The sequence below is a fragment of the Peromyscus californicus genome, unplaced genomic scaffold (assembly GCF_007827085.1).
Source record: "Peromyscus californicus insignis strain IS unplaced genomic scaffold, ASM782708v3 Scaffold_4__1_contigs__length_199733344, whole genome shotgun sequence".
NCBI lineage: Eukaryota > Metazoa > Chordata > Mammalia > Rodentia > Cricetidae > Peromyscus > Peromyscus californicus.
This window is the reverse complement of record NW_026294562.1, coordinates 97,900,725-97,972,813: the sequence shown is the minus strand read 5'-3', so window position 1 is coordinate 97,972,813 and position 72,089 is coordinate 97,900,725. Positions and strand designations below refer to the sequence as shown.

Genomic DNA, 72,089 nt, shown 5'->3' with positions numbered 1-72,089 from the left:
GACTGGTAATGCCATGCCATGTGGCAAAATATGGATTAATAGAAATGGGTTAATATAAGAGGTCAGAGCTAGCTAACAATAAGCCTGAGCTGTAGACCAGTTTGTAATGAATATTAAGCCTCTGAGTGGTTATTTGGAAACAGGTAGGTAGGAGAGATTTGTCCGTTTACAAGTTCCTCTCCAATTTTTAAGTCTCTGTGGAGAAAAGCATTTGTGTACACATTTATGCAGGTGCATGTGTGCGTGTGTGTGTGTGTGTGTGTGTGTGTGTGTGTGTGTGTGTGTGTGTGTGTGCATGCACACGCGCATGTGGTGTAACTCATTAAATTTAATTAAGATTCCCATATGAGCATGTATGGGAAGTAACTCCCTAAGTATGTATTATTTTTACATTTCCCATTAACTTATTTCTGTATGATTCATTGTGCATATTCCTTTGTCATCATTTGTCCATTTGCTCTTTTCAAATTGGAATACATATGTTTAAAGGGTAATTGTATTAGTTATTTTGTACATTGCTGCAACAAAACACACGACTAGCCAACTTAAAAAAGGAAGTGTTTATTTGGGTTTGTATGTCCAGCAAAATAGGTCCATCATAGAGGAAAAGGCATGGGGACAGGAGCTGGAAGCTAGCTGGTCACATTGTCTCAGTAGTAAGGAGTCAGAGAACAAACAGTAGGGTTTGACTATAAAATTCAAGGTCTGCACCCTACAAAATACTTCCTTTAGCAAGGCTCTACCTTCTAAAGATTCTACAACCTTTCTGAACAGTGTCACCAGTTAAGGGTCAAGAGATCAGATACATATCACACCCAAACCACAAACATAATAGACAGATACTCTTGAAGAACAACACTTTAGGATCTATATCCTAAGTATATAATATGTAATCCTGTTATACTTGCTGGGGACAGCATATAAGATGCCTGACGTGCTGCCAGCAGAGATTGGAGAAAAGGGGACCTGAGATTGTGGACCATCAACCCTCCGTGCATTCCCCTCCAGATCTTCTGCTTAGCATGCCTCTAGAGGGCCAAGGCAGAAATGCCTATGTGTCCCAAGGTCATGCTTTTTTTTTTTTAAACATGATTATTGCTTTATGGTATTCCTTGTGTTGGCAATAGTACACCTCCTGCTGACAGAATTCTAAGTGACTGACAGACTGTATCCACTGTGTCAGTATATAGGCCTCTTTCTCTGAAAAATGCCCAGGAGAGATGAAGAGAACACATCCAAAGGTAAGAGCGTTCTGGAGGCATTCCCTAGGGTCCCTGTGCCCAGGACTCAGAACTTCAGGGGAATGACAGGCCAATATTTTGGCTGCTTTTTGTCACAGTACTTGTCAAAGCTCAGCTGCACAGCAGCCTCCATGGCCAGGATTTTGGGGGCACTGTCCCCATACAGGCGCTTCATCTCCGCTTGGCGCCGCTCCCCAGGCTTCTCAGATGGGGACTCCACTGACTGGTGGTGGTTGTAGTACAGGCCGTGGTCGGCATTCACATAGTTTTCCAGGAGCTCTGCGTCTAATTGTTGTCGCCGCCGCTGCTCCTCTCTGCCTCTCGGTCTCTGCAAAGTACTGGCGGAGCTCCTCAGTGATTTCCATATTGCTCAAGTCACATTCTGCTTCATTATCTGAATCGGACTCCATCTCTCTTCGTCTTCATGCGGGGCTTCATCTTCTCTTGTGGAGGCCTGGGTTCTACTGCTATGGTACAGAGGCAGCCCAGAGCTTTTTTTTTGTTGTTGTTTGTTTGTTTGTTTTTTGTTTTTTTTTTGTTTTTCGAGACATAGTTTCTCTGTGTAGCTTTGCGCCTTTCCTGGAACTCACTTGGTAGTCCAGGCTGGCCTCGAACTCACAGAGATCCGCCTGGCTCTGCCTCCCGAGTGCTGGGATTAAAGGCGTGCGCCACCACCACCCAGCAAGCCCAGAGCTGTAGCATGAATCTTAAAAATTCTTATTAATAAAATCCAACCTGAGGCCAGTTATTGGGGTCAATGCTGGTAGATCAGAGAGACAGAACAAGCCACAGCTATTCTCTCCTTGCCAGTTCTTCAGCTGGTCCTGTTTCCTCAGACTGGAAGCCTCTGAGTCCTCATCCAGAATGAATCTCAGCCGAACTGTGTTGCTCCAAAGCCTGAAAGCTTAACCAGCCAAATGCTTAACCAGCCAAATGCCTCTAGTTTCTGGTCCTCACACCTCATATATCTTTCTGCTTTCTACCACCACTCCCTGGGATTAAAGGCTGGCTTTCTGGGATTAAAGGCGTGTGTCACCATGCTTGGCTGTTTCCAATGTGGCCTTGAACTCACAGAGATCCAGAGGGATTTCTATCTCTGGAATGCTAGGATTAAAGGCGTGAGTGCCACCATTTTCTAGCCTCTGTATCTAGTGGCTGTCTGTTCTCTGACCCCAGATAAATTTATTAGGATACACAATATTTTGGGGAACACAATACCACCACACAGAGCTTTTGAGATGTGAAACACTGTAGGAAGGCTCCTGCCAGGCCATGTGCTGGCCTTGAAAATTCCAAGAATGCCTAGCCTCATAAGTAAGAGAGTTCCATGGAGGAACTCCACGAGGGGAGAACCATGGGGACATGAAATGGGAATCCCTGGACTTTCTGTAGGCATTCTGGTGGCTTCGCATCCAAAACATTGCATGATGATAATGTCGCCAGTATCTTGCATATGCTGGGTGAGAATACCAAGATGCAGCAGCTCTCTATTTTGATGTCATTGCTGCTATCTCTGACTGCAAAAGTCCAAGTGGGCACTCGTGGGCATGCAGCTTGCAGATCTCCGTCTTTTTCTTCTATCTGATCTTCATGTTCTGTGTTCCTAGATCAATGGTGATTTCTGTGATACAGGAAAGGAGTAAAGTAAATTTAATAGGAAATTATACAGAGATGATCACCCAGGCAGTTATGCAGTTCATGGGAAAGAACCTGCAGCCTGGGGAAGCTTTTCAGGTTTGGATAAACTGTACCGAATGTGTGGTCAACTATAGCACATGGTATTATGTGTATCAACACACTGGACTCAAATTGGCCACGATGAATAATTCAGTTTCTGAGGATAATTCCAAGGGCATTGTGTAAAACTTGAGATCCTAAGGGGTATTGGCTGAAGACTGTGGATGGAGTAACATATAGATGGGATGACAAACTGAAAGTGTGGGAACCTAGAATAGGAGGAAAATAGTGGCCTCCACCAAAAAAGGGAGATGGCAGCTTTAATCCAGATATTTTTGATTCCTCCTGAAGGGGTGTGGAGACAATGTGGCAATTAATGGAGTGATTGCTACAAGTTTTATTGGGTTCCAAGATTAAAAAGAGCTGCCAAAAAGGTGAGCTTCCTTTCATGGAAGCTCTGAAAATTGGATCAGGTCTTCCTTGGAATTGTTGGGATATAGAAGGACAGAAGTTGCTGACTTGCAGGGACAGATCTCTTGTCTGAAGTCATTGTGGCCCACCAGTCATGGGGCTTGGGGTTTGCAGAGGGCTGAGGAGGAAGTTAGGCGTCTGCAGGGGTCTTGAGGTCAGAGCAGGCTGTGTGAGAAGGAAATGACTGTCCTGGTATATTAACCACTGTTCTTATTTTTACCTTTTTTGCAAAATTGCATGTTGCTAGCCTTTGGGTCAAGTGCTCAAAAGACTGTATAATTATTAATAATAAAAATAGATTATGCTTGCTTTGGTGTTTAGTCTGGGATAGTTCTTGTGTTTAGTAAAAGATGATGAAAAATATATTGGTTATTTTCTAAGAATAACCTTTGGAATCATGAGAATATTTTGTATTGGGTGATTTCCCCTTTTCTTTCTGTTCCCCCTTGCTTATGATAATAAAAGACTGAGGTTACCAGGGCAAAAGCAGAGGCTAAAGGAAGCTGTAGCATGAATCTTAAAAGTTCTTATTAATAAAATCAAACCTGAGCCAGGTATTGGGGTGAATGCTGGAAGATCAGAGAGACAGGACAGGCCACAGCCACCTCACCTCGCCAGTTCCTCAGCTGATTCTGTTTCCTCAGACTGGAAACCTCTGAGTCCTCATCCAGAATGAATCTCAGCTGAACTGCTGCTCCAAAGCCTGAAGCCTTAACCAGCCAAATGCTTCTAGTTCCTGGTCCTCACGCCTTACATATCTTTTTGGTTTTGCCACCACTCCCTGGGATTAAAGGCTCACATTCTGGGATTAAAGGCATGTGTCACCATGCCTGGCTGTTTCCAATGTGGCCTTGAACTCACAGAGATCCAGAGGGATATCTACCTCTGGAATGCTAGGATTAAAGGTGTGAGTGCCACCATTTTCTAGCCTTTGTATCTAGTGGCTGTTCTGTGTCTGATCCCAGATAAGTTTATTAGGGTGCACAATATTTTGGGGAATACAAAATCACCGTACTGAAGAAGCTGTAACAAAGAAGCTACTTAGCAATTGCAGAAGCTCGAAGTGACCTGTCAGCTTGCACGAGCATTGTCTCTGAGTCCTTACTGCTCCTTCCAGGTATCCCATCCTTCGGACCCCCAAAACTGCTGAGGCTCGTCCCCAGCAATACTTACATGTAGCATGAATCTTAAAAGTTCTTATTAATAAAATCAAACCTGAGCCAGGTATTGGGTTAAACACTGGAAGATCAGAGAGACAGAACAAGCCACAGCTAACCTCAGCTGGTCTTGTTTCCTCAGACTGGAAGCTTCTGTGTCCTCATCCCAGTGGCTCTCAGCTGAACTGCTGCTCGAAATCCTGAACACTTAACCAGCCAAATGCTTAACCAGCCAAATGCTTCTAGTTTCTGGTCCTCACGCCTTATAAACCTTTCTGCTTTCTACCACCACTCCCTGGGATTAAAGGCTGCTTTCTGAGATTAAAGGCGTGAGTCACCATGCCTGACTGTTTCCAATGCAGCCTTGAACTCACAGAGATCCAGAGGGATTTCTGTCTCTGGAATGCTAGGATTAAAGGCGTGTGCTAACATTTTCTAGCCTAAGTATCTTGTAGCTTTTCTGTTCTCTGACCCCAGATAAGTTTATTAAGGTACACAATATTTTGGGGAACACAATACCACCACACTTACACAAATTCATACATGCATAAATAGTTTCATTAATTAAAATTCAGGAAACTTGTACACAAGCAGGCAGCTTGATAAAAAAAAACACATACAGAAAGAAAAAAATATTTACAAAAGATGTATGATACATGACATAGAACTGCAAATAATTAGAGAATGTGTATACAAGTGACACGGAATGAAATGAATAACAATTTACATCATTTCTGTACAGAAAACCAAATGAGATTTGCCCCTGAAACGTTGCTTTTCAATGAGACATTTAGGAATAGTGTTTTCAAGACACAACAGGGAAGTTCTACATACAAACTCAGAACGGTTGTAATAGCATGCACAAGACTTGAACATCATCAAGCAGACAATGTTCCAGCATGGGGAGGTGAAGTGGGTATGAAGTCCTATATTTAACTAAGGATGTGCTGGCAACTGTTAGCTTGTGGGACAGTGAGGATCAGTTTTATTTAAGGGTGTGACCCCTAGCAGGTTGACTATACTCCTTTGGATTCCATCATACCATAGAGTAATTGGACAGCACAAATTGGCCTTGAGTTTAAAATAATGAAGAGACCAAGCTGGATAGGTAGAGAGAATGGGGAAGGTCTAGGAGGAGTTCTGGTAGGGAAGGTGATTATAATAAAAAATCATTATACGATATTCCAAAAGAATTAATAAAAAAAAGAAATGTTTTTGGTGTGAGAATGATGACTTTTCTCTTAAATCATGTTTGCTTTCTTTCTTTTATTTATTCTTCTCTCCTACAATACAACCCCCAACAGCAATTTCCCCTCCCTCCACTCGTCCAAGTGCCCTCCCCCATTCCCCTGAGTCCAGCCTAGGATGTTGGTGGACCAGCCTGACTCCATCTTAAGATCAGAGGCTTACAAGGAAAAAATGAGTTTATCTTCGTTTGCTGTAAAACTTTATTTTCTATTTTTCTGGAATTTGACCTGACCATACCTTGACCCTTCCTGCAATTCAACTTGGTCCCCAACCTGACTGTGCCTTGAACTACACTGCCCCAAATCAGGAGATTTTCTTACAAATAATCTCAAAACCACTATTACTTTTGGTATTTTACTTGGTAAGTTCCTATGTTGACAAAGTTACTTCTGCAGACTCCCAGATTTTGCCCTCTAAAAGGAGTTGAGAGTTAACCTGCTGCTGATCTCCTGAGCCCCACATTGGGGCTAGGGTTGGGGGTGGTGGGTTAGAATGGCCCCTGAACCTGTTTTACTGTACACAGAAGTAAAGCCTGCTTCCTTCAAGCCCAAACAATTCAGGTTGGCAGGTTTTACTTCTTTTCGGTGGGATAAACAACATGAAGGAGACTTTTGTATGGCAGGTCTACGCATTCTTTCTTTATCTGATGTGGTTTTTTAATTTTGTTACAAGGAAAACCCAAGCATAAGACACCTTGGGCAAAGGATCTGATTCCAGGGAAGTGGAAACCAGAGATCAGATTTCAGTGCTGCTTTGCATAAGCCACACCCTAAATTGCACTAGGCAGTTAGAGGCTTGTAGGGGATTGCCTGTCCCAGCAGGGATTATGGGTGTGGCCACAGAACTGGAGTATAAAAAGGCTCAGCCTTTGGGCACAGTCCTCACTTGTAGTGCTTCTTAGAAGGGAAAAGCATCCTTCTACTCGCTGAGAAGACTCCCGCAAGGTGTTCAGAGTTGGCGTCTGGAGACATGGAGGCAGCTCTGCGGCTCTCAGAAGGTGAATCTCACTGTAAGATCTTTATAGCATGCAGGTCCTCATTCAACACTGTAGACCCTCAAGTCTCTTTGTGTTTTTATCCTTCAGCAGGTTCAAATGAATCAACTCCTGCCACCCCAGACCTGTATCAGGATGGAACTCAGGCAGCAGCCGAGCTGGCCGCCAGGAACAAGCAGAGTGTGAGTTGGGAGAGGCCCGAAGGTGTGGGTGCAGGTCTCCTGAACACGGGCAACACCTGCTACCTCAACGCAGCGTTGCAGTGTCTGACACACACACCACCTCTTGCCGACTACATGCTCTCCCGGGAGCACTCTCGGAGCTGTTGTCACCAGGAAGACTGCACAATGTGTGCCATGGAAACTCATGTGACCCAGAGTCTCCTCCACTCCGGGGATGTCATGCAGCCCTCGAGGAAGCTGACTGCCACCTTCCACAAGGACAAGCAGGAAGATGCCCATGAGTTTCTGATGTTCACCTTGAACGCCATGCATGAATCCTGCCTTCGAGGGAGCAAGAACTCAGAAGCCCCCTCTGAAGACAGCAGCCTGATCCATGAGATATTTGGAGGCTCATGCAGGTCTCAAATCAAGTGTCTCAGCTGCCAGGGCACCTCAGATTCTATTAACCCCTTTTTGGGCATCCCCCTGGATATCAACGCAGTTCAGAGTGTGAACCAAGCCTTGGAGAATTTAGTGAAGCCTGAAGAGCTGTGTGGGGAAAATGCCTACTACTGTGACCATTGCCAGGAGAAGAAGCCAGCTTCAAAGACCCTGACAATTAAAACTGCCTCGAAGGTTCTCCTGCTGGTATTGAATCGCTTCTCAGACTTCATGGGTGGCAAAGTGAACAGGCAAGTGAGCTACCCTGAGTCCCTTGACCTGCGGCCATACATGTCTCAGCCTGAGGGAGGACCGCTGGTGTATGCCCTTTATGCTGTGCTGGTCCATGCTGGTGTGACTTGTCACTTTGGACATTACTTCTGTTATGTCAGAGCTGGCAGTGGGAAGTGGTATAAGATGGACGATTCTAAGGTTGAGAGGTGGGATGTGACTTCTGTCATGAGTGAGCCTGCATATGTGCTCTTCTACGTCCGGGAGACTGAGCTAAAGAAGGACAGTGTCAAGGGGCCAGTAGGCACAGTCAACCAGGCTCAGGTTGGACAACCCCAGAACAGAAATCTCAACAGAGGATCTTGGGTGGGAGCTGTAGAACCACGAGGACACATGGAGAATACAGCAACCAAAGAAATGTCCTTACAGGAGTGGAAAGTGCTTCAGGAACAGAACCAGACAAAATCTGTGCTGAACCTCAGAAGAGCTGAACCCAGTCTACCAGCCAATGCAGTTGTGATTCACCAGCCCAGATACACCGGGCACTGGGACAGGAAAGATCCTGACAAGGAGAATTACCCACATCACAATTCTGCCAGATTCCTGCCTGCTCAGGGAGCCATGAACACTGGACAGCTCTGCAGTCAGGGAGAAACATCAAGAGGCAAGAAGAAGAAGAAGTGGAGGCCTCTACCTGTGTGCTAGGACTCACTGCAATTACTGACCCCGTGTCCTGTGGACATATCTGACCTGGAAGAAGCCCTTGGAGCAGGAAATTCGGACCTGTGTCCCAGGAAGGACAGACTGTCTCACCCTTCTGTGCCCTCGTCTGGCCTTGCCGAGTCCCTAAGAATGACTGTTTGAATGTGGAAAAAACTCCCCAGAATCCTAGGATGAGTTAAACCCCACAAAGCTTCTGGTTTCCTAGGGGAGTTCTGCAGAGGCCTATAGTGGAACTCATGGAATCTGATCATTGCAGAGGCAACTCTTCTCCCACAGGTTTTTGATACAGGATTTGTATTCAGCCAGCAAGCTGTGGGCCAAACAGCCTTCCATAGCTGTTTCCTGTGAAATCTTTCTTTTGGGTTTTCTTTGTAGAACATGTAGTGGGTAGCCATTCCAGCTTTGATCTGGAAGTTCCAACCTCCATTGAGACTTCAGCAACTGTCATGCCTACAAGGCAGGGCCAAGGGAGGTGCCTGGAGACCTGAGATCTGGATGGGCTGCACTCTCGCTCTGTTCTGGGACCCTGGACGGTGGAGGTGGGCCAAGCAGAGCTCCAGAGAACACCGATGGACTGTGATACACCTTCCCCAGACCCTGCGACCTACCTATCCCTTAATTTGTAAGTTACGCCATTAAATAAATCTCCTTTTAACTACGTGGAGTGGCCTTAATAATTTCACCAATAGAACACACTGGGGACTTTTTTATTTATTGTGCTTGAGCAGCAATACTTTAGACCAATAAAATTCTGGAACTTCACACTCTTTGTTGATCTTTTCTTTTTGGCATGCACTCAAATCAGTTTGGAAATATTCTTGGAAGTGTCTACTCAGTGTAGCAATGGTTCCATTGCTTCCAAAGGGGATGAAATCTAGTGTGACTGTGTCAACATGATGGGATTAGATGGGTGATTGAATCACCTACATAGCAGTTAGACAGCAGAGGGCTCAGGGCTCCATAAAATTATTAGTAGTAGTAATTAGTGATTTTGTTGAGTGTATAACTACTATATTAATAAGCATGGTAAGGTTGTGAAATGCTTGGTCCCTTTTTCCTCATATACACTAAAGAAACAGAATGTAGGTTCAAGGTCATTTTTTTTTCAGTGTGGACATTCTAAATGCAAACAACATTCTCCTTAGCGGTCACATAATGTCTTTGATCAAGTGACCTTGACTGGACCTAACAAAAGAGACTGTGAAGCAGTGTGGTCTCTGTATGGTTTCAGCCAAGCTCCTGAAAGTAGCACCCTGTCTGGTGTGGGCGATAGGATTGTAGAGCTCAGAGTACCTGCTTGATGGACCAGTGCAAGACATCTAGATCTCAAGTGTGATTCCTTTGTCAGACCTTGTTTGAAAATCTTAGTTAGAGATGTTTGGTGGCACACAGCTTTATCCCACTCTCAAGAGTCAGGCAGATATCTGAGTTTCAGGCCAGCCTGGTCTACAGAGCTAGTTTTAGGACAGCCAAGTCTACACAGAGAATAAGAATGAAAGTAAAAAATAAAAGAAAAAAAGAAAGAGAGAGAGAGAGAACCATCTGAGTTCGGATAAGACTGTGACTTCTTATGAAATTAGTAAATGTGATACAAACAGAGGCTTAAAGAGATATTGTAAATTAAGACTTATTATTATAGCACTTGAAAGCAGGGCACCATGATGAGCAAGTCCAGTTGGCTTGCTGAAGGATAAGAAGCTCAAGGAAGAGAATGGAAGTTAGCTCTCAGCTTTGAATCATAAGGTATTGTGGGTAAGACTGTCTTTAAACATCTAGCTAAACTGTGATTTATCTTAAAGGAAAGTGTAGTGTTCCCCAAAGTATTGTGTTCCCCAAAATATTGTGCATGCTAGTAAACTTATCTGGGGTCAGAGAAAAGAACAGCTACAATATTAAACATAGAGGATAGGCAGTGGTAGCACACGCCTTTAATCCTAGCATTCCAGAGGCAGAAATCCCTCTGGATCTCTGTGAGTTCAAGGCCACGTTGGAAACAGCCAGGTATGGTGACTCACACCTTTAATTCCAGAATGTGAGCCTTTAATCCCAGGGAGTGATGAGAAAGATATATAAGGTGTGAGGACCAGAAACTAGAAACTTTTGGCTGGTTAAGCTTTCAGGCTTTTGAGCAGCACAGTTCAGCTGAGATTCATTTGGATAAGGACTCAGAGGCTTCTAGTCTGAGGAAACAGGATGAGGTGAGGTAGCTGTGGCTTGTTTTGCTTCTCTGATCTTCCAGCATTCACCCCAATACCCAGCCCGGATTTGTTTTCATTAATAAGATCCTTTAAGATTCATTCTACAGGAAAGGCTCATGAAAATAAAACAAGGTAACCCAGGCTGAAATAATTCTTCATTCAGCTGAAGAACTTTGAACTAAGAAAATACAGTATTTTAAGCCACAAACTGTACATAAGTTGGTTATGTCGTAAAATCTAAGTAATGCAACACAATGTAAGATTCAGTTGTAATGTGATTCCAGGAACATATTATAAATCTTCTCCATGTATATAAGAAATTATAATATACATTATAGTGGTAAATTATTGCATGCTGCTTACATTCACTAAGAAGCTGGCTTTAGGGTTGTGGCCCCAATTAAGACCCAGGCATGTTTATCTTAGAATGTCTGTGGTAGGAACAGAAGAAGATCTGCCAAGGACCCTCTTTATCAGTCCAAAACACAGGTGTTTGGGTTAATACAGTTTCCCCAACCAGTTTCTACTGGACAATGCAATTATCTAATATGATGCTCTACTCTTTTTCTGCTGCTTTCTATCTTATTCTCTTGTTCAATCTTGTACACATAAAAAAACCCTGATTCCTTCAAAACTGAAAGTATGGTTATTGTGGATAATTCTCTACATGAAACACAAGCCATAACATGAATAAAATATTCAGCATATTTTTAAGAGAAGAAACAACAAAAGACACATTGGTAAATATTTTTAAAGTAAAATTGGTCAAGTGGTGGTGGCACATGCCTTTAATCTCAGCACTCAAGAAGCAGAGGCAGGCTGGGCGTGGTGACGCACGCCTTTAATCCCAGCACTCGGGAGGCAGAGCCAGGCGGATCTCTGTGAGTTCGAGGCCAGCCTGGACTACCAAGTGAGTTCCAGGAAAGGCGCAAAGCTACACAGAGAAACCCTGTCTCGAAAAACCAAAAAAAAAAAAAAAAAAAAAAAAAAAGAAGCAGAGGCAGGCCAATCTGTGTGAGTTTGATGCCAGCCTGAACTTCAGAGCTAGTTCTAAGACAGCCAAGGCTACACCGAGAAACCCTATCTCAAAAAAAAAAAAAAAAAAATCACAAAAAAGTAAAATTGTTGAAAACTCCAAAATCTTCAAGAAATTAGAGTCATTGACCATATTATGACATGAGCATCAAGGTATATGTTAGACTTTTAGGGATGAGGGTGGATACCATTCAAGACATATCAATGGATATGAATGAGTATACTTTGTCTTAGGCTTTTTGGTTTGAGGAGTTACAGTGTAAAAATACACCCAATCCTTAAAATCTTTGCAGGAACTGTGTCTTTAAGAACAGGTTTCTATCTCAAAAGGAAAATGAAAAAAAAAACCCATCAATAATGGTTTCAAGTGAGGATAATAACGCTGTTCATGATAACCTGCCAGAAGACACTCTAACAATTTTTATAAGTTATAAATCATATATAAGAGAGATATAAGATCATAGAGCATTGGGCTCCTCACAGAACTGCCACTTTAAAATTTTGGGGCTTATATAACCCAGCAATATCTGAACATTTCCTCCATCCAAGACTCTGTGCTGTGTGAACTGAGGAGTAGAGTTGAATGAAGTGTTACCTTAATATCCCCACACAAAGGGAGTTAGAATGGCAGGCAACCCTCAATGAGTGAAAAGGCAAGTGTGCATGCTGTAATAGTAGCATGAAACTACAGCAAGCAGAAAGGTGGTACAGATGCCTGTTGGGGAGGACTGTCACTGGGGAAGAATTGAAAGGAAGTCGAAAGGAGTGAAGATGATTTTATATGAAAGATAGTCAGTCCCCAAAGACAGGGATATGTGGTGTAAAATCACAAGTTACAACCAGAAGGATTATTGGTTATTTAATGAAGGCAATTGGTAACAGTAGTTTTTATAATTCACCATATGAATTTTATAGTTTACAATAGAGAAAAATGGGAGTTATAGGAAGAAATATTAAGGAGAGATTGGATAGAGTATGGTTTAATACATGAAAAATAGGTGTAGATACAATAGCAAACATGGACTCTGTGAGGGAAAGACAGGAGACTAAGTAACCAGCTTGTCAATCAAAAGAGAAGGATGAATGTGAGAGCAGAACAAACCAAAATCTCTTTTAGATCAGGAACATTACTTTCTCAGTGATAACAACTCAAAAGAGTCTGAACTTAGAAGATGAAAACTGGTTCCCATATCCCATTGTCCCTTGGACCTTTTGTACCTACAGCCAGGAAATCAGAGCATATAGTATGTCCTGGGAGGAATATCAGGCCTCGTCTACCACACAGGAAGGGACACTTAGGAGACACTACTGTGCCCTGCATGAGGAAGACATTAGGATAAGTTTTCTTAGGAGAAATGGGATCTTTTTCCATACTCTAACAAAAGAACTGAACATGTGCTTGCCTAGAGACTCCATCTCTTGAACATAGGCTGGAATGGGGACTCTTTCTTAGTTGAAGGACACTGATGGATTTATCTGTAGTTCTCTACACTACCACAGAGATGAATGTACTTCAAGAGTCTACTCTCTTCATCTTTTTAAACCTTGGCTATGGTCATGCCCAAACTAAGCCAGCATTTATACTTTTTAATAAAACCAAACAGAAGAGTTGCTGGGGAAAGTCATACTTTGGAGAGGTCACTGCTATAAATTTAATGCTGTCCTTTCCCCTCAGGAGACCCACTCATTCACATCTTCCCTCATCATATTTCCCTTCCTCATCTTCCACACCACATCTCCTCTGGGTTAAGAGATTATATCTGGTACAGTGTTTCTCTACTATGCCACGGGGATGAATAGAATGTAAGACCCTTGGGTACAGGTTTATACACAGAGGGTTCTGAAAACTATGTTCAGGGATTCTGGGATGTGTCTAGACTCACTAGAGCTTCTCTCCATGAGATCAGTGAGACCAAAAGCCCAGAGGTTTGAAAGGGCCATCTTTAAGAACCTAGACCACAAGGCTATTTAACTCTATGTAAGGATGGGGAAATAAAATACTAAGAGACATCAGAATTCAGGCAGGGTACAGAAGAGACAGGTGAAAGGAGGAAGAGAGGTCAAATATGTAGAAGCCTCCCTTTTCTTAACGATTGTCCTGAGAACCATTCTCTACACAACAAAACGCAACTTGGAGGGACTGGTACGGCTAAGGTAAGGACTGGGGTATACATGAAGACTTTGTAGACTTTGCTTCTGTGCCCTTCTCTTTTTCCCTTCCTCTCTCTCCCTCCCTTACTCTTCCCTTCTTTCCTCTATGAACCTCTCCCTAATACAACTGCATTCCTTTATTGCTTATAAAATGACAGGTACACACATACTTCAATAAAAATGAAAATTACAAAAGCTGGAAAACTGACACACAGTAGCAAAGCTAGTAGTGAGGTTTGCTCTGCTTTTTCTATGACAGACAAAAACTTGCAGATCACCTTCACATGAGGGTTAGGGGTAGAGGTGTGACTGATTTGAGTATCCAGATAGACTTTCACCGGTAGTTTACTCTTCACTATTGTCTGCTCCTGTCTCTCTCATATCCCTTCATGTCTTAGTCTTGAAAAAGCCTGAATAAACCTCCTTCCCAGGCCATTCAGTTTTTTGTTTTGTTTTTGTTTTTGTTTTTAATCTGACCAAGCTGAGGAAAACTGAAGTGAGAAGAGTAAGGCTAAGAACAGAGCCTGGTTCTCTTCAAACTAAGCAGTACTGGATTATGTTAGTATAAGTGGATATCCAGAGAAGTGTAAATGTCTCATCTGGTAGCAGCCCTTCATTCTTCTGTAACAATCCATTCATCTTCTAGACTACAATGACCTCATTTTAAATAATGGTCTTTTCTTAGCATCTTGGATTAAAACAAAACACTAGGAAGCATCAGTGATATTTTCTGGCTACCTTCTGAGCTGCTTAACTCACATGCATTAATCTTGTTCATTCTGAAATAAAGAACATTAGTTGGATTTACTCCCCCAATTTTACAAGAAAAACCTGATTTATAAAGTAGAGAAATTAGCCAAAGTTCTTCAGCAAATGAATGGCACAACATTTTTAGTCATTTAAAATCTCAGTTTCAGGTCTAAACAAATCCACTTATTGTTCTGCAAAGGCCAAAGAGAAAGAAACAATATAGTAAAAAGAAACCAAAAGATCAGTGGCCACAGCAATTGTTGGTGCTATAACGGAAAATGCCCTACTTATCATCAACTCAGGTTTTAAAGGGTGTTATGGGACTGAGATCTTTGTCAATGAGCCCATCTAAACAAAGATGGCCTCCAAAAATGACCAGCTTGTTAGCTGCATGTGTCACTTCAAGTATCACCCAGCTCCAGCAGAAAAACAGAAACAAGCATTCTGGGTAAATTTGTAAAGAAGTAGGTGTCTTGATGGCTCTAAATGGTACTGTGCAAGACTGGCCCTCCTTTCTCACTCTTCTGGTACTCACCTTTGCCAGTAAAGTGTCCTGTTGACAACAAACACTGAAGATGGTATTGACTATACATTAGTAAAATTCCACAAATAGCTTCCAATTTCTCAGACCGTCATCTTCTCCTCAGCACTGGCAAACGTTGTCCTCTTCCTTCTGCATGATCAATTTTCTCTCAGCTTCTGTAGGGTCTTCTATGGATTCTTTTATATTTATAAAATATTTGCCTTATATATTATAAGACAAGTATACACTATTCATCTGATAAGATGAAGACATTTTCAGAAAGATATACTTCTTGTCAGCTTTACACAAACCTAGATTATCTGGGAAGAGGAAATCGTATTAAATTATTTCTTTTATTTTTTGAGATTATAATATAATTAGATAATACCCTTTTCCTTTTCCTCCCTCAAACCTTCCTTTGATCATCCCTTGCTCTTTTTCAAATTCATAATGAGAAAATGTCTACATGGAATCGCCCTGTAGGCAAGTCTGTGGGGTACTTTGCTGATTAATGATTAATATGGTAGGACCCAGCTCACTGTAGGTGATGCCACTCCTGGGCAGGTAGCCCTGGACTATATAAGAAAGGAGGCAGAGCAAACCATGAGGCACAAGCCAGTAAGAAGCATTCCCCCATGGCCTTTACTTCAGTTCCTGCCTCCAGATTCCTGCCTTGAGTTCCTTTCCTAACTTCTTTCAGTGATAGCGTATGAACTGAGAGTTTTAAATTCAAACAAAACCTTCCTCCTTAAGTTGCTTTTAGTCATGGTGTTTTATCACAGCATTTGAAACATATCTAAGACAGATATGTGAGTGTTGTCAAGTAACTACGGAGGCTGGAAATGTTTTTGAAAATAACACAGCCCCCCCCCAAAAGTACTAAAAAGTAGTGATATTATCATACAATAAACAGGCTACTCAGAGCAACAGAGTTAGAATGAGAAAAATTCTAAGACAGAATATCTCATTGGGCTTAATTATGTTGTGTTGACTATACTGAACCAATGAACAAATCTCTAGAGTTATAAGAAATCAAAACACTAATGAAAGTATAATGCATCTCATAGAATTTATGGCTTTTTAATAGCAGACCACACTTTGAGGGACATTGGACATGGCATGGTAATGTACACAAAGTTATGAGTGAAAACAAACACCAAAAAAGTGAGTATATACCACAAGATGGAATATTCCAGTTTTTTCAGAGACCTCATAAGTTAGAAAAAAGCAAGCAACATTGGCTGCAATAGGTCTCAGAAGAAATATGTATGTTGAGCAAATTGCTCAATTACTCTTGATAAGGATGTCTTATCTTTGTAAGTACTTATACCATTTTATTCAACATACTAATGGATGTTTTCCCATCTCTCAGGACTTTGGTAATGGAAGTGCTTAATGAAAGAATAGCGTCCCTTGACAAGAATTCTCAGACACTTGCTAGGAGACTGCCTTTTGTCAACAGCACCCAGTTCCATCCTTCCTTCTTTATCCTTCTGGGGATTCCAGGTCTGGAAGTTTTTCATATATGGATTGCTTTCCCATTCTGTCTTGTGTATCTGACTTCCCTTGTGGGAAACATCACCATTCTCTTTGTGATCAAGACTGAACACAGCCTCCATCAGCCCATGTTCTACTTTCTGGCCACATTGTCTATGATTGATCTATGTCTATCCACATCCACCATCCCCAAAATGCTGGGCATCTTCTGGTTCAATCTCCAGGAGATCAGTTTTGGAGGCTGCCTTGCTCAGATGTTCTTTATCCACATGTTTACAGGCATGGAAACCGTTTTGCTGGTGGTCATGGCTTATGACCGCTTTGTTGCCATCTGCAATCCTCTTCAGTACACCATGATCCTCACCAATAAAACCATCAGCCTTCTCCTTTCAGTTGTTATTGGAAGAAATTTAATTCTTGTGACTCCATTTGTGTTTCTCATTTTGAGACTGCCCTTCTGTGGGCACCACATTATGCCTCATACATACTGTGAGCACATGGGTCTTGCCCGATTAGCCTGTTCACCCATCAAGATCAACATCATTTATGGACTTGTGGTGATATCTCATATCCTTGTGGACATGATTCTGATTGCCTGTTCCTATGTGCTTATCCTTAGAGCTGTTTTCCAGTTTCCATCTCAAGATGCCCGATTAAAGGCTCTCAACACTTGTGGTTCCCATGTCTGTGTCATGCTGTGTTTCTACACACCAGCCTTATTTTCTTTTCTGACTCACCGCTTTGGCCAAAACATTCCCCACTACATTCATATTCTTTTAGCTAATCTATATGTAATTGTCCCACCTGCTCTTAACCCTGTCATTTATGGAGTCAGGACTAAGCAGATTCGAGAGAAAATAATAAAAATATTTTTACAAAAAGAATAATTCTATGTAAAGTTTGGATAAACATATCCACATATGGCTCAAGGTATAATAATCTGAGTTCTCTTGAAAGTCTTTAAAATTTTAGATGTGATTGCCATGTCTTGCATTTTGATTAGAAATGCTTTAGTATTGATAGCTAAGAAAATCTACAATTCTGTCCAGTCTCCCTACCTCCCTCCACATATCTGGACAAAGTTTAGAAAGTCATAGAGATGACACTGAAGGTGACAATCACCTTTGAATAGAATCACTTTCAAGAATGATAAGCCTTTCCATTTCTCCACACATCTCTTTAGGTAAGTTTGAAAAATGAAGAACAGTGTAACCTAACAATGTTTTATAGATGCAAAGTTTAGTTCTTGACTTAGTACTTACTGGTGTTTGAACTGCCTCATATCATTCTATTCTTTACAATAAGCCCAGACTTTTCCTTCATCTCTAAAATTATTGACTCACTTTGGGTAAGTTTTCTATGTCTTATCCTTACAGTCATTACTACTCCTGTCTCTGTTCTCATTCCTTCTCCTTGCTCCCTATTTTTTCTCTAATAAATTGGGTTTTAGTTTCTTAAAGGATCTGACAGACTACCTTATGAACATTAATGTGATACTCTTTTTCAATTTTGATGTGAGTAATTGTGTTTTGTGTCCAAATTCAAACTGATTCTATACATCATTTGCCTTCATGTATATAGGGCTTCATAAAATTTAGAAGCGGAAATAAGGTCAATTCTATGGCATAAGCCAAAAAAAGTAATCTCAGCAAAATTTCTTAATGCTATGGGCTTCAAATATTTTTTCATATTGTGAAATTCCTGATATGGGTGAAGAATGTTTTGTTTAAAATAGGTCAAACAGCCATTGAAGTGAAGTTCATGACTGGTCATAGAATTCTTGACTAAAATCAGCAGATGTTCCCTGTATGTCTTGTGTTTCAGAAATGTTGTCTAGGTCAACATGTCAATACAAAACTACTCAAATTATTAGATGATTGTGAAATATGGGTAGATAAAGCCAAGAAGACATTAAAGGAACAGCACCTACTCATCTCTGTGAGCCTGGGCAGCTCTTGTATTGAATAACACCAACTTAGCTCCATTCCTTCCTGGTGTATCGACCTGCAGAATTCCCTGGTTCATGTGCATGAATCGTGCTTGAGTTTTACAGCCTCTGCCTTGTGCACCTGGAAGTTATTTACTACAAATTTACAGTGGAAAAATTAAAATGCATTGAAACCTGGTATATCAGCTTAGTTTGACAAATAAAATGAGTGAGGTCTAAATAAACACAGAAACTTGTGTCCACAAAGTGTATCAAATGGACCCATCTTTAGCATGATTTTCATGTAGCAAGAGAAGCAAGACCACTCAGACACATTATCTTTATCAGAAATAATTAACTTGCATAATGTGAGTTTTAGAAAGACAAGCATTAAGTATTTTCTCACATGTGAAATATGGGGGGTGGTCATCATGAAGATGGAGGATTATAAGGGGGAAGGGGTGTAGGACAAGAGGAGCTATATGAGGGTAATTCAGGGATAAATGTTAGCAATGTGTTATATGCATTTATGAAATGAAACCTACTACTATGGCCAATTTGCATGCTCTAGTCAGATCCATAAAAATAAACACCTTACCTCTGTAATTTGACAATTTGTTATTAAATTGTGTCTGCCATTTTAAAAAACTCACCAACCTTCTGACCTATATTTTTTGTCTTAAAAAAATCAAGGATCTCTGAACAGATGTTCTCAAACTTGCAGCTATGTAAATAAATATGTATCTAAAATATAATGTAATATTAGGGGTAAGATAATAGCTTAAGGATCTTTTGCTACTTCTGCAAAAGTATAGTTGATTTGATCATTAAATATCCATACAGTTCAAATGGCAAGCAATTTTTTGTTGATTTAACTTATATTTATAGAGAACCAAATTATTGTATTATCTAACCTATAACAAGAGCTCTGTAAAAAGAGATTGCATCTAGGATCTTTGCCTTGGCATATTCATACTGCTGACATCTACTGGTCAAAGGAAATACATATCTTGATAAAATGAACTAGTAACCTTTTCATGAGCTACCTACCAAGTGAAGAAATGTAACTGTGTTTTTTTTTCTACTCAATTACTTATATAATTTCTGCTCCATTAGTTATTGAACATGAGCAAATTCTATTTCAAATAAGTAAGGAGAGTAATTTACATTTTAATAATAGTTTGGATCTCCCATGAAAGACTATTACTCTACCTGTATGCATTTAGTCACTTCATGCTGAGAAAAGCCATGTGGACTATATATTGTCATTTTTGTCAGCCATGAAAAATCTATAAGAAAAATGAAAAGGCTCAGAGATGTGAGAACGGCTTTTGGTTATTGAATTATAGGAAGTATATTTAAAGTTAAATTGTCTGACTCCAAATTATTAACTCCAAAAACAAGGTGGTGGCGCACACCTTCAATCCCAGTACTCGGGAGGCAGAGCCAGGTAGATATCTGTGAGTTTGAGGCCAGCCTGGGCTACCAAGTGAGTTCCAGGAAAGGTGCAAAGCTACACAGAGAAACCCCATCTCGAAAAACCAAAAACCAAAAACCAAAAAAAACCAAGGTGTTCAAAATTAATAATTATGGCTACTATTTATTTGCCAATGACCTTTTTTTGTTAAAACATAGCTAATCGAAACAAAACTTCAGTTTTCTGTTGGGCTTTGTTTCATACATTCATCAAACAGGACAATAAATAAATAAATATATAAATTAAATAATAGTAGTTTCATAGACAAGAAAAAAAGAACCCTCACTAGCTTTGGCCTTTTAACCATCTCATACAAACCAAGTAATTATAGCGCAGCTAGATACACACACACACACACACACAAAAACATTACTGGAATGCTTGGAATAAGATTTTGCTGTTGATTTTCTTTCTTTTCTTTTTGTTTTTATTTTGGTTTGGTTTGGTTATGATTTTTCAAGACAGGGTTTCTCTGTGTAGTCCTGGCTGTCCTGGAACTTACTTTATACACCAAGCTAGTCTCAAACTCAAAGATCTATCTGTCTCTCCCTCCCTGTAGGGAAGAAGAGGGATTTGACAAGGGTGGGAGAAAGATGAGAAAGGGAGGTGATGAGGGTCAACAGAATGCGCTACACACATGTGTGAAATTTTCAAAGAGCAAATATGATAAAAGGTATTTTATGTCCTTAATCATGTCCTTAAACTATACTTCTCAACAGAATGCGCTACATACATGTGTGAAATTTTCAAAGAGCAAATATGATAAAGATATTTTATGTCCTTAATCATGTCCTTAAACTATACTTCTTCCTTTACATAATGTCTAGTTATATTTATTTTTGATTTTATTAATTAATATATAGAATTAAGGGCACCAAATGCTCGCAAAAAGTATATATAAAGTATATGTATGTATGTGTATACACACACACACACACACACACACACACACGTGTGTGTATCAAGGTTTACATGAATTAGCATCATCTTTCTCTACTACTTATTAATTTATGTACATTTCAGAGAAGACTTTGAGGAAATACTGGGGTTTCCTACAGTACTGCTCTTTTCCTGCCTTTACTGCTTCTCTACCAAAAGTGACTTCACCTACCACCATAGAGGTTTAAAGTGTTAGTGTGAAGCCATTATGCCTCTGAGTAGCTCGCCTCCTGGGGCATGTTCAAGGGGGAGTATTCTCTAGGTGATGTACAGATAACCGGTCATTGGTAACCACAAGCAGAAAAACAGACTTCTACCCTGAGAAATGTGGGAATTTTCTGTTCCGTGTCCAGGTCCTCAAATATAGCTCATTGGGAGGAGGCTGTCCCCAAAGGACTAGAGGTCTTGTTTAATTCCTTGGCTCTGGCTATTGAGAACTTGGTCCCACACAGGTTACAGTCTATGGCATCCAGTTCTTCACAAATGATTTCTCAGATGTTGGACAGAGGTGGGTAAGTTCCAGTAATTCTGATGGAAGGGCCTCCAAAGAGTAACTGAGCTCCAGTGGGTGGGTCAGGACTCTGTAGATAGATACCAAGTTTATAGTGAGGGGTCAGTTTGAAAATAACTCAGATTCATTGCTAAAAGTCAGACATCAGCACCCACAGTGACAAGAAAACAAACCAGTTTCAACACGTGTAGGAGTGTGTGTGCAATTAGGAGCACATGAATAAAGAATGGTATATTATGTACATAAGAGAAATATCCATGGAAACAGGTCAGGCATAGATGATGTCTTTTCCTTTGTATACATTTCTGTTTGTCTGTTTAGATGAGGCCAAATGACCAGTTAGTCATGGTGGCAGGAGAAAGTAATTTCATGGACAAAATAGGAGGATAAGTGATGTTAGTGGCAAATTCAAAGTTACTTTAAACACACCAAATTACTTTAAATCTTTAACTAAAATGCACAACTCTCCAGAGCTAATATTTTAGAAAATACAATTCATATACCAAGAAAAACACCCTGAAGTTTAAAAAGAATAGTCATTGAACTGAAAATTGCATTGCAATGAAAATTGGGATTTAAAGTCACAAGAAACCACAATGATATAAAGCTAAGCTTAAACATAAACTTTTACTTCTTTTATTTTTCCCAAATGCACTTTTTATTTTATTCTTTATCTAGTTGTTGGATTTTTGGTTTGTTCATTTTGCTTTTGCAGTTTTGGTAGGCTGCTTATATCACAGAAAGTTTTGCTGGTATGGTAAACTAGGTTAACACCAGTAGTCTTTTAGAATTTGAAGTACCTTGCTCCAGGCTCTTCTAACATTTTAAATTTTCCACTAAAAAAAATCAGCTATTATTCTGGTGGATTTTCCTCTATTTGTGACAAGCGCATGTGTGTGTGTGTGTGTGTGTGTGTGTGTGTGTGTGTTCCTTTTGCTGCATTCAATATTCTTTCTTTGTTTTGTATACTTGGTGTTTAAAGTATGACATGCATGAGAAGTTTCTTTTCTGGTTTTGTCTATTTGGGGCTCTGTGTGCTTCTTGTATCTGTACAGATTTGTGTTTCCTTAATTTGGGGAAGTTTTCTATGATCCTGTTGAAGATCTGGTCTATGTTGTTTACCTGGGATTCTTTTCCTTCATCTATGTTATGATTCAAAGCTTTGGTCTTTTCACAACGCCCCACAGTTCTTGCACGTTTCTTTTGTGTGCTTTTTCAAATTTTTCACATTCTTTCCTGTGGCAGTTCAATTCCTCTATGTTATCTTCAAGTTCTGATATTACATCTTCTCCTTGATCCATTTATTTAAAAGACTTTCCTCTGAGTTTTCTAATTGGTTTATTGAGTTTTTCAATACCATCTTCATTTCAACGAGAGTTTTCTTCAGTATTTCCATTTACTGAATTTAGTTTTCAAATCCTCAGTTGTCTTCATTAGTTTGTTCAATGTTTATTTTTGTTTTCTTGTACATCAGTCAGATATTTACTGCTTTTTTCTATGTTTATTGAGCTGTTTGTGTCTTCTTTAAATGCTTTAAATTTTTGATGATGTTTACCATTGCTGTTTTAAACTCTATGTACTAGTGTTCATACAGGTAATTCTCCTTGGAGACCATTTCTAAAGGACTAACAGATTTAGGAGGAGAAATACTGTCATAGCCTTTCATATTGTTTGTATTTTTTGTGATATGACCTGTACATGTGAACTTCTTTAGTTGTACATCTGATATGAAATTCTAAGCCACCTCTATTGATCTACCAGTATCTTACTGTATAGTAAAAGGCATCTCAAACTCATGACCCTCTTGCATAAGCCTCCCAAGTGTTGAGATTTGTGTATTACCAGACTTCTAATCCCATTGAATTTTTTATCTCATCAACTTTGGACACTCCTTATTTTTGTTTTTTTCCTGACAATAATGTTATCTCTGATATAAATGAGTTATCTCTGTTCTTTAATTTTTCTATCAACAACATTCTTTCTGTAGCTCTCTCATTAATACAACTAATATTATCATGATATATGACCTTTATTTTTTAAGCTTTGAAAATACTTAGCAGAATTTAGACATTTCAAGATACTAACAATTGCATCCACCATTAGGAAGCAATTAGTACATTGGTTTTGTGTTTGTTCCTTCTAGAAGCCTTTGATGGAAACATGAAAGATTGTTGGAAACATAAAAATGAAAGTCCAAGTAGGACAATTCTATAAGAGTTTAGACTAATAATGTTGGTCAGTAAATTCCATTAACAATAAAATGTAAAACATCAAAGTATAGAGATAAGGAAAAACATACATTGAGATATAGATAAAATATAAGTATGTAGAACATTTAAAAAACAGATTAAACATGCCATGGTAGTTAAACAAGATAAAATAATTTAAATGAAGGAAAATTCATTCAGTATTTTCATGTCTTAGAAACTGGAAATGTACTACATATTAATAGAGATCAAAATGCATTACATGAGAAATAATGAGAATTTAAAATCAGAAAATGGACAGTGGATAAAAAGATATATTCTTGGGATATATCTCTCCATTTCCTCATCATCTCAGTAGTAATGCTGATTACAGTTAGTAAATTCTACATTCAGGGCTGAATAAGCAAACTACAAATCTATGTTATAGTTTTCAGAATATCCCTGTGTGTTACACCAACCATGGAATCAGTATTGTCGCCACTAAGCTATATATTTTAAAAATTATTGAAACTATTGATTAATATATAGCATGTACACAGTATCATACAATGTAGATAGATAGGTAGATAGTCTTTACTTGACCTTCATTTACCATTTTTGTAAATGGGAGCAGAGGTGCAAATCTCAGACCTGCTTTAATACTTATAAACACTAAGAAAGGTCCTTAAATGTCACCTAGATGTCTTTTCTCCAAAACAATCTGAAGTATTATTCTTTTCAGTTAAAATAACTGTTTGGTCTATTATCTTCTGAGGCAAGGACTAGGAATAAATACAAAGATAGATCGAATAAAGGGTCACTGGGTATGAAAGCCACTGATAACTTGAGTTTCATATGATCAGAACCAAAGGTAGAGAAAGACTGAGATAACCCAACCCAGGGAGTAAACAAATAGCAAAATGCTAATTATAACACATATTTGGAACTAATTCCATAGTACATTGGTAAAGGAAATGGGATATCATATGGCACATGCCAATCTAAATGGAATATATCGTCATACTTTCAAAGCAGTTTTTAATGCCTATCTTATAGCCATAGGTATATTTTGTCTTTAAACTCCATGACACCATAGTAGAATCCATTGTACTCAAAGGAACATCAAGGCAACACAACCCACAGCACTGCTGTAGATATGTCACTGCCTACCCAACAAGCCCAGTCGATGTCTGGCTACCACCTGTGGCCCAGAGTCTACCACAGAGTTTACCCTCTGTGGTTTATAGTTAAGTAATAGGATAATTTGCTCACACCCATTACCTCATCACGTTATAAATTACAGCCATGCCACTGATGACTCAGACCAGAAAACAAGGCAACAGATGAATTCAGTTTTGCAGTCAGATAGCCAGTAACTAACTTGGAAATATCCTCGCATACTATGTCAGAAAAAACTAGATATAGCACTAACACAATGGAGGAAAATGACTGCTCTTCATATTACTCCACCCTTAAAAATATTCTGACATTGGTTACCACTTTACAATAGCATAAAGCAATTGCCCATTTACAAAATGCATCATAAAGTTTAAAAGATCATGAATCACAGTAAGTCTGAAATAAATTGGTGAGTGGGTAGTGCTGTTAGTGTAATGATTGTAATATGGTGCATGACAGGATTTTACATTTCCAAGAGGGATCATTGTTTTAGGGAATTGTGTAATAGTTTTCAGTTGTCTCTAAATTCCTTAATTCCATTCCATAGTCTAAATCCAAACCACTGTCTATTCCATCCCTCATCTTTACTGGCTTCTCCACTGCCACATGTATCAATTTCTCTTCTTCTTTGCAAGAAATGTATTATTCCCCTCAACAACCTGTTGAACCATCATCTCCTAAACCCATTCCAGTGATATATTATACACTGTACACACACACACACACACACACACACACACACACACACACACACACACAGAGAGAGAGAGAGAGAGAGAGAGAGAGAGAGAGAGAGAGAGAGAGAGAGAGAGAGAGACTCCATATTGGTTATATATTTTATGTGTTAATTAGCTAGTGTGATTATCAATAAACAGTTGCTAAATTAATATGTGTGTGTGTATGTGTGTGTTCTTAAAGACTGAGAGAATAAATGACAGAAGTATGTTTTAAGTTTGAAAGTTTTCTACATGGTTTTCTATAAATGTGGAGCAAATTTTTCAAAGTTAAAGTATCTTCCATTACCCTCTGTAGGTCTCATGTGCTATGTTATGGAATTGAAGAATGGGTTTTCAACTTCTACAAGAATTACACAACATACTATGGAAGAAGCTAGGGTCTCTCAATGGAAGCCCGAAAGCTACAAGAAATGTGTTCATTTCACACTAGCAAGCTTCATTCCAACAAGACACAGTTCCACCCTTCCTCCTTCCTCCTGATAGGGATCCCAGGGCTGGAAGATGTGCACCTGTGGATTGGCTTCCCATTCTTTGCAGTGTATCTAATAGCTGTCCTGGGGAACATCATCATCTTATTTGTGATCCAAACTGAACGCAGCCTCCACCAGCCCATGTTCTACTTCCTGGCCATGTTGGCATGTACTGATTTGGGCTTATCCACAGCCACTATCCCCAAGATGCTGGGCATTTTCTGGTTCAATCTCAGGGAGATTGTGTTTGGAGCCTGTATCACACAGATGTATACCATTCACATATGCACCGGCCTGGAATCTGTGGTGCTGACAGTTATGGCCATAGATCGCTATATTGCTATATGTAACCCACTGAGGTATAGCATGATCCTCACCAACAAGGTGATAGCTATTCTGGGTGTAGTCATCATAGTCAGGACTTTGGTGTTTGTGACTCCGTTTATATTTCTCATCTTGCGATTGCCTTTCTGTGGTGTCCGGATTGTTCCCCATACCTACTGTGAACATATGGGTTTGGCAAAGCTAGCATGTGCCAATATCAGGGTCAATGTCATTTATGGATTAGTTGCTTTCTCAGTAGGATACATTGACCTATCTGTGATTGGATTTTCCTACATCCGGATTCTCCAAGCAGTCTTCCGCCTTCCGTCCTGGGATGCTCGGCTCAAGGCTCTTAGCACATGTGGCTCCCATGTCTGTGTCATGTTGGCCTTTTACCTGCCAGCTCTCTTCTCCTTCATGACACACCGCTTTGGCCACAATATCCCTCATTACATCCACATACTTCTAGCCAATCTGTATGTGGTTGTTCCCCCTGCCCTGAATCCTGTTATCTATGGAGTCAGAACAAAACAGATAAGGGAGAGAGTACTAAGAATGCTTAACCCTAAAATCCACTGATATTTACCTCCATGATCTTCCATAACAGTTCAATAAGAAAACAATGACAGTCAGAAATAAACATTAGAAACACTTTCTGTTAAATTTCCACAAGACAGTAAATGATCACAACAATAGATTCTAGAAAAAAATTGCTCACCTCCTTTCACTGTCCCTCAAAAGTTAGTTCCATTACATGACCCTCCATGGCTAATAAGTTAATACACACCATCAAAAGATATTACATGAAGGTTCCAAATTCTCTACTCTAACCTATGGGAGGTACAACAAAACCCTTTTATTTAAGCCCATGATAGCATAAAATTCCAAGAGGGAGAAAAGGAGGTTGGAAAGAGTTTGTGCCCAGTAGCTACCTTGAGTGATATATTTCCACATAGAGATTCTATCCAGTCACTTGTCAGAGCTAAAGTTATAGTGATAAAAATGGCACAGAGTATTATCAAAACCAAGAATAGTGGTAAAAGATGAACAATCATCATATAATATACATTTAATCTCAGGTTCAGGCCTTTTCTGGAAGTTTGACCTGAAATCTACAATAAAACTCTTTGAAGGTAGGTGTGACTACTTGAAATCCCAGTTCCTGTGAAGCTGAAACAAGAGGATTGGGACACATCTGGGCCCATCTTGAGCTACACAAGATGAGTCTGTTCCAGGCCACATAATGAAGTCATTGCCCATTACAATAAAAAGCTCTACCAACTTAGCTGTACCCTCAGACCTGGAGATCATTAGTTTAAGTGAAATAAACCAGACTAATAAAAATAAATATCGCCTGTTTTTATTTCATATGCAGTCTAGGTTTATATATAAATGAATATATATGACATAAAAGATTGTAACTGGCTGTAAGATGGGAGAAATAGGAAAGGGAATGGGTGGAGAATAAGAGAGAGTGATGAATACATATGTCAAAAGCAAAAATGTGCACTAACTTCAGGGGCAATAGTTACTCTAATTTGGGAATCACAGGAAATAAAGACCTAAGAGAAACACTCAAGAATTTAAAACTTGCTGTGCTCCTGGTTCTCCAGCTTCTTCAGGGCTACCAAAGCTGTATTTCTCCAGGGAAGAAAATGTATCTGAACTCTAATATAACTAATATAAATTTTCCTTTCTAAGAAACAGAATATGGAGCTATCCCTGTCGGTTTGAAGGCACTATGTCCATCCAGTAAATTGGACCTCATAGAAAAATGAAGGTATCAAGCCATCTCCATGGTACTAGTGGTATTAGAAAAGTTGTGATGATGGCATATGGGACTAGATCTGGAAGGGAAATTAAAGAGAGTCACAGGATAGAGAACTAGTAAAAGGCAAGGTATAGATGGTACCAACCCTAAGCTAGACTCACATACTCTTTGGGAGGACCTGGATTATACAAAAGGACTCAATGATCTGAACAAACTTAATGGAGGACATCTTGAGCAGCCTTCCTCAAGCGCTCATAAGAGTATGAAGCAGAATGTAGATTTGGAGGAGAAAGAATTGCCTCTACCCCACTATTGTCCAGGTGGTCATCATTAATTAAAAACATTACTAGTCTACCTCTTACTTCCTTTCTCATTTTCTTTCTTTTTTTTTAATTTATTTTGCAATACAATTCAGTTCTACATATCAGCCACAGATTCCCTTGTTCTCCCCACTCCCGTCCCCCTCACCTTCCCCTCAACCCCCCCCCCCCATTCCCATCTCCTCCAGGGCAAAGCCTTCCCCACAGACTGAGGTCAACCTGGTAGACTCAGTCCAGGTAGGTCTAGTTCCCTCCTCCCAGGCCAGGCCAAACAATCCTGCATAGGCCCCAGGTTTCAAACAGCCAACTCATGCAATGAGCACAAGATCTGGTCCCACTGCCTGGATGCCTCCCAAACAGATCAAGCCAATCAACTGTCTCACCCATTCGGAGGGCCTGATCCAGTGGGGACCCCTCAGCCATTGGTTCATAGTTCATGTGTTTCCATTCATTTGGCTATTTGTCCCTGTGCTTTATCCAACCTTGGTCTCAACAATTCTCGCTCATATAAACCCTCCTCATTCTCGCTAATTGGACTCCCAGAGATCCACCCGGGGCCTAGTCATGGATCTCTGCATCCAGATCCCTCAGTAGTTGGATGAGGTTTCTAGCACAACAATTAGGGTGTTTGGCCATCCCATCACCAGAGTAGGTCAGTTCGGGCTGTCTCTCGACCATTGCCAGCAGTCTGTTGTGTGGGTATCTTTGTCAATTTCTGTGGGCCTCTCTAGCACTTTGCTTCTTCCTATTCTCATGTGGTCTTCATTTACCATGGTCTCCTATTCCTTGTTCTCCCTCTCTGCTGTTGATCCAGCTGGGATCTCCCGCTCCCCCAAGCTCTCTTTCCCTCAACCCTCGCCTTTCATTACCCCCACTCATGTCTAGGCTGTTCATGTAGATCTCATTCCATTTCTCTGTCATTGGGCGATCCCTGTGTCTTTCTTGGGGTCCTGTTTTCCAGGTAGCCTCCCTGGTGATGTGAGTAGCAGACAAGTCATCCTTGTTTCATGTCTAGTATCCTGCTATGAGTGAGTACATACCATGTTTGTCTTTCTGAGTCTGGGTTACCTCACTCAGGATGATTTTTTCTAGATCCATCCATTTGTCTGCAAACCTCATGATGCCATTGTTTTTCTCTGCTGAGTAGTATTCCATTGTGTATATGTACCACATTTTGTTTATCCATTCTTCAGTTGAAGGGCATCTGGGTTGTTTCCATGTTCTGGCTATTACAAACAATGCTGATATGAACATAGCTGAACAAGTGCTCTTATGGTGTGGTTGAGCATTTCTTGGGTATATGCCCAAGAGTGGTATAGCTGGATCTTGGGGGAGATTGATTCCCAATTTTCTAAGAAACCGCCATATTGATTTCCAAAGTGGTTGTATAAGCTTGCATTCCCACCAGCAGTGGAGGAGAGTTCCCCTAGCTCCACATCCTCTCCAGCATAAGGTGTCTTCAGTGTTTTTGATCTTAGCCATTCTGACAGGCGTAAGGTGGTATCTCAGAGGCATTTTGATTTGCATTTCCCTGATGATTAGGGATGTTGAGCAATTCCTTAAATGTCTTTCGGCCATTTGAGTTTCCTCTGTTGAGAATTCTCTGTTTAGTTCTATAGCCTATTTCTTAATTGGACTGTTGGGCATTTTGATGTCTAATTTCTTGAATTCCTTATATATTCTGGATATCAGTCCTCTGTCAGATGTGGGGTTGGTGAAGATCTTTTCCCATTCTGTAGGCTGTCGCTTTGCCTTGTTGACCGTATCCTTTGCTCTACAAAAGCTTCTCAGTTTCAAGAGGTCCCATTGATTGATTGTTTCTCTCAGAGTCTGTGCTACTGGTGTTCTATTTAGGAAGTAGTCTCCTATGCCAATGCGTTCAAGACTACTTCCTACTTTCTCTTCTAGCAGGTTCAGAGTAGCTGGATTTATGTTGAGGTCCTTGATCCACTTGGACTTAAGTTTTGTGCACGGTGATAGATATGGATCTATTTGCAGCCTTCTACATGTTGATATCCAGTTTTGCCAGCACCATTTGTTGAAGATGCTTTCTTTTTTCCATTGTGCACTTTTGGCTTCTTTGTCAAAAATTATATGTTCATAGGTGTGCGGATTAATGTCAGGGTCTTCAATTCGATTCCATTGGTCCACATGTCGGTTTTTATGCCAGTACCAAGCTGTTTTTATTACTGTAGCTCTATAGTAGAGCTTGAAGTCAGGGATCGTGATGCCTCCAGAAGTTGTGTTATTGTACAGGATTCCTTTGGCTATCCTGGGTTTTTTGTTTTTCCATATGAAGTTGAGTATTATTCTTTCCAGGTCTGTGAAGAATTGTGTTGGTATTTTGATGGGGATTGCATTGAATCTGTAGATTGCTTTTGGTAAGATTGCCATTTTTACTATGTTAGTCCTGCCTATCCATGAGCATGGGAGATCTTTCCATTTTCTGACATCTTCTTCAATTTCTTTTTTCAGGGACTTAAGTTCTTGTCATATAGGTCCTCCACTTGCTTGGTTAGTGTTACCCCAAGGTATTTGATGTCATTTGTGGCTATAGTAAAGGGTGATGTATCTCTGATTTCCTTCTCCGCTTCTTTGTCCATTGTATATAGGAGGGCTACTGATTTTTTTGAGTTGATCTTGTATCCTGCTATGTTGCTGAAGGTGTTTATAAGCTGTATCAGTTCCTTGGTGGAATCTTTGGGGTCGCTCAAGTATACTATCATGTCATCTGCAAATAGGGAAAACTTGACTTCTTCCTTTCCAATTTGTATCCCCTTAATCTCCTTATGTTGTCTTATTGCTCTGGCTAGAACTTCAAGTACTATATTGAATAAGTATGGGGAGAGTGGACAGCCTTGCCTCGTTCCTGATTTTAGTGGAATTGCTTTGAGTTTCTCTCTATTTAATTTGATGTTGGCTGTTGGCTTGCTGTAAATTGCCTTTATTATGTTTAGGTATGTTCCCTGTATTCCTGATCGCTCCAATACCTTTATCATGAAGGGGTGTTGGATTTTGTCAAATGCCTTTTCTGCATCCAGTGAGATGATCATATGGTTTTTTTCTTTGAGTTTGTTTATATGGTGTATTACATTGACGGACTTTTGTATGTTGAACCACCCTTGCATCCCTGGAATGAATCCTACTTGATCATGGTGGATAATTGTTTTGATGTGTTCTTGGAGTCTGTTTGCCAGTATTTTATTGAGTATTTTTGCATCAATGTTCATGAGGGAGATTGGTCTGTAGTTCTCTTTCTTTGTTGTATCCTTGTTTGGTTTAGGAATTAGGGTAATTGTAGCCTCGTAGAAGGAGTCTGGTAATGTTCCTTCTGTTTCTATTGTGTGGAACAATTTAGAGAGTATTGGTATTAACTCTTCTTTGAAGATCTGGTAGAATTCTGCGCTGAAACCATCTGGTCCTGGGCTTTTTTTGGTTGGGAGACTTTTAATGACTGTTTCTATTTCGTTAGGGGTTATTGGACTATTTAAATAGTTTATCTGGTCTTGATTTAACTTAGGTATGTGGTACCTATCCAGAAAGTTATCCATTTCTTTTAGGTTTTCCAGTTTTGTCGAATAGAGGTTTTTGAAGTATGACCTGATGATTCTCTGGATTTCCTCAATGTCTGTTGTTATGTCCCCCTTTTCATTTCTGATTTTGTTGATTTGGATGCTCTCTCTCTCTCTCTGTCTTTTGGTTAGTTTGGATAAGGGCTTGTCTATCTTGTTGATTTTCTCAAAGAACCAACTCTTTGTTTCATTAATTTTTTGTATTGTTCTCTTTGTTTCTATTTTATTGATTTCAACTCTCACTTTGATAATTTCCTGGTGTCTATTTTTCCTGGGAGACTGTGCTTCTTCTTGTTCTAGAGCTTTCAGGTATGCTGTTAAGTCTCTAGTGTGAGATTTCTCCAACTTATTTATGTGGGCATTTAGTGCTATGAATTTCCCTCTTAGTACTGCTTTCATAGTGTCCCATAAATTTGGATATGTGGTGTCTTCATTTTCATTGACCTCTAGGAAGTCTTTAATTTCTTTCTTTATTTCTTCCTTAACCCATTGGTGATTCAGTTGGGTATTATTCAGTTTCCATGAGATTGCAGGTTTTCTGTAGTTTTTGTTGTTGTTGAAATCCAACTTTAGACCATGGTGGTCTGATAGAACACAGGAGGTTATTCCAACTGTTTTGTATCTGTTTAGATTTGTTTTGTGGCCAAGTATGTGGTCAATTTTAGAGAAGGTTCCATGGGGTGCTGAGAAGAAGGTATATTCTTTTTTGTTAGGATGGAATGTTCTGTAGATATCGATTAAGTCCATTTGAGTCATGACATCAGTTAAGTCCTTTATTTCTCTGTTAAGTTTCAATTTGGGAGATCTGTCCAGTGGTGAAAGTGGGGTGTTGAGGTCTCCCACTATTAATGTGTGGGGTTTTATATGTGATTTAAGCTTTAGTAATGTTTCTTTTACATATGTGGGTGCCGTTGTGTTTGGGGCATAAATATTCAGAATTGAGACTTCATCTTGGTGGATCTTTCCTGTGATGAGTATGTAATGTCCTTCTTGATCTCTTTTGATTGATTTTAGTTTGAAGTCTATTTTGCTGGATATCAGGATGGCTACACCCGCTTGTTTCTTAAGACCGTTTGATTGGAAAGTCTTTTCCCAGCCTTTTATTTTTAGGTAGTGTCTATCTTTGAATTTGAGATGTGTTTCTTGTATGCAGCAGAAAGATGGGTCCTGCTTTCGTATCCATTCTGTAAGCCTATGTCTTTTTATAGGTGAATTAAGTCCATTGATATTGAGGGAAATTAATGACCAGTGATTGTTCATTCCTGTTATTTTTTGGTGGTGATGTGTGGGTACTTCTATACGTTGGGGTTTACTGCTGTGGCTTTATCTGTTGCCTGTGTTTTCGAGGGTGTATCTGACTTCCTTAGGTTGGAATTTTCCTTCTAGTGCTTTCTGTAGGGCTGGGTTTGTGGATAAGTATTGTTTAAATCTGGCTTTGTCATGGAATGTCTTGTTCACTCCATCTATGGTGATTGAAAGTTTTGCTGGGTATATTAGTCTAGGCTGACATCCATGGTCTCTTAGTGTCTGCATTACATCTGTCTAGGTTCTTCTGGCTTTCAAAGTCTCCATTGAGAAATCGGGTGTTATTCTGATGGGTTTGCCTTTATATGTCACTTGGCCTTTTTCCTTTGCTGCTCTTAATATTCTTTCTTTATTCTGTACGTTTAGTTGTTTAACTATTATGTGGCGAGGGGACTTTTTTGGGGGGTCTAGTCTGTTTGGTGTTCTATAAGCTTCTTGTATCTTCATAGGCATTTCCTTCTTTAAGTTGGGAAAGTTTTCTTCTATGATCTTGTTGAATATATTTTCTGTGCCCTTGAGTTGGTATTCTTCTCCTTCTTCGACCCCTATTATTCTTAGGTTTGGTCTTTTCATGGTGTCCCAAATTTCTTGGACATTTTGGTTCATGACTTTGTTGGCTTTAGTGTTTTCTTTGACTGATGAATGTATTTCTTCTACTGTATCTTCAACGCTAGAGATCCTCTCTTCCATCTCTTGCATTCTGTTGATTATACTTGCATCTGAAGTTCCCAATCATTTTCTCAGATTTTCTATTTCCAGCATTCCCTCTGTTTGTGTCTTCTTCATTTTTTCTATTTCCCTTTTCAGGTCTTGGACTGTTTCCTTCATTTGTTTCATTGATTTTTCTTGATTTTCTCTCAGTATTTTATTGTTTTCTTCCAGGACTTTATTGATTTCTTCTAATTTGTTTGCCCTTTCCTCTAGTTGTTTACAGCGTTCTTCACATTTTTTTTGTCTTTTCCTCTACACAAGCCTCTAGCTTCTTCATGATGTCATTCATAAGGCTGTTTTCTTCTGCTTCTTCCAATTTCTGATGTTCAGGTCTAGGTGTTGGAGGAGGGCTAGGGCCTGGTGATGCTGTATTGCTATTCATTTTGTTGTATATGTTTCTGCCTTGACGTCTGCCCATCTCCTTGTGGTTCGTTCTTGGCCTTATCCGCACACTTGGTTCAGACAGACCAGTGTTCCAAAAGGGAAGTCTGGAGCAAGATGGGAGCTGGGGGCCGGCCTCTAAGTCTCAGGAAGAGGCTTGGGGCTCAGGCGGATGGGCGTGGGGGCAGGGCGTGGAGACTGCAGGGTCTGCCAGGGGTCTTGGAGAAGGGGATCCTTCCCTGTGCGGCTAGCAGGGAACCTGCCCGGTGGCCAGAACCTGGGGCCAAGTTGGGCAGGTCTTCCCTGGAGTGGCTGGTGCCCAGGGATGGGGTCCGGGGCAAGCCTTTCTCATTTTCTAATAGTCTCAACTCTTCTTTCTGTTCTTCAGTTCTCCCACACACACGCCCCTTGTTCTTTCTACTCTCATTTCAGTTTATTTTTCCTCTAATTTCAGACATTTCTTTTTCCATCATTCAGCTCAAAGCCATTCCAATGTATAATGTTAAACCCTAACCCGGAAGCTCCCAGCATTGAGGAAAACTATAGCACCATTTTCCACTGGATGACTTTCTCTCTTCCCCTCATCACCCATCATCCCTTATCCCTGTTTCCAGATCCTGCTAACCAGGTTTGATGTTAGATTGAATATGTTAAATTGAGAGAAATTCCTATCACTGTCTTTATATTCTAATTTGACATCATAAGGATTACGTTCAAACCTCTGTGCCTGGTGCATCTACTCTACACACCGAGAGCAATGACCTTTGGATCACTCTGAAAGGTCACCTGTGTGAAGGTTCTTTAAAGATCCCTGTGATGCTCTGAGAAGGTGGTCTGCATGTTCATGGGAGGAGACAGACAGAGAGAGCTTATTGACATGGGGGAAGAAAGATAGCAATTGGAGAAAAGAATGAAAAGCGACATGAATACAGGGGTTGGGAGAAAAAAAACATGAGGGGATTTTTTAGAATGTTCTTCAAAACAGAGTCCAAGGATCCTGTGACCAATACACAGCTCTTAGCCTGAAATACCAGTTCAAATGGCTTTGTGTGCACAAATATGGAAGGGGGAAATTTTCACAGGGTCCCACCCCTAGACAAAGAACTGTGGGAAACTAATGACTTTCTGGAGAATTAGCCTCTCCCAAGGATCAGCCCCTTTATTGATTGCCCCATGCAGAGTGTTCAAAATTACAATTAAAAGGCAGAGACTGAAAAGACAGAAAAAAAGTCCTGGTGTCCTCTCTGAACATGGCTGACAATGTGAGCTACATACTTTCCTTCCAATGGTTTCTATGGCACACATTTCTAGAAAACACTAAAGAAAAAGATATCTCAACCTCCTCCCTAGATTAGGGACTGTGAACTTTTTATAAGTCAAACATCAAAACCCAATTATACCTGATTAAATCACAAGGAAAACTAGTGGCAGTAGAAAACAATCAATATTCACATAAAAAAACGTGGATGAGTTCTATTCTTCAGAATGCCACTGAAGATTCTCTTGTTATCATGGGCTGCCCCACCTGGTGTTAACAGCTTTACAAGTCGTACCCATTGTCTAACTGCTGCCAAGGCATCCCTGATGCCAAGATTTGCATCTGACTTGGGATGGAAGAAGGCAAAACTTGATGAATTCTCACTTTATGGCCACATGATGTCAGATTAATATGAGCAGTCTCCTCCAAAACCCTAGAAGCTGACTATATTTGTACCCAAAAATACATAATAAAGAGTATTATGACAAGGATAGCTTTCATATTTGGGTGAGGCTCCACTTCATCGGCATCAACAAGATGTCTTATGCTGAGGATGACTGGCTCCAGACGGGTATGTGTGGTGCCTCTGGGAAATCCCTGGGCACAGCAGTCAGCCTTCACAGTGGCCAGGTTATCATGTCCACCCTGCACCAAGCTATAAAATAAGAAACGTGATTGAAGCCCTGTGTAGAACCGAATTCAAGTTCCCTGGCTGCCAGAAGATACACATCTCAAAGACACATGGCAGGTAAGAAATGGCTTATCCCTGATGGCTGTGGGGTCAAATATATGCCCAATCATGGTCTCATGGACAAATGACCAGTCCTGCATTCCTAAGGGCTTCCACTGTGCTCTCTTATAGAGAGCCATGCTCAGTAATAAATCTTATATCCAGTCTACCACAGGAAAGTGGGTGATGAGAATAGTACACAGGCTTTGGAAGAATAAATGTAATATTAAAATAACTTTTAAATTTAATTCACATTAAAATCAACACTTCCCTTTAAGTATTCAAACTTCTATTGAAAGTCATTTTGTGATCAGCATATTGCTAGAAAATGAAACTCTAAGATAAACCATTTTGGTTCCCTTACTCAAGGAGAGCAGTCTAGTGGCTAAAGCAGAAATCTGAAAAATCAAGTATATTACAAAAAAAATTAGATTAAAACACAGAAATAAGACACCTTGGAAGCCCTAAAGGCGAAGGGTTATTGTTTCTCTAGAAAATACTAGGACACTAACCACAGAGAGTGGCATGATAGACAGACTGGAAAATGCAGGAGAATATACCAGAAAGCTATGTGGCCATGAACCAGAGCACAGAAACATGAAAGCATTTTGCTCGTTTGTGGACAAGGAAGTTTGATTCTCAAAGGCTTCGTTGTCCTAGCTGATGAAACACCACACTTGCAACCCCATAACCATAAACTTTGAAGTTACTATGTCTTTCACTTTCTCTCATAATGGCACCTTGTAATATGAATTCTAATTGTCATATTAATAAAAAACTAGAAGCCAGATATTGGGGTAAATGCTGAAAGATCGGAGAGACAAAGGAACAAGCCACTAGAGAAACTTCTCACCACTACTGAATCCTCAGGCCGAATGGAAGGCAAGATCCTATCTCCACAAATTCTTTGACTGGAAGTGTCTTAGTCCTCAGCAGAAAAACCTCTAGTTCCTGTCTCCTCGTGCCTTGTATGCCTTTCTCCTCCCAGCCATTTCACTTCCTTCCCAGTGCTGGGATTAATGGTGTGTGTGCTTCCCAAACACTGCTAGCAAAGGCATGAGATCCCAAGTGTGGGGATTAAAGGTGTGTGCCACCACTGCCTGGCTCTGTTTCTTTCCTAGACTGAATCAATCTCATGTAGTGGCTTTGAACTCACAGAAATTCAGACACATCTCTACCTCACGAGTGCTAGGACTAAAGGTGTGTGCCACCACTGCCTGGCCTCTATATTTAATCTAGAGACTGGTCCTGTTCTCTGATCCTCAGGCAAGCTTTATTTGATACACAATATGTTACCACCACAAACACCTGCCTCCCATCATATCCTCTCAGCCTTGGAATCACCTCTGTATGAGTCCCAGACACCTCATCACCTATATTTGGATTATTGCAATGACCTAGTGGGAGAAGTAGGAAGCTTTTTGCTTTATTTCCTTTTTTTCCTCAAGTGTAGTTCAATATAGTCACCAGCATAGTTATTTCAAATCATATCAGGCCAGTTATATCTCTACTATGCATAGCTTCATGATTCACTCATAATAGAAAGAAAATGCTAACAGTGGCTGACAGGATCAAGCACAGTCTTACCCTCAGTGACCCTTCTGAGCTCCTCCCCCAGCTACTATCTAAACCAATTCATTCATCATTTGACAAAAACAACAACTTCACTTTTTTTCTTCTTCTAGGACTTGTCATTCATTGTTCCCTCTGGGCATGTAGTTCTTTCTTTGTCCACTGGGTCTCCTTCATAACAATATTTAGAATGATATCCAACTACTTTGCTTCCAAACATAAAATCATTCCTATCACAGCCCCCATTGAATTGTCCTACACACCATTTATTACTAGTTAATGGCTATGGATTCAAGCAATTTTATTTTTGATGAACAATCTGTACATCAAGTTGTCATCAAGTACAACCAAGAGAAATCTTAGATTTGAGATAAGGAGATAATAGAAGATATTGAATCCTAAATATCATGCTACTTTGGTTGTCATTCTTCCAGAACAACTACATCAGATTCTGAAGGAGGATAAAATTAAAGCCTAATCTCCCCCATGAACTTCAGGGGCTATTCAAGAAGAAACAGAAGGGACTAAAGTCTGCTATGCAAACATGACAATCTATCTCCATGGAATATATTAAGCAATGAGTTTGAAAACACGAGACATTAGCCAAGTAAAGGCAATATGAAATATGGATAACAAATGAGAGAAGCCCTAGAGATATGTGGGCTGCCTTGAATGAGTTTTCAGTCTGATGGACAGAGAGGAAGAATGGATTCCAAGAGGAGCTTATCAGTAGAGTCTCTGAATTGAGGAGGGTACTTAAAAGTTTGAAAGATTAAAAGTGTTACATTTGAACAGATCAGAGCCTTGGAAGAGAAAGGAGGGCAAGGTGAGAGAATTTTGAAACTCTGCAGAGAACCTACCTCCAGTGAATGTATGATATCAGGAAACTGCATGAGCTAAGGGAAGAGGGTGATGCCCTAGGATTACGGATAAGAGTACCCAGTTCTGATAGCTATTCACTGCAGCCAGAATGGAACACAGTTCTCAGAGCACTTGGGAGGTAGGCAAAAGAGTCTTTCCTCAGTAATAAATCAAAATTAGTCATAAAGAATTGTTCTAGGTTTTTCATAACAAGTCTTAAAAACAAAGCCCTGTCTCATAAAGCAAATTATCCTCAAATAACTTATTTGTATTTCATAATGAATCTTAAGAACACTTCTAAAAGTTAACATTTATAAGATCTGGTACCCCAAAAAGCAAAGTCTCAAAATGTCTGATACAATAGCTAACAAAAATTACCAGATACCGAAATAATTAGAAAATATAACCCAAAATAGAATAAGGAAAGTAATTGGTTAGCTTAAATTAGCAATGTTGTTAGAATTAGAGGATAAGAAGTTTGAGATAATTACTGGAATTTCATTTCATATATTCAAAAGAATTAAGATATAGACAGTATTTGGAAGACTTAAGCTTATCTTCCATAGCTAAAAAGTATGTTTGAAATGACAAAATAGAATTCAGGGTATATTAAACATTGCATAAAGAAAAGCATGGCCTTTTACTTCATTAAATTAAATAGTTCCACTGAGTAACAAGCAGCTTTCACTAAAACCTTCTCAGTGAGATTTTTTTTATTTCCACTTGCATTTTTATGATAACAGTTCCATGACAAGAGTTGTGATAGACTAATTTTTGTTCATTAAGTTTTTTGTTCATTTAAGTTTCATTTGTTTCATTAAGTTCATATATATCTGATAGGTGTATTCAGGAAGCTGACACAAACTGAGTTTGTGGACTCCATGAAAGGCACTGAGTGAACATGTGCAGCTAACCCTGGGCACATACAGATGTGTGTGTAGAAACCCTGTACCCAGGAGATTGACTTATTCCCTACAGGACAGACAGCCAATATAGGGCTAGATTACCAGGGAAGATTCCTTTCAAAAGGAAAGAAAATAATTTTCTTCTGCCTGTCTGCCTGTATCTCCCAGAGGGATCTTTTGAGCTACAGAGAAGATAAATTGAGATCACAGTGGTTAAGATCCCTGAGGCTTCAGATGTACAACTACCCTGGCCACTTCTGGAACTAGCCAGAACTCTAGTGTCCATGGATCAAGAAACCATGTTTCAAGTTCTTGGTAAGTGACTCTGAGTAGAGGGTGCCAAAGGGTATCTACAGCAGGCCTTAACAGAAGATCAGAGACCTAACTCTTAAACCTGAACTTGTGCTCTCTTTTCCTGGATCAGTACAACTGTAAGTGCCGAGACCATCTGTCTGTAATTAGGAAGCCAACGTGAGGAACTGGCTTCTGATCTCCTTCTCTCTTTTTCTCCCTCCCTTACCCACTCCTCCTTTTCTTCTTCAAGACTCTCAATGGAGTCAGAAATGGAAAACCTAGAGAGTATACACATCATGTAGAGCCCAGGTAGAATGATTTGTAATTTTCTGCTATGAATATAGAAATTCAGAGGTCCAGAGGACAGAATATATTTTTAAGTGGATTATTGAGTAGTAAACAATTTTGGTAGGAGTAACATCAGAGGCAGGGGCAAAAGCTATAATTGGGTGTTGGGGGGAAGATAATTCAGCAAGTTTTGGCCAAAGTTAATGGATTGCTAAAAATGACAGCTCCAGAACTAGAAACTTATGCATGAAGAAGCCATGAGCTACCTCCTATTCTGTGCACTCAATAATGTCCAAACTAACATGAGAACAGACTCCTTACATTCCTCTCTGAACTTCAGGAAGTCAGGGGTAACATAACAGTGCTTCTCTAGTGCTGGATTGTGGCCTTGTCCACCTAGAGAATGGCTCTGGTTGCAAGGCCTTCATTTTGATTTTTGACTTAAGCTTCCTAGGATTACTCATCACGTCCCTGGCTAGAACCAGAGACATTAGATCTCAGTGTCAGCCCCAATGTCGTCATTTTCAAGCTCTAGCTACAAACCAAGACTGAAATAACAAAAAAATGTGTTCTCATGTGCTTAACTTCTTGAGCTGACTAGGCAGTTCCATACTTGTTGAGTGGAGATTATAACTGAAGAAAGTGCAGAGAAGGGAGATGGAAAATGGAAGCATGAATGAGAGGGACTAGATAAAATGATCATATGTCATCCTCCAACATTTTATCTAATGATGAAAAAAATCACATTAAAGCTCTTTAAGACACAAAACAATATTTCTTCCTCTAGGCTCTTCCATTAACCTTTATTCTTCAGTCACCAGATTTTTTATTTGATGATAGCCTCCAGAGGTAAACTCAAAATTCTTCCTTTTCCCAATATGAAAGTCCTTCATTCTTTTCAGGGATTCTTTATGATCCATAAGGGAAGTTTCTTGGTCACAGTGAGATGTAGAGCTTTGTAAGGGATAAATGTAAATTTTTTCAAGGAATTAGTCAGAAGATGAGGAAGCAATAAATAATAAAAGCTTAAAGATGAGTATGGTGATAATAAGGATATTTGTAATTAGATTGAAGATGTATGTGCCATGGATACAAGAAAAGCTAAGAGGGATTAGGTCAATTGTCACAAATTATGGGCTTAGCAGGTATTCAGGAGGCCGTAGGAGTATACAGGGGTGACAACTAGTATTTGACAGGTTGACTCACCAGATGTATAACTCTCTGTTCAGGAGCTCCAGTAGGCAAAGTCTGTAGGGTCACTGGCTGTGGAACCTGGTTGTTATCTGTCTGTAACTTTCTCATGTACCACCACTTACCTCACTAAAAGAGAACAGCTATGGGGTTCTTTTCTCAGCCCATTGGTAGTGTGTTTTCCTTCTTTGGGCACATTTATAGTTGTGGATGGTCAGGAAGATGATTTCTGTTTAATTTGTATAATTCTGATGAATAAAAATAATATCAGAACATTTTTCTTTATTGACACAGGAAAGTAGCAGTGTTCTCATCTCAAAGATACCTAATTTTAGACTTCAGAACAAATTCAAAATAGACTAAGCTGCCCCTGTAGAATATATACAAAGACTAGTTCCCAGGTGTTTATTGCTGAATCAAGGTCAGGCTGTTTATATTGGGACATAACCCCCTACAGTAATTGAATGCACGTACTTCTAGGCTCAGGGTTCAGCCAACTAATTATGTATTGCTATTCCTGAATTTCAATGTCATTTTCTGTCTGGGGATGTTTACCACTCAGGCTATGTGCTTGGCCAAGTGTTATTCACTGACCGGTCAGCGTGACCTTTCTAGCCTGAAAGAAACTGTGTGACTCATCATGTCTTAAGAGAATGGGTCAGATCCTGAAAATGTAACATATTATTGTCCAGATTTTGACTGTAAGAGAGAGAGAAGGAGGAATGAGAGAATATGTGAGTATGCATGTGGGTGTGTGGAAGGGAGCTATGAAAAGCTAGAGAGAGAACTCCTGTGAAAAAAGCTCTACAGAGGGTAAGAATAAATGTGTGTGGGTATGTGCTGAGGAAGGAATATGTAGGAACTATGTAAAGAGCAGAAAGTAGTGAGTGTGTGAATGTATGTAGGTATAGCTGAATGGGCAGAAAGAAAATGTAACATGTAATTGTCTAAAGTTGGGCAGAGAAGAAGAAATGTGAGAGTAAGATGAGAGAGTGAATGAGTTGAGAGAGTGAATGAGTAAAGAATGAATGAATGGATGTAGTAGGGTGTGAAGGAATGTAGCAGAGTAGAGAGAAGAAATATGTATAGAAGAGAGATGTGGAACTATGTAAAAAAGAGATGTCAAGGAAAATGAAGCTGTATAGAATAGAGATGTAACTGTGCAAAAGAGGTATGTATGTGACTGTGGAGAATGTATGGAGAATGTAACAATGTGGAGACAGAGATTTTCAGAGAAAAAGATTTTTGAAGATGAAGTAAAAAAAAAGTTAGCTTCAGAAAGCATATATGTTTCCTTATTTTTCCCCTCAGATAGAAAAATTCTAGCCCTTGCTGCCTTCATGGATTTTTTTTTTTTGCATACCCTAGATGTGGCCTTGGAGTCAACTCTCCAAAGGCCTCCAATACAGGTACTTGATTTATGCCTCAAATTCACAAGCAGACATATTGAAATAGAAAAGAACAGGTGGAGTTTTTAAGGCCTGTGTGTGTCACAAAGAAAGCTCCTTAGTTACAAACTCCTACTAAAAGGTACACTCTAAGTAGGTTATCTCAAGGCCACCCTCCATTACTCTCCATCATCCACTCCATTTCACACAATTTAAAACTACTGAAAAGAAGAAGCTAGGATTGGGGTTGGGAGTATGGAATTATGAAATGGAAAAATAAGTAGGGGGGAAATAGCTATGGAATTAACTGTCATTTTTAATCAAACTTTTAGGTTTAGCACTTGAAACCAAGGAAAAACAATGAAAACCAATACAAAAAAATGAAGGAAGGAAGAAATTGAGACTTATGAACAGTAAGAAGGACAGGAGGAGACAAGATGCTAGATAACTATCCTTAGGATTGAGGCAGAGCATCATAGAAAAACCCAGATAGATGGGTAGAGAGGTAGGTAGTTAGATAGAAGATAGATAGATGGATGGATAGATAGATAGATAGATAGATAGATAGATAGATAGATAGATAGGTAGATAGATAGATAGACAGACAGATATGCATTTATATATGTATATGCATGTATGTGTATATGCATGTGTATATTTGTTACCCTGGCACCACAGGAGACAGGAGTATTCATATTTCCACTACCCTTGGATCTAAAATAATTTAGACTTTTATTTCTTCCACATTTGACCCCTACCACTGAAACTATAGGAAAAACACAGAATCTTCCCTAGGTAAAAGATAAATTATTAAACTTAGCCAACCTACTTCAAAATATTGTAAGCCATGAATGAAGTGATATGTTTAAAATTAATTTTGAATTCGCCAAGGTTGTTACTAATATACCTATTACTAAAACATTGTTACTAAGATGCTTATTATCATTATCAAGGCTTTAAAAATGGGATATTTTTTTAATTTCCTCTCTTCCCCTACATACTTTGTTAGAGAACTCTTTCTGGCAGCTCTGCCTGAAGAAACAAAGGTCAGAGAGGGTCCCTGGGAAAGGAGGCCCATCCTCCCTCCACAGAGATGCTATCATTACTGATGGGGATGGTCTGGAAGGAGCCCGTAAGAACTGGAATTACATCTGGAGAACAGAAGAGGCATCACTAGACACAAAGATTCAATATGAACCTCTTGAAAAAAAGAAGTATGATTTTATCAGCGTGAAACTATCACAGAGTTCTGGGTCTCCAGTTTCACGACCACTTTGATTCCTTTCTACTGTACCCCAAACCCAGAAATACTTATTTTCTAGCATATTCCACTTTAAAAACTGTTAATTTTATAATAAGTTAAGCCTGTGGGTTTGTTTTGTAAGGGTGTCTCTCTCTGTAGCCCAGGCTGGCCTTGAACAGGGGATCCTTCCTACCCCAGCCTCCCTAGTGCTGGGAGGGCAGTTGTGTGCCACTGCACCTGACACTGTTGTAAGTTTCTAAGGTCAGGGAACCAAGTACATGATCACAGAATCACCTACACTTGTTAGAGACTGCTAGATCCTAGAGAGACTTAGGTGCAACTGGATGATTTGAGAGATCCTGAAATACCAAAGTATTTGGCAAATACTTACCAAACTCCAGGACTCCTTGAGGTCGTTCACAGTCTGGGGAAGGGAGGATGTACATTAGAATCTTTGCTGTCTGTGACAGTGCTGCTTCACATTATTTACAATTTTTTCTCCTGCTTCTCCCCACTGTGAGATTTAGCCCTCTCCAAATAATCTATGTTCATTCTTGGAAGGCACCACTGTACCACCACCTCACTCTATATGCCCATTCTTATCACGGCTCACTCATTTGTTATCCCCATAATCCCACAGGGTAAATAGAGTTTTACTACCTTACAAGTATAGATAGTTTTGTTTTCCATTTTGTGACCTTAGAGCCTAAGAGAATTCTAAGGGGAAACCCTGAATGAGAAGAGACGTATAGCAATATGGGGAGTGAAAATATGTCTCTGAATCATTCAAGGTGGAAGTGTACATGAACAGAGATGTAAGGCTTTATCAAGTGAACTCCATCATTCTCACACCACTGCAATCAACTGTTCTCCTTTAGTCTACAAGGTAGGATTCCTAAAAGCATGATGATCTAAGAAAGAGAGTGGGGACCAATTATTTTATAAGGTACATTCTCTCAGCAAATAAAAATTACTTTTGAGACAAAAGAATTGACTACTTTCACTGTAGAATAGATAAAATATATAATTAAAGCAAAAATAAATACAATCGAAAGGCTAGAATGCTATGGGAACTAGAGACACTTATCTGAGTCCTTTTTTTTTGTGCCAAGCTTTTGTTGCACTATGATAGTTAAACTGAATGATAGTTTGTGTGAGCATTAAAAAGAAAATAAGGAGAAAAAAACATATGTAAAAAATATGCAGTTTCACCTGCATGTGAAAATAATATCCTAAGTGTTTTTCTCAGTTTTAGTTTCTGTAAAGATATACCAACTCTTTTGAAGATAAAATCAAATGTATAGTTAAATCCTTTTACTTTGGTCCTCTGCACAGTTAAAGTGATAGTAGTATCCCCGTAACAAGGCACCAGACATAAACAGATACACTCAGTTGACCTGGATAACCTGCTACAGTTGTGTCTAACTAAAGCAACTTGCTCTACCTTCATATAGCTATACAGAACCTAATTCTTTACATCCTAATTTTACAGCTCACTAAGAGAAAGCTGTAGGACTGTGTGACAAAATATGACAGCACACAAGAATGACACCATCTCTACTGGAGTTTCAGACTTCCTCCTAAATTGTTTTGTCAGGTCTCCCAGCTGGCAGCTCTGGCTCTCCCTGCCACTCAGCCTTCTCTTCCTCCTAGCCATGGGGGCTAATGCTATTCTTTTGATTACCATCCGCATGGAGGCCTCTCTGCATGAGCCTATGTACTACTTGCTCAGTCTTCTCTCCATGCTGGACATCGTACTGTGCCTCACAGTCATCCCCAAGGTGCTAGCCATTTTCTGGTTTGATCTCAGGCCCATTAGCTTTCCTGCCTGTTTCCTCCAGATGTATATCATGAACAGCTTTCTTGCTATGGAATCTTGCACATTTATGATCATGGCCTTTGATCGCTATATAGCCATCTGTCACCCACTGAGATACCCATCTATCATCACTGACCAATTTGTAGTCAAGGCTGCCACATTTATTTTGGTCAGGAATGCCCTTATTCCTTTGCCCATCCCCATTCTTTCAGCACGACTTCATTACTGTTGGAGAAATGTCATTGAGAACTGCATCTGTGCCAACATGTCTGTCTCTCGACTCTCTTGTGATGATGTCACTGTCAATCGCCTTTATCAGTTTGCTGGAGGCTGGACTCTGCTGGGATCTGACCTCATCCTCATCTTCCTCTCCTATACCCTCATACTAAGAGCTGTGCTGAGACTCAAGGCAGAGGGTGCTGTTGCCAAAGCCCTGAGCACATGTGGTTCCCACTTCATCCTTATCTTATTCTTTAGCACCATTCTTTTGGTCTTTATCCTCACACATGTAGCTAAGAAGAAGGTCTCTTCCGATGTGCCGGTCTTACTCAATGTCCTCCACCATGTCATCCCTGCAGCCCTTAATCCCATTGTTTATGGAGTGAGAACCCAGGAAATCAAGCAAGGAATCAAGAGACTACTGAAGAAGGGGTGGTAAACAGACCAACTGCACCCCTGCATTCCTCTGCATCATGACTTATTATGTTGATAGAAAATTGGCTGAAAGTTCCCATGAAGAAAGTCAGTCTAAAAAATGTTCCTGACTATACTCTTCCTTCAGAAAACACAATACCCCCTCTACAAAAATTCCATATCTCAGCCAGGTGTAGTGGTACCTGCCTTTAATCCCAGCACTTAGGAGGTAGAGGCAGGTAGACCTTTTTGAATGTTGGCCAGCCTAATCTACATAGTGAATTTCAGGACAGGCAGAATTACACAGTGAAATCCTTTCTCAAAAAATAAAATAAAAATCAAACAAACAAAATATCCCATATTTCTGTGACTTTCAATTTTTTCCATTATTTGCTAGTCTATTTTGTCTAAAATAGGAGAGTCCAAAAGCGTGAATGCTATACTAGAAAAATAATCTCTAGCTACTTCTACATTGGCAATCTCTGCACATGTATTTTATTGGGACTGTAGACATTAGTGGCCTCAACTGAAGCTCATTATCATAGATAATATTAATCCAATTGTACAGTGAGATTATGAACAGTACACAGTACTTTAAGGGTCAGCTTTTAATGACGCAATGTGGCTAGATCTTAGAAGCAAGTCTGCTTCATTTATGTCCACCCAGCCAACATCTTTCTCTCATCTTCCTCCATGTTTTCATGCAAAGCTTCTTTGTTGTTAGCCAATGCTCCCAAAGGCTAGAGCTCCTTGAAGAACTGATGCGAAGCAGTTCATCCTACTGTGTTTAGGAGGAGGAACATCACATGAAGCTTCTTCCTTAGTTTCTCCACACTATTGCTGTGCTTGGAACTTCACCTCTAGGATTTACAAATGCCCGTGATCTGTGTACAGGGTTCTGTTTATGTGGATCAATATATCAGAAGATACTCCATAATGACACTTAAATATACAACAGTCCATTACTAGTTGGGTGGAACTTTTCCAATCAGCTTTCTTTATTCATAAGTCTTATTAGAGATTAGAAGTACAAAGATGTAAGGAAATTCACAATTATTGAGAAACATAGATGATATTTAGGCAAAATACAAACCAATCTAGATCCCAGGAATATTGAAGATTATTAATCTGGATCCAAGGGATCTTGAGAAGTCACTTTCCTTCCTTCTACATATAAACAACTAGAAAAAATGAGTTACTCATACATGTAAGAAGTAACTTGAAAAAGGAAAAAGAATCTAAGATGACTGAGCTTTGAAGTCTTCGTTCTAGGTTTTGACCAACTATGAATGACATGTGGAGCTTGGAACAAATGAGGAGCATCAGTCAGTTTCAGGATCTTTGTTTGATGTAAGAGGCACTAAATTAGTTGTTTCAAAAATGCATTTGTAGTCCTAAGAGTCTATGAAATGATTGACCCTCCTGAAACAGGCATCGTTCACACTGAAGAGCCTACTCCACATTTCCCTTTGAGCAGAGGCATGGGCACTTCCTGTGTTGTTTCCTCAATGACAACTGAAAAAGGAAATGGGAACATTTCCAGATACAGATCAGATTCAAGTGTACTTAAGGAGTGCTTGTACATCCACATCATTCATGGACCCACTTGCCTCCAACTACTGAAAGCAAGCATATGTTCCTGCTTAACAGAAAAATCAAGCAGATATTATTGAATATTTCAGTTTCTGTTTGCTAAAGGCTTTGGTGTTATCCTTTTTTATGATGGTCATCCTGACTGAAGTGAGAAGGAATCTGAAAAAAAAATGTAGTTTTGCTGTGAGGTAATATGATGTTACTTTCATTTTGAGAATCTTTATTGGTATTGAGTTATAAATAGGCTCAATTAAGACATTCTAATATAGTAAATTTTTAAGAGTGATAGTTTTGTTAGCTATAGTTGCCTTTGTAATAACAAAGAGTATATTGTATGAACAAGATTTTGACCCAATTTTAGGTACAATTATGACTTATACTTAAAGAGACATAAAATACACTTATGTCTCCAATCAGGTGCTAACTGTACTGTAGCACGCATCTTAAAAGGTCTTATTAATAAAATCAAACCTGGAGCAATGTATTTGGGTGAATACTGGAAGATCAGAGAAGCAGAACAAGCCACAGCTTCCTCACCTCACCAATTCCTCAGCTGATCTTATTTCCTCAAACTGGAAGCCTCTGAGTCCTCATCCAGAATGAATCTCAGCTGAACTGCTGCTAAAAGCCTAAAAGCTTAACCACCCTCTAGTTCCTGGTCCTCATGCCTTATATATCTTTCTGCTTTCTGCCATCACTTCCTGGGATTAAAGGCATGAGTCACCATGTCTGGCTGTTTCCAGTGTGGCTTTAAACTCACAGAGATCTGGATGGATCTCTGCCTCCCAAGTGATAGGATTAAAGGCCGTGTGTGCCACCATTTTCTGGCATCTATATCTAGTGGCTGTTCTGTTCTCTGACCCCAGATAAGTTTATTAGGGTGTACAATATTTTGGGGAACACAATATCACCACACTGTACAGCAGCAGTAATCCTGAAGACCACAGGAAAAATTTTAATATTGATTTGTTTTGTTACTATACAGGATGTGAACAAAAATGACCAAACACATAAGGCTGTTCTTTATACAGACAATCAATTAATGAGATATTTCATGTCAGGAGAATTGACCTAGATTTAGGGAATCAGACATCACAAAAAAAAAAATACAATTGACAGCAAATGCTGGCATGGATGTGGGGAAGGGAAATCCTTATACATTGTTGGTGGAAGGGTAAACTAGAGCAGCTGCTTTGGAAATCAGTCTGGAGGCTCCACAAAAAAAGAAAAAAAACCACCACCCTAGAAATAGAACTGCCATATGCAGCTCTATATCCAATAACCTTTTTCTAAGTACATGCTCATACATCCATTTTTATTACTGCTCTAGTCACAAGTTAGTGAATCTAGTGTGATCCTGAAAACAAGAGGAAAGAAGTTCAATATGGATTTGTTTCGTTACTATACAGGATGTGAAGAAAACTGACTAAATGCATTGGGGAATTTTTCTATTTGTAGACTTACATGAATTTTTATTTGGAGGTTAGAAGGCAGGTTTTGTTTGATGTTGGTCATACGTACTGGAGTAGAAAGAGAAGCTCACCAAGATGCTTAGCCTTCATTTTTCCAAGGAGCAAAGGAGTTCAGCCTTCTCAGAAAAGACTGACACCCAGTTAGCTCACTCCAGTTACTTTATTCAAGCATATACAAGGTTAATTGGGGCTGAGAGGTTCCAGTTACCAAAGTTACCTTGCTCTTGCTACCCATGAGAGCAGACAACCCACACAAATCTCAGTCTCTTTTGACTATGGCGAGCCATAATCAAAAGTAAGAACTCCAGGTTTGCCAGGAGTGTCTTAGGACCAAGGTCAGTGTAGCTGCAAGCTCTTACATAGCACCAAGTGCAGATTCTCCAGAGAAACAACATTTCTTCAAGGTTTAAAAAGTCTCAGCACAATTTCTCAGCCTCTACCGATTAACCCAAACATAGCAAAGGCTTTGCTGAAACATTTCACTCAAAGTCAGACACAAAGACTTTACTATTCATTTCACTTAAAGCCAGATATAAAGGCTTTACTTTACATAACATTACAAGCAAGAACATAGAATTTGGGGTTTGATCAGTTTTTTTAATGAAATTGACATTATTTTATCAGTAGTCTAGCAACATGATTATCTAAATACAGGATGAATCCTCAGCATTTCAGAGACAAATACTTGTCTACTGAGGACTATACTGAGGACTATACTAGACTCAAAAGCAAATATCTACTCAATTTATCGATTATCTGCAAATCTTGTGACACATAACTTCAATTTTCACTCACTCCCTTGGTCTAAGCTGTTTATCAAAAATTTTTAACCTCAAATATTTAAATAAGTCCCCCTGGTTTCCTTAACCCCTTAATATGTCCTGTAACCTTTCAAAAGTGTCCCTAAAGCACTATCCTATAAAATATGAGAACCACTTAGAATGTAAAGATTGAAAAACACACAGGTGATAAACTCATATTTAATGACTGAGTTATTGGAGGATCATGATCAAAGAGTCAGAATGCAGAACATAGTGTATCCTTAAAGGTTGATTTAGCATATATTCATAGAGGGGAGTGCGGGTAAACATAATAGTAATTCTGAAGTTGTAAGTTCAAGAGGAAAATAGCAGCAGCATAAACATCATATTTTGTCCATTGTAGTATCCACATCAGATCAACAATAAAATATGCCCAGACTCACAATCACTTCCACAAAGTCCTTCTTTGGCTAATGTATCTCAGAACTAGTGCTTGAATAGTTTGATAATCCCCTGCTTGATTTCCTGAGTTCGTACTCCATACACAATGGGGTTAAGGGCAGGTGGGATGAGATGATGCAGAACATTGAGAAGAATGGGTACCTCTGAAGGTATCTTCTTTCCTGCCTTGTTTGTGAAGATGAAGACCAGCAATAGTGTATAGAAGAACAGAATAAGGATGAGATGTGAACCACAAGTACTCAAGGCCTTGGTGACTGCACCTCCCGACTGCTGACACATAACAACCCTCAAGATGAAGCAGTAAGATAGCAAGATGAGCACCAGATCAGAACCTAGTAGGCACCAAACACTCACAAACTGATAGAGCTTATTTAGGTGAATGTCCCCACAGGAGAGCTTTGCTACAGAAATATTGGCACATATACAGTTCTCCACCACATTGCTGGCGCAGTAATTGAGTCTAGCAGCCAGAACTGGAGTGGGCAGTGTAGCTAGGAGATTGCGGAAAACAATAAAAATGGCTGCATTGATGACAAACTGGTCTGTGATGATGGATGGGTAGCGCAGGGGATGGCAGATGGCCACATAGCGATCGTATGCCATGACCAGAAAGGTAGACGATTCCATAGGAAGGAAGGTATTCATGATAAACATCTGCAGGAAGCAGCCCACAAAGCTGATGGGTTTCATGTTGAACCAGAAGATGAGCAGGACCTGCCAGAATTATAATCAATCTCATAAATTCTGTGTATTGTCATCCTAGAATACCTAGCTTTAGGAAAATCATCAGGTGTACAGGTAAAACCATCCAAATCCTAAAATCCACTGGGATGATATCCAAATTTGAAATATTTTCTACATCCATGTTGATCTGAAGCAGTGGTTCTCAACCTCCCTAATGCTGTGACCCTTTAATACAGTTCCTCATGTTGTGGTGACCCCCAACCATAAAATCATTTTCATTGCTACTTCATAACTATAATTTTGCTACTTCCATGAATCATAATGTAAATATCTTATAAGCAGGATATCTGATAAGCGACCCTTATGAAAGGGTAGTCGATCCTCAAAGGAATTGAGACCCACAGGTTGAGAACCACTGATCTACAGAATCTAGTTTATACCTTTTCTCTGAGTCTAGAGACCAAGATTTTATTGTAAAAGCATTTGATATCCCTGTCTTCAGTTGATCTCCTTGGTTCTTAACCAATTCCAGTGGATTCTTCTGCCATCTAAGGATGTACATATCACAGGAGGATCAAAGAATGACAAGTCCAATGCTTACATTGGAACATTCTCCAATCCCTTCATACTTCAAGTAATCTTCCCCAACATGTTTCCTAGTGAAGTATATGACAAACAAATCCAACTAAATTCTTGTGAGCAAATTCTAGATCCCTTGGACATAGGAGTAGGAAATTTCAGGGTCAAGGAGAGTATCTTTCTAATTGAGGAGAAATTTGAAATTTGAAATATCACTAACAGACATTAGGAGAGGAGTCATCAGTTGGGAGACAATTAAAGATTCAAAAAATAGGCATTAAAAATAAGAGGAGACACAGTTTGCAATTGAGAGGGATCTGGTGTGACAGTTGATTGACACATTGAGCATTTTTCTTCAGAAATGAGAGGATACACACAAGCAAAACAAAGAATTATCTAGCTAAAGATGAAAAATGAGTGGCCTGGGAGGCTCTGACCTTGGGGATGACTGTGAGGCAGAGGATGATATCAAGCACAGAGAGGATGGCAAGCAGATAGTACATGGGCTCATGCAGAGATGTCTCCTGATGGATGGTGAATAATAACACAAAGTTGGCCCCAAGAGCCAAAAGCAGTAGAGGAGCCAAGATAACAGATAACCAATGCTGTGTGTCCTGCATTCCTGGAAAGCAGATCATCAGAAATTCTGTCACCTGAGTCCTTGTGTTGTTGGGAAATGGTACCATGATGGCAGGTAAGGCTGAAAATAGCTGAAAAGAAACAGGCAAGAATGCAAGGGTTCCACTGTTTTATCAACAAGATTAATGTATGTCCATTTTTATTCTAATTGGACCTCACAGCTTCCTGTTGAAACAATTTCCATTAACACTCATAATTTCATAGAAAAATAATAACTTCCTTCATATAAGTTCTAAGCCCAAATAAGCTCCATAGTTTACACTCAGATGCAGCCACACTTAGAGGACATGTTTTGCTTTGTGTAAAACACACTGAGCTTCACATATGTCATTTCTTTCCCTTAGAATACATCCTTTTGTCCCCAAATAATGACCTCCTTCTTGCCCCATTCTTACTTGTACCAAAAGCTCCACTTCTTGGAAAAGACATTTCTTGTTAAGCATTTTAAACATCTCTCTTTTCTTTTGCACCCTTATGATCCTAAAATGGCCAGGTATGTTGTCAATAAAATATTAATCAAACTTCCATAGTCACACTTACATTTTTAATTTGTTTTGAAATGTTATAGATAGAATCTTATCTTTTTATTATAGCACAAAGAAACACTAGCCAACTGGTGGAAGACAGGCATTCAATAACCCCATTGCAAATGTATAGGCCTGTTAGATTATTGAAAGCACCATGTCCTTGACAAATATATTGTGTTATTTACTATCTCAATATTTTTCTCTGTAAAGACTACTATAACTGCTGCTTAACACTCAGGAACAAAATGTGAAGGAAACAGAGAGTAAAACATCATTTAATGATGAAACATACTTAGCTCCATGATACAGAGACACAAGTTGGGACTGAGATGGAAGCCTCTTCCCTGCCTGCTACCTTTCACAGTACCAGAATGTGGTATGCAGACTGCTGGGGAGAAAGGAGACCATTGTGAACTCTAAAACTATGACACCAACCTGACAAACAAGATGTGACCACTTGTACAATAGTGGCATTACTGCTGTGGGGATAACTTACCATCCTCTGCATTTGAGACCCACTCCACAGTAGAGATCCATACCTGCCATTATAAACCCACTAGGAGGGGACTTAATTCTGTTGTTTGAATAAACTGACATAGCACTGAGTTACCTTTTAAAATACATGTTTATACCCATAGACACCACTCTCAACCTTAATCAGAGAAGACCTTCTTTCTAATGAACTGTGATAGAAGAAGAGACTTGCAGCTGCTTATGGTCCAGAGAATAAATGGTAGTTGGTTAGTGCTCAACCCTAAACAAGACATTGATACCATCTCCTCCAAGGCTCAGGGAACATTGTAAAAGAAGGTTCAGAAAGGTACAGGTATGAGCCAGAATATAGAGAGAAGGGCTGCTAAAGGACATCTTCTGGGCAATAAAAAGTCACTGCAAACCCAGACTGTCAACAACTACAGATGATACACTGAATCTGCATAAGATGGGGCCCATTAACAACTAGGCAGGGATGGAGCAGAGACCTAAGGGACTTTATCCCTAACTACTGAACTATTTACTCTGGATAGATTGCAAGAAAAGGAGAGTCGTCGCCTTCAGTTGTGGACCCACTGATAACTCCACTGAGTTCTGATGGACAGTCCCAACCCAACAGTCACATAGATGGCCCTAATTAAATGTGCCACACAACAAAACCAAAAGTCATAAATCTTGGAAATGGGCAAGCAGGGAGGAGAGGGGCTTGATATGTGGGTAGTTAGATAAAAGAAGATGGAAAGAACAACCATAATGCAATATATGCATATTTATATAATATATTATATATATATATATATATATAATTATCAAAGAACTAACTTAATAAAAATAATACTGACTAGTGGTGAGAAAAAAATAAAATGACTGAAGAGTGAAAAATCCATATAAAAACACACTTACCAACACGTTTCTGTATTTGGTAAGGACCAAAAACAATCTCTATGAAAGATATAGGTGAATATATAGGAAATAAGATTCTTAATATAAGAGATGACTAAAGGAATCACTAGTTTCCTCATTTTTTTCTGAGAGGTGAAGTTGTTAAACTGGGTTGCACTCTCCTCTGGAGAGGCAAACTCATCTCATATCTGGATTTTGGGAATGCTCTTTGGGGTGCTTATGATATACAATCTAAAAATATTCCAGTCAAGATTTAGAGATATTCCATTTTTAATACATACAACAGGATTCCAACAGCAGTTTTCTGATCAGTCTCAGATCAATTGGCTGTTTCTCTGATTATCTTAAGTCGCAGTTTTGACTGATCTCTAGCCTTCCAATATGAAAGCACCCACCCCTGGCTTTTGGGGAATTCTAGATTCCTTTTTCATACTTTTATTTCTGTCTTGGATTTATATTTCTTAGCCACCTTTCTTAAGAGGATCAATGCACATAAAGACAGAAGACACGATGGGTTTCTATCTTTCTTTGTTTCTGTCAGTGAGCAAGAATACAGACATGTCCTATGAACTCAGCTGCCCCCCACCCTGGCCTGCTCAAGTTCTTCTGACACCAATTATCCTTTACATACTAACATACACAGAATGTAATAACATCCTGAAATAAATAACAGAGTCAAAGGGCAAACTTCAAGGATCACTTTACTTGGTTTTCTGATGCACAGTCCTGAAGTACTTACTAAGTTTTCTCTGCAGAACAAATTTGACTACTCCGTGGTCTGGGGACAATGTGTGGCTCCTCAACTTCTCACTAGCCCTGTGATTGTGACTTTGGGATCTGGATGCTTTTATATAAATAAATAAATAAATAAATAAATAAATGCAATAGTCATTCTCCAGTGGATGGAAAGACACAGATTTGGGAATGTTGCTCCCGTGGGGTCCTGCTTCTCTGAAGATACACAGACACATCCAATGTAAATAATAATAATAATAATAATAATAATAATAATAATAATATAATAGATTTCTGCTTTAAACTCATGTGTGGTCTCTCTGGAGATGACCAGGTACTACATAAGCTGCTGTGTATCGCTCCCAGTGGGAGAGAGTATCACTCAGGGACAGAGAAGGTGCATGGATGATTTTTTTAAATTATTTTATTTTTAATTATGTGTATGTGGGGGTATTTGCACAAGAGTTCTATGCCCACAGAGGCCAGAGGTGAGTTACAGGGGCCTAAAAGCCACCTGACATGAGTGATGGAACCAAACTCATGTCCTGAGCAAGAGCAGTGTGTGCCTTTAACAGCTGAGCCATCTCTCCAGCCTCGGTGACCAGGGAAATCCAAGGAAAAACTACATCAGGAGTCTTTCTCACTCCTCCTAGAATAACCATCACCAAGGAAAAAGGAGGAAGTGACGGTAATGATGCCAGGTAGCAGGGACTCTTATCCATTGTTGTTGGGGACATAAACTCCTCCTGCCATTATGGAACTTGGCACAATGGTTCTTAAAAGAATTAAAAATACAACTACCATATATCCACCTCTATCACTTCCTGGTCTACGTGCTTAGAAGAAGGCATGATTCAGGAATGAGAACAGTGGTTTTTCCCGGTACGTAAAATGAGAAAAGCCTTGTTGAGAGCTAAAATAGTTGAAGCAGGATTAGGATAAGTCTGATGTTATGGATAGCATGCAGACATTTGAGAAGAGACAGTAATTTACTTCCCTAACGAGTTAATTAGGGGTCCTCCTCTCTACTCATAGCTGTGGTGGGAACTGAATCTCACATGGAAATGATCATCTATAAACAGTGACACGTGGCTTATATTTAGGGGAAACATGGCAGAATTGGTGATTCAGGCTGCTAGATGGTAAAGGACTAACCACAGAGAATGAAAACTTCAACTGATGCTTATGTGGCCCCTCACCATTGCAGCAGGTGTCCTTTCGCAGCCAACTGTCTACTTGTGCTGCTGCCTCAGGAAGCTCACTCACTGGTCCTGTGCCTTCTACACGGGGATGCTGAGCATTTGGGGAGTAGGTGCCAGACAAGCAAATGAAGAGATCTGAAGAGAGCCTTACTATGGCTGCTTTCCTGCTGCTCCGTGCTGCCTCTGAGAAGCACACTACAGAGTCTACTATACATATGTGAAGTGTAGCAGATGCTTGGTCTGTAGAAGACAGAAGTGACAGAGGATGCAAGAGAGTTAGCAGTCTGTGTCCTGGGCATTTAATGAGTGTGGAGTGACAGTAATTGAGGAGAAGAAAATGTGATTTCATCTAGGACCGTGATTTCATGGAACATACAAGAGTCAAAATAGGATGAAAATGTTTAGGAGAATGAAACATAGCTTTTGGTTGAGGTAAGAATATATGCATTGTTACTAAAATGAGATAAAGAGTATTATATACGTGGCTGAATTGCTGATTGGAATAGAGGTCATAGAGGTCATAGGCTATTAACCACCTCTGGTCCTGTTTGTAAGGTTCTAGGTGGGGGGTGGACAGCGCAGGTGTGGCCTGACTCTACAGATAACAGAGAGATCATCAGGCTACTAGGCTATCAACCACCTCTGGCCCTGTTTGTCAAAGTCGGGGGGATTGATCATACAGATAGCACAGAGGTTAGCAGGCTATTAACCTCATACATTCTCAGCCTTCTGGATGAAAAACGGGTTATATATCTCTTTCTTTGAAGAGACAACCCTGAGTGTTTAACATTCCTGGTTTCCGTAGTGTTTGTCTGTGAGGACAAGGACTTTGTGCCCTCTACGCCAATGGTGAAAGAGAGGCTGTACATTTAAATACAAAGAGAAACAGAGGGTTGAGGCTTAAAGAACTTTCCCAAAGCACCCTAAATTTCGTGGAATAGGAGAAGCCAATGAGATGGCTCAGTAGGTAAAGGTGCTTGCCATGAGAGCTTAGCAATATGAATTATGTTCCTATAATCCACATAAACATGGAAGGAGATAAGTGGCTCCACAGAGTTGTCTGGTCCACACAAATGGCAAATAAATCACACATTCCCAAATAAATCACACACAGAGGCTTTTTCTTACTTATGAATGCCCAGCCTTAGCTTGACTTAGTTTCTAGTCAGTTTTTCTTAACTTGTCCTGTCTACCTTTTGCCTCTGGGCCTTTCCTTTTCTCTTACTTCTGTAAATCTTACTCTTTCTCCGTGGCTTGCTGTGTAGCTGGTGGCTGGCCCCTGGAATCCTCCTCCTCTGGGTGCTAGATCTCAGATCTCTCCTCCCAGTTTTCTCCCTCTATATATTCTCTCTGCCTGCCAGCCCTGCCTATCCTTTCTCCTGCCTTGCTATTGGCCAGTTCTTTATTAGACCATCAGGTGTGTTACACAGGCACAGTAACACAGCTTCACAGAGTTAAACAAATGCAACATAAGTAAAAGTAACACAGCTTAAAATAATATTCTACTACACTATATTATAATATGGACTCCCATTCTATTATACATATGCATACACAGATACACACACACACACACACACACACACACATATATATATATATATATATATATATATATATATATATATATATATATATATATCACCCCTCATATAATTTCACTCTCCCATTCTATTGCATTCCACACTTTCTTAATATATCCTGGAAGCATTTGCTATATGTCTTTTATGTTTTGTTAATCTACTTTACCCAGGAGGAAATAAAAAAGTGGATGAAACTGATACTTACTTGATGGAGCTAAAAAGACATTGAAGGAAGCACATCGAACATGAACAGAGAACAGTCTGGAAGATGAGTTAAGCAATGTGCCTGTTCTAGAGGAACCAAGCCTCCAGACATTTGGGAACATTATTGAAATTGCTGACTTTTACGTTAGCAGAAAGGGTTTCTGCATAGCACAAGTAAATGTTGTAAGCAAATGAGAGGAATCGATTGTTTTTCATAGAGCCCTGGGTGTGAGTCAGTGGTAGTGTACTGCCTAGCATATGTCATGCTGTGGAGAGAGAAGGAGGGGGTAGAAAAAGAAGGGAGGGGAGAGGAAGGGAGAGAAGGGGAAGAACAAAATGAAGGGGAAGGGGGAAAGGGAGATAAAAGGTAGAAAGGGAAGAAAAAAGTGGAGATTTCTCTTCTAAATGACTAATCTGAGGTTGTTGCTGTTCATGGACAGGTGTGTGTGTGTGTGTGTGTGTGTGTGTGTGTGTGTGTGTGTGTGTGTGTGGTGTTCACATGTCATACAGGTATGCTTGTCCATGAATGAGTATATGAAAGCTAGAGGTTGGCATCAGGATGCCTTTGCTCAATCACTTCTTCATCTTCCTTTTTTGAGGCAGAGTCTCTCACACTGAACTTTAAGTTCACCCATTCCCACTAGAGTGGCTGACTAAAGAGCTCTGGACACTCCTGCCCTCTGCCCCAGTACTGGAATTTCGAGCATGTGCAGCCATGTCAGCTTTTTATATGGGTTCTGGGGATCTGACCACAGGTCCTTGTGCTTGCTCAGCTAATATTTTACCCACCTGATTGTTTTCCTAGCTTCAAATCCAACGCTGTCTTTTCTTACTTGTGCAGTAGTACCAGGCTCAATGCAAGGACCCAGAGCATACCAGATTAGATAGACAAGTGCTCTACCACTGAGCTACACTCACAGCCCTGTGGATAGACATTTATCCTTCATTGTGAAAAACATTGCATTTATACTGAGTCCATCTCAATCATACTGGAAGCCAACTGTCTAAAATGAGGCAAGGGGATTAAGATTTTAATGGAAGATTTTTAATAGAGTTCCAAGGCATATTGCTATAAGCTTCAAATAAGCAAAGGATTTTGCTTATAACAAACAAGACCCAGTAAGAGAGAGACTGTACTAGAGGTTGTGAAAGGCACAGCAGGCAGGCCTGTTACCTGTGATGTGAATGGTGTGTTAGATAATAAAGACCAGTTGCTCTTGAAGAATCTGGAGAAGTAATAAGCAAAGGAAAGTGAACTGGGGACTTTGGATTTAGAAGTTAATTGCATATGTGAGTTCTCATTGAGAAACATGTCATGAATTAAGTATTCTAGGACTTTCAATCACAGAATAAGAAGGCAAATATTATCCTCCTTAGATGAGAAAACCAGAACTTATATTGAGATCAAAGGTGCCAAATTGATATGTCAGGGTTTACACAAAACTCAGCCTTCTTCCAATGGAAGAAGTCTTGGGTTCTATGATAAATAAGGCTGCACTGAACTAAAAGTTACAGGAGATTTTTTAAGGTGCTTCTTGGGAATATAATTTATAAACATTATTGTATAAATCTTTTCCTAAGAAACATTCAAAGGAAACAAGAAACAAGATGCGATGTTTTCTTTACTTTTATTCAACAAAAGACTCACAACACACAAAACATTTTATATAAAGTTGAGAAGATGGATAAAGCACTTCACTCAGCGTGGAGGAGCTTATATGGGCACACCCATGACTCTAAGACGCCAAATTAACTCCATCAGGAAATAAAGAAAGGCATTGCGCACTGGGTAGAGTGTAACAGAGGCTTAAAAGATAGGCATAGTTTGTAAGTGAATGCAGTAGTGTTGTGTTTTTGTAAGAGGATAACTGCATATATACATAAAGCAACAATATAAATAGGTGGGGAATACAATCTCAGGAAAAAATAAACTAGCAACTGACTATGGTGAGGTGGATGGTGGAAGAGTGTTTGAAGCATTTTATATTTTGGTTAGAATCATACTTTGATGTTATGAAACAGAGAAAAAAGATGAAAGCTATTTGAGGTGAGAGAAAATGCTATAAAAATGTTAAATTTACTTAGAAATCTCCTGAGACCATTTAGGTCATCCTAGATCAGCTCTGTCAAAAGCCATTCTCAAATGGCTCAGGAAATAACATACAGGAAGTTCTCAATTACTATTCAAAAGGGGCCTGGCTGCTGCTATGCTAATCCTTGGAAATACCTATCAAGCAATATCTAATCACTACCATTTGCAATATGACCAGAACTGCAACTAGTAGAATGCATATATCCATACTCAACAAAACCCACCAACTCAGATGCCTGCCTCACCTTCAAGTTGTGAGAATGACCAGCTGGGCTAAACACAAAGGAAAAAATGTACGGATTTAAGACAAGTAGCAAAGGGAGGGGTTACAGGTGGTGGCTCAAATCCAGTGGAACAGTCAGGACAACATGAAGTCAGGCATTGATAAAACATAGAAGCGGTATTTTTAAAAATGATAGAGTGTGAGGAATGGTTATGCGTCTGATCTCCAGGCTGCATGTGGCCTCTGCCTGAAGCTTTGCTCAGCCATCATCAGAGAAGCTTCCTCCTGCAGCAGGTGGGAACAAATACAGAGACCCACAGCCAGGCAGACAATGAGCAGAGACTGAGAAAGCTTGGAACACTCAGCCCTGAAGAGGATGTGTCCATCAAATCCCTCCCCTTAGGGTTCAGAGACCCCTGTGAAAGAGGAGATGGAAAGAGAGTAAGAGCCAGAGAGGATGGAGGACAACAAGGAAACAAGACTTTCTAAACAGCACTGTTGACACACATACAAACTCACAGAACTGTGGCAGCATGCACAGGGCCTGCATGGGTCTGCACCAGATGGAATCCTAGAGCTGAGAGAAGAAGTGAACACATGCTAACCCAGAAGCTATCTCCAATTGACAACCACTTACAAATGAAAAATTAGTTTTCTCCAGGGGAGTCTCACTAGGAAAAAAACCATTCTTAAGGGTAGGCTGCATGCCCAGCAGTAGATGGATAGCCAACACAACATGAACTCAACGGCATCTTTGAAAGTTCATTGTCTCATAATGTTGTGTCATGGCATTTTTTTACTCTTACAGGTCCTTTCTGTATATATTATGGCTTCCATGTTGTGTTTTTATGGGGCTCCTGTGTGTGTGATCATGTGTGTCTCTACATGTTTCTTGTACTTTTTCCTTTGGCTCTCTTTCTTCTATGTGTTTGTTTTCTCTTATTTTGACTGGCTTTTATTTTATCTTATTTTATTATTTCTTAGATGACTGTTTTCTAACCAGAGACAGAAAGGGAGTGGACCTGGATGGGAGGGGAAGTGAAGAAGAACTGAGAGTAGTTAGGGGAGGGGAACTGTAATCAGAATATATTGTATGAAAAATATTTTTTCAATAAAAATAAAATAAAAGTTTGATGTAAAATAATAAAATCAAATGAGTTTTATAATGTTTATTCACTATTTACTTGCATATAATGTCATTTCAAAATAAATTTTAATTCAATTCAAAATAAATAAATAATAAAAATTAGTGAGATCTTTCAAGGCATCATTCACAGCAGGAAACAGGAATGAGCAGCATTAGGGAGAATCAAGAGATTTGATATGTAAATAGACACAAGCACTTTGAGAAACTAGAAACTATTAAAATTGTGTATATTCATTATATGACAAATGTAGTTAGTATTTAACAAGTCCCTCTCACATAGATGAGGCCATAAACATACCAATAATTCCAGAATGCAAAACCTTCAGGGTTTGGGTACAACAGAAAACAGAAACCAAGCTGAATCCAGTCAGCTCACCTCCCAGATCTTACTCACTTTATATTGTGGCTAACTTATACTGTCACATAGAGCTAAGCTTAACTATTCAGGAAGAGCCCTGTCAGGTCTTGTTTCAATATGATTGCTTAACAATTGAAAGCTTTATATGTAGATCACTGATAGAGCACTTGCCTCCATGTGCAAAGTTCAGTCCCCAGCCCCGCACCAATCTTATCAACTAAACAATATTTTAAGACAGCCTACCCCCCAAATTTTTCTTTCTGATTGGATTTTATGGGCTATGAAAACAAGACATAAAGTTGGGAGCAGGATGGTGAGGAGGGGAGACCTGAGTTGGAAGGAGTTGGGTGATATAATCAAAGGAAATTGCATACATATATGAAACTTGAATGAAATCTAAGAATCAGTCAAATTAAGTAAGCTTTATGTCCAGTGCATGTTTCTTACCCATATGTGACTGCTGCAGATCTTCAGGTGTGTCTGTAGAGAAATATTTAATTGTCATTTACAAAATCGTATTTTCTTTACATTCACATTGTATCAGTGAAGGTTTGGGGGAGGTAAGACTCAACATACCATGATGAACTTCAAGGAAAAAAATTCATACTTACTCTGCAGCACTTAAATGTTTTATGCAATGCAAATATTGTTCCTGATTACCAATATCTGTCCCCTAGGCCAGGTCTCATCTTACTTCTTTCAACCTCCTAAGCAGGTTCCATATTCCCTGCTTGATCTCCCTGGTTCTTACTCCATAAACAATGGGATTCAGAGCTGGGGGGATGAGGTGATGCAGAATGTTGAGAAGGATGGGAACATCTGGGGGAATCCTCTCCCTGGCCAGGTTAGTGATGACCAGCACCAGCAGGACTGTGCTGAAGAAGAGGATGAGGATGAAGTGGGAACCACATGTACCTAAAGCTTTTGCCACAGCTCCTTCAGCTTTGATCCTGAGCACAGCCTTCAGAATGAAAGAATAAGAAAGAATAATAAGGATGAGGTCAGAGCCAAGCAGGGTCCAACCTATGACAAACTGGTAGAGTTGATTAAAGGTGATGTCATCACAAGAGAGTTTGGATACAGACATATTAGTGCAGATGCAGTTCTTGATAATTCTTGCACAGTATCTCAGTTGGGAAGAAAGTATGGGGATAGGCATAGTAAGTATCCCATTTCGGGTTGCTACAAAGATGGCAGCTCTAGCCACAAACTGGTCAGTGATGATGGATGGGTACTGCAGAGGCTTGCAGATGGCCACATAGCGATCATAGGCCATGACCATGAAGGTGCAGGACTCCATCGTCAGGAAACTGTTCATGATGAACATCTGGAGGAAGCAGGCAGAGAAGCTGATGGATTTGTTGTCAAACCAGAAGATGGCTAGGACCTTAGGTATGACAGTGAGGCAGAGCACAATGTCCAGAAGGGAGAGAAGGCTGAGCAGATAGTACATGGGCTCATGAAGAGAGGCCTCCATCCTGATGGTGATGAGAAGGGTGGCATTGGCCCCCATGGCCAGGAGGAAGAGGAGGCTGAGGGGCAGGGACAGCCAATGCTGCCAGGTCTGAAGGTTAGGGAAGCAGATGAGAAGGAATTCAGAGACCAGAATAGAGGAAGTGTTTTTTTGTGCTTCCATGTGTTGCCTTCTGATCGTGACTGACACCAGAAAACCTTGGGCTAGAACAGAGATAAATCATCTACACACTATGAATACCCACAAGGAGTTGGTTCATTTCCCAAATAATCATTAAAAAGTAGTATGAGGACCAATGAGTTGGCTCAGTAGGTAAAGGCACTTGCTGACAATCCTAATAACCTGAATTCAATCCCTGGACCTACATGGTGGAAGAAGAGAACTGATTCCCACAGGTTATCCTTTGTCCTCCACATACATGTCATGCATTCATGGGACACATCTCATCCCCACACATTTAATAAATAAATAATTTTAAAAACATAAGAGTTAACTTGGCGTTGTCCTAGGTGCCCTCTATGGATTGACAGAAAAGCTGTATTTTCTGGTTTTATTTGGATAATTCCTATTTATGCTCATTTTCATTTCTTTATACTCAATTTGACTAATAAACTATATTACCATCCTTCTGAAAATGGAGTGTCATTGTTGTTTAATTTCACAGAGGAAAAAGCAAAGGCATAGGTAAGTAAAAATACTTTTCTAAATCACAGTAGTCAAAACATGAAGTCTATAACTGTCACTATTATGCTTTCCTGTCACTGAAACAAAATACTCAGGCCTCAAAGTTGACCAGCCATGAAGTCTTCACTCAACTATCTTTTTCCTTCTTCCCAAAGAAGATACCACAGGTAAATCAGAAGCCAGGCTCAGTGAATTGACTATCTTGTATCTGGTGACTTCATTGGAGATAGAGCCTTCACATGGACAGGAAAAATGACCTCAATGACATAAAAAGTAGACTCTGTGTTAAGATACAACAACAACAAAAACCCGATGTCCCAAACAGTGGGTGAGATGAGAACAAGAGATTTTAGGAGCCAGCAATTTTTTTTGATACTATCTACCGACTCTTGTGTTTTTTTCATGAGTCATTAAGCAGCTTCCCAGTAGTTACTGGCCAGGTGAGTGATAATAACTCATGAAATATTTATTGAACCAAAGTTTTACTTGTTTTCCACACCAGGGCTATTCTCTGAGCATTGCTTGACATGCCCCAGTGACACTATGTTTTAATGCTCCAAGAAAGCCCACACTTGGCAGTTTTTAACTCAGCAATGACAGTGGTCCTGTGGAGGATGAGGTCTCTCATGACCAGCTTTCCTCTCTTGCCTGAGAGAACAGAAGTGTCTTTCTCAAAGGCAAGAAGTAAGTGTGAGTAGCCGAAGGCATTTTGGAGGTAGAAAGAAACTAATTTACTCATCTGTTTTGCCCACTATGATATCACTCTATACAGGTTTCCTAGCACTATAAAGTCTAGAGCAAAACCATAACAGCAACCATGTGTGTACCCAATGGTTATTGAGTATAGTATGGGACAGGACTGCTAGGCACTTAACCTTTCACTTTGATTATTATGTGAAGGTAATCTTGCTGTTAATTTAATGGCATCTCTTACTTTTAGGTGGTAGATGGGAACTTATTTTATTTTTTTCAATTCCTGGGTCCATTCAAAATTACAGTTTTACTTTCTGTTTCAAAATAGCTTCTCTTTAGGGATTTCTTTGTGAATTGGTCTTCTTTGCTTCAGAATGGAAACCCATGAAAGACAGGATAATCAGCACATGCATTCTCCCAGAACAGAACATCACACAAGCATATTTCAAAGACTAGCTCTCTACCAAACAGTAACTCAGTTACCTCCATACATCCTACATCCTGTTCTTCCTTTACACCTTCTTTCAAGCATGGAATTTATATCTACTTTTTTATTAAGAAACATAATTATTGTTTACTGTGGAATGTCAAAATTTTTCAGATATCAATTGGGTGGTGGTGGTGCATGCCTTTGATCCTTAGGAGGCAGAGGCATGCAGATCTCTGTGAGTTCTAAGCCATCCTGGTTTACAGAGTGAGACCCAAGACAGACAGCTCTACACAGAAAAACCCTTTTAGATATCATCAAATATGGCACTAGACACATCATTTTTTTTGTATAAGAAATACTTGGAAACTAGTACCAATAAAGGTTAATAATGAAAGGCAAAACAGGAATAATCAAAAAGGTGAAAATTGAGTTAGAAAAAAATGCAACTTCATATATAAATCCAAATAAAATCATATTTATCCTCTCCTATAAGTCAGACTACACAGACTTACCTTGGCTAGATGATAGTCATCTTAAAGGAATAAGTGTCCCTATGTAAAGTCATCTTCATCATTTCCAATTGACTATGAAATTTTTTGTCCTGGAACATTAAAACAAGAATTAAATCTATATCCTCTCTAGAGTCTTCAAAGGAACATGGTGTCATGAGCAATGGAAAAGACAATGGGATCCAGCCCAACACTAACACATAAGATAGGATGGGAACCCAGAAGGCTAAACATGGGAACTAGGACAACTGCCCCTCAGTCATCTAATGCCTAGACAGCAAACTTTTGTAGGGAGGCTGAATTGTACTTGATAACACAAACCTACTGAGAACCTTTGGTTTCTGGCTCATACAGACAGTGATAAAAGTATAGATATAATTCAAGAATCCTTAGCCTGAAAATATTTGTTTTCTAAATGTGTAGTGTACAAGTCACACTGAAAAATGGAGGATCCATAAGAAAGTAGGGGTGTTCCTGACGTCAAGAATCTGGCAGAATTTAAATTTTGGATATCAGGCTTGCAGTAATCCTCCTGGAAGAAGTCCTTCTTCCTGCCTGTATTAGACACCCACGTCACCACATACCCCACCATCTCTTCTTCAAATATTCCTGGTTCTCAGCCAAGATCAGCAGCTCCCAAAGGCTACACCACAACTGCTATTTATAATGGTTGCATTATTTAGACCAGCCTCTCAGAGATGCTGAAGGGAATTTTCATGCCCTAAGATCCAGTCTATCCCTTCTCTCCTCATTGCCCACAGGGGCTAGGGCCACTTTAGATATCTGAACTGGCAGCATACAGCTTATTCCTTGTGGAGTTGATGAAAAAACAGAAGATAAACACAATATGGAAGCAATGCTAGGAAGGGAAAGAAAGTTGGATAGGATGTAAAATAAAGGAAAAATATTAATAAAAAAAGAAGAAAAATGTGCTTAAGCAGTGGTGTGATGCAGGTATTTCTTGACATTTTATGGGGTTGCCTAACAGTGAATGATTTTAAACTGAAAATTGTTCAAAATTTAAAATATATGCAATTGGAGCTGAGGAGGAGGTTCAGTGGGCAAGGTGTTTGCTTTAAAAGTAGCAGGGCCTGAATTTGGGTCCCCAACACCCATATAAGAGCCAAGTATGGAGGTGTACAACTGTAATCCCAGCTCTAGCAGGATGTAGACAGGTGCATGCTGGGGTGTTGCTACTCAGTCAGTATAGCCAAAATGGTGAGCTCCAGGTTTACTGAGAGATCATGTACCCAAAATTAAAGATCATGTACCCAAATGTAAAGAACAACAGAGGAAGATAATTCTTTCTTATCTCTAACAGAAGCACCAAAATCTCTTTCTTCAAACTGGTACCATCAGCCTACTCACATGTACTTCCACTTTTCACCAATTCTTCTGGTTACTGATTTGCATCACAAAGGTATACTTGTGTCTCTTACACCTGGAAGGTCTTCCCATTATGTACCTAACATGCTTTAACTTTAAACTATAACACTTTAATTGTTATTAACATGTATGTTACATTTAATATATATTACCCCAGGGTGGTTGTATCATATGATTTCTTTTTATAACACTTAGAAGAATACCTGGAGTGGTAGATAAAACAGATGATCATCAATTTATGATGGTGTGGAGAGTCAATAAACCCATTGTAAATTAAAGACATTGTAAGTCATAAATGTACTTCATATACCTATGCTATTGAACATACTAGCTTACTAGCAAGATGCTATCACATACATTAACTTGGAAAAGATCAAAATTCAAAACTTTATGGCTTGGGAAGAATGCATATCACTTTTGTACCACTATAAAAGTGGAAAATAGGAAGTTGAGAACTGTGTGCATTTATGTGATGAATGAAAAGAGGTAGTCTCCTACCAAACACTAATTAAATAGTTGTTGATGAGGGGAATGAAAAGACAATGAGCAGAAACATTGCTCTCAGGGGAGCTGTAAACACTTGGGATAATGATGGAATTGATGCCCATGAAGATCCACAGTCTGAGGCAGTCAGCATTTATTTAGGTCTTATTTCTTCAGGAGCCGACTTTGTAGTGCAAATTCAGAGAGTTTATTGTTAAGTAGATATGGGAGCAATAAATGTCAGGCATAAGAAAGGCATGGTGGACAAAGAAGTTATACTGTGTGCCAATTTTCTCAGATGCTTTGGCAAACCCATTAGGACTCCTTGAGCTGGCATGAGTGGCCTTTTTTTTTTAACCACAGGAGAATGGCTATAATAAGCTTTCAATAACTAATACTTCTAGAACATAGAATCACAGCATCAATTAAATGCAAAGAGTGTTTTACTGGGGCCTAAGACTAGTTTGTGGGATGGAGCACACATTTCCTAGTGCAGCTCTCAGGGTGTTCAGACTTAGGAGTCACTGTCAGCACTGCACAGAGCCAAGCCACACAGTTCTGAGTGGGTGCCACCACTAGCCTTGTCTCCCTACCCACCCCCACCCACCCTCTGGGAAGTTCACTCACCCACGACTCTCCTGCCAGTCTAAAGGCTAACTTAGGCTTGGACCAAATGTGTCTGCCAGTCCTCTGAGACCTGCCAGTGGGTATTAACACCCTTTCTCAGAGCCTGTTCACAGTCATGGTCCCTTCTTTGAGGAAACATTAAGAAGGGACTTCCTTAACTTTCGCAACCACATCAGTGACAAGATGAAGCATAAGACTTGGGCTGTGGAAAACAAGGTCAGATTTGGAACGTAGTGTTGGGGCAAGCCTACTGACAGCAAGCCTACTTTTTTTCATAGACCTGTGGCAAATTCTTTCTCAGCTTGGTTAATAGGGCTGTAACTCTGCAAATACACTGGTTTAACACATCTTGATAGTCTGTTTATGGGTGTGCATGCATGTGTGCCTTTTTGTATATGTGTGTGTATGTACACGGTTTTGTGGGTGTGTACATCAGTGTGGGTGCATGAGGAAGCCAGAGGAAGATGGCAGATGTATTCTTCAGTTGCTCTCCACCTCATGTTTTTGGAGTTCACTGACTCAGGCTGGCCAGTGAGATGGAGCATCTGGCCCACAGTGCCTGCACTGCAGGGGTTTGACTGACTGAGCTTTCTCTCCAGCCCAGCACCTCTTCATAGTTTTAGATTTGTTTCTTCTCAGTCAGAATGTTTGTTCTTTCCAGGTCTGGCCTAGGCACTGTCAGGGAGAGTAAAGCACAGGACACAGAGATCACAGAGGACACATTCCTGCAAGCTAACTGTTAGTGCACAGACACCTACTGATCTCTTGAGCCTCATGGTCAGCTGGAGACACTCACAAGCCATTCCACACAGTCTCATTTTCTCATCCTCACAGCACACTAGCACAGAAGGATGCAGGCCCTTTCTCTGAGTCTTTCCAGAGCTACTAATTGTGTTTACACCTTTGGAAGCCTTAGTTGCGCAAGCCTTGAGGGACGTTTTTAATTTTCTCTTCAACATTCAGAAACTTCTATGCAGCCCTTCTGAGCACAAAGTCTTCCTCATCATCATCAAAGCTAGAGCAGGGTGTCACCATGAGGCTGCACTGGTGCCTGGAAGCTCTGGAGCTGGAGCGGGGAGGTGGAAACTCTGGGACTGAGGAGGAAGGCTTAGTAGAACCTTCCTGAGTGTGGCAACTTTCCCCTTTTCTCCCTCAGCTGACACAGAGCTTCAACAGACACATCCTTGAGGACAGTCCAGAGACAAGGACGACTGTCCTGCCTGTCATATTAGGTTCTGGGATGTGTTAGTTGGAGCCGTGTCTCTGAGTGCTTGACTGTGCTTATGTCCGGGCATTATCATCGCTCCACTGCTTCTACACCTCTGCCTGTGTTCTTGTCTTTCTCTTTCCTACTTCATAGAGTCCAGGTCACTGTTTAGGAGACTAAGGAGAGAAAGTCCTGTCATAGTCCACACAGCAGACTTCCTGCTCAAGAGGCAGTCAAAGAAGTGACTGCTAGTCACCCTTCTTTTCTATACACATCTAGAACTCTGTCCTTGTCTCTTACAGCTGAGATCCAGCAGAGCCCACATTCCTATGAAGCACCCAGAGTGTCTGTAAGGGTGGGGAACATCAAGATGCAATGGTCACCTTTCAGTAGACACTCTTCTGCTTATTATGTGCTTATCCCTGAAGTCCAGCCTCTGCTTCATCAAGTTCCCACAGTTTCAGTCTTTTAAGACCTTTGCATACTTACTTACTTGCTGTGTAATATAAACATTTGGATGTGTGTTTCCTCAGCCAGTCATATGCAAGACAAATCGGATTCCAGGTATGCTGCATCTTGCTCTGGGGAGTCTCCCATAAGTAAGACTTCATCCCCACTATTCAGGATTGGATGGTCTTATGGTACAAGGTAATCAGTGCAGTCACACAGCCATGAGAGAATTATAATTGAGGACAAAGAGAGACATGCCAGACTGCCCTGCAGCACTTAAGCACGACTTGACAAATGACAGATGGCTTGGGCTGGATCTGCAAGGGTGTAAGTGAAGTACAGCCTTGGTCCTTTTCTAACTGTCTTCCACTTCCTGGTGAGAGAGCTAAATGCATGTTTCTGTTCAGATTCCTGAAGACAAAGGCTTTTCTTCTTTTCAGTAAGGCTCACAGAGGACCACTTACTTAAAGCAGCCCTAGGCTTCTACTTTGTACACACAAGTCACAGAACACAAAGAGGCAGCTGATGCCAAGGAATAGCATCATTACTCCTCAGTTCCCCTGATATTCCTCCTGTAAAAGCTTTGGACACACTTCTGAAATGCCTGGTGGTACTTTTGCTTCTCAGCTTAAAAATGGAAAAAACAGGCTGAAGCTTGCCTCTGAAGGAGATAGCAAAGAAAATTAATCTTCTCTTTATATAGAATACTGAGCACTGATGGGTGAATTTTTGTAGTTGCATAGATTACCATGGAGTTCTCAACAGAGCTATCACTATTCCTTTAAGCTCAGATGGGAAGAAAAGCAAAGGCTGGGAGATGTGTGCTCATAGGCAATTGACTTGTGTAGTTGTTATATACAGAGTCTCAGGGCCCTATTGTGATCATAATTGATTTATGAAGAAGTCACTCAGACTGATCTATTGTGTAATCTCCAAGAACTGAGTAATGCCTGACTCTTTATGGATATATGTCTGAGCCTCTGAATAGATTAATACTATTTCATAGTGCATCTGTCTCTTAATACAGATAGAAAGTCACAAACATATAATCCCAACTTTTTGTTGTAAACTTTGAGGTGTGAATAACATGAAACAGGTTAAACAGTGACTTTTCTGTCTTATTGTTAACATAAACAGAGGCAATAGCAATGAATTATTATAACATCAAGAGACTTGCATTGTAGCTAGAGTTTTCCTGCCTGGCCCACAGTCAGGACAAATCTCTGTCACCCGCCAGTCCCACAGTTGCTCAGACCCAACCAAGTAAACACAGAGACTTATATTGCTTACAAACTGTATGGCCATGCCAGGCTTCTTGCTAACTGTTCTTATATCTTAAATTAATCCATTTCTATAAATCTATACCTTGCCATGTGGCTCGTGGCTTACCGGCATCTTCACATGCTTCTTGTCATGGCGGCAGCTGGCAGTGTCTCCCTCTGCCTTCCTGTTCTCTCAATTCTCCACTCTGTTAGTCCCACCTATACTTCCTGTTGGACTACTGGCCAATCAGTGTATTATTTATTGGCCAATCAGCAACACATTTGACATACAGACCATCCCACAGCACTTTACCTTTTCTTTCTTTTTTTTTTTTTTTTTAAAGGAAGGTTTTAACTTTTACACATCTCCAAAGCCAGCTTGGTATATTTGGGAATTTGGGTGTAGCTCCTCTTACTACTTCCTGCTGGAGGGGGGGAGGCGCTGTATCTTATGGGGACACAAAGAAAATTTTAGGATTATGGAGTAGTCCGTGAGGGTATATCATCTGAGCCAGTTGCCTTGAAACCATTCTAGATGTTGGATCATCTGGACCTTAGTGTCATCGGAGACCTTTCAGGGGATCTTGGCTGGTCAAACCTGATGTATCTTAATCTGGAACAAATCCATAGCCTCTTGCTTTCTGTGGAAACAAAAGCAGAGCATCCTTTCCAAAGCAACATATTCTTACATCCAAATTTTGAAGTCAAGGTACCTTTAAAGTATACATTTTGGCATAA

The 72,089-nt window shown here is 39.9% G+C and overlaps 6 protein-coding genes and 2 pseudogenes across 6 annotated transcripts; 5 read left to right on the top strand and 3 right to left on the bottom strand.

Annotated features, from left to right (window-relative positions):
• Positions 1-1,168: 1,168 nt before the first annotated feature.
• LOC128094366 (gem-associated protein 8-like) lies at positions 1,169-2,753 on the bottom strand (annotated as a pseudogene).
• A 4,010-nt stretch (positions 2,754-6,763) lies between these two features.
• LOC128123876 (ubiquitin carboxyl-terminal hydrolase 17-like protein B) lies at positions 6,764-8,326 on the top strand. The gene has a single exon (XM_052760158.1). It carries the CDS (start codon positions 6,764-6,766, stop codon positions 8,324-8,326), a length of 1,563 nt encoding a protein of 520 aa, XP_052616118.1.
• Positions 8,327-16,383: 8,057 nt separating this feature from the next.
• On the top strand, positions 16,384-17,385 carry LOC128123875 (olfactory receptor 52E4). Its single transcript, XM_052760157.1, has one exon. It carries the CDS (start codon positions 16,384-16,386, stop codon positions 17,383-17,385), a length of 1,002 nt encoding a protein of 333 aa, XP_052616117.1.
• Positions 17,386-25,840: 8,455 nt separating this feature from the next.
• LOC128123874 (olfactory receptor 52E5) lies at positions 25,841-26,827 on the top strand. Its single transcript, XM_052760156.1, has one exon. The coding sequence runs from the start codon at positions 25,841-25,843 to the stop codon at positions 26,825-26,827; it is 987 nt and encodes a 328-aa protein (XP_052616116.1).
• An 8,731-nt stretch (positions 26,828-35,558) lies between these two features.
• On the top strand, positions 35,559-36,385 carry LOC128123873 (60S ribosomal protein L10-like; annotated as a pseudogene).
• A 9,182-nt stretch (positions 36,386-45,567) lies between these two features.
• LOC128094362 (olfactory receptor 56A3) lies at positions 45,568-46,515 on the top strand. The gene has a single exon (XM_052712689.1). It carries the CDS (start codon positions 45,568-45,570, stop codon positions 46,513-46,515), a length of 948 nt encoding a protein of 315 aa, XP_052568649.1.
• Positions 46,516-50,802: 4,287 nt separating this feature from the next.
• Positions 50,803-52,727, bottom strand: LOC128123872 (olfactory receptor 56A4-like). Its single transcript, XM_052760153.1, has 2 exons — positions 52,479-52,727; positions 50,803-51,492 (listed from the first exon to the last, which is right to left on the bottom strand). Exons 1-2 carry the CDS (start codon positions 52,725-52,727, stop codon positions 50,803-50,805), a joined length of 939 nt encoding a protein of 312 aa, XP_052616113.1.
• Positions 52,728-62,831: 10,104 nt separating this feature from the next.
• On the bottom strand, positions 62,832-63,791 carry LOC128123871 (olfactory receptor 56A4-like). The gene has a single exon (XM_052760152.1). It carries the CDS (start codon positions 63,780-63,782, stop codon positions 62,832-62,834), a length of 951 nt encoding a protein of 316 aa, XP_052616112.1. The 5' UTR covers positions 63,783-63,791.
• Between the last annotated feature and the right edge of the window lie 8,298 nt (positions 63,792-72,089).

Coding starts and splice junctions, on each gene's coding strand:
- LOC128094362 (XM_052712689.1), top strand. CDS start 45,568: ATGACAGCACACAAGAATGACACCATCTCTACTGGAGTTTCAGACTTC.
- LOC128123875 (XM_052760157.1), top strand. CDS start 16,384: ATGGAAGTGCTTAATGAAAGAATAGCGTCCCTTGACAAGAATTCTCAG.
- LOC128123874 (XM_052760156.1), top strand. CDS start 25,841: ATGGAAGCCCGAAAGCTACAAGAAATGTGTTCATTTCACACTAGCAAG.
- LOC128123876 (XM_052760158.1), top strand. CDS start 6,764: ATGGAGGCAGCTCTGCGGCTCTCAGAAGGTGAATCTCACTGTAAGATC.
- LOC128123872 (XM_052760153.1), bottom strand. CDS start 52,727: ATGGTACCATTTCCCAACAACACAAGGACTCAGGTGACAGAATTTCTG. Junction 51,493..52,478: donor GCCTCACAGTCATCCCCAAG/GTCAGAGCCTCC, acceptor TAATTCTGGCAG/GTCCTGCTCATCTTCTGGTT.
- LOC128123871 (XM_052760152.1), bottom strand. CDS start 63,782: ATGGAAGCACAAAAAAACACTTCCTCTATTCTGGTCTCTGAATTCCTT.